The following is a 72,089-nucleotide window of genomic DNA, read 5'->3' as shown; positions in this document are numbered from 1 at the left end:
ACAGGAGAATCTGTGATCAAAATGATGATGAGATATTTACATTGTATACATTTATAATGAAATCTAGATATAAACTATTTGAGATCAGAAATTGTCTTTTGCCTCTCTTGGTACCCCCAGTGTTTAACATAGTGTCTGACACATAATAGATGTATAATAAGTCTTTATTGACTGCCTGACTGATTGTTTTTGATCCATTATTTCATGATTCAACTGTCCTGTGAAGTAATTACTACACATATTACTAGACCTATTTTTCAGATGTGGAAACTGTGTCACCAAAGTCACATAATTAACAAGGACCAGAGCTGGGATTCAAATATAGGTCTTTTTATTCTAGGTTAAATATTCTAGATGCTATATTAGAGCAGTCTCCAAAATTATGGACCATTAGAGGCAGGAAAAAAACAAACATTCTCTTCATTGAATAAATTAAAAAACAGGGAGCAGAGAAAGGAACATGACTTTTTGAACCACTTAATACACATTCCTTTCAATGTAGACTCTTTTTGGTGGCAAAAATTATAAAATGAGTGTGTGTCCCTCAATTGACTGAGCAAATTGTGCTATCTTTTGGTGATGGAATACTATTGTGCTCAAAGGAATAATGAACTGGAGGAATTTTGTGTGAACTGGAATAACCTCCAATAATTTATGCAGAGTGAAAGGAGCAGAACCAGGAGAACATTATACACAAAGACTGATACTCTGTGGCACAATTGAATGTAATAGACTTTTCTATTAGCAGCAATGCAATAATCCAGGACAACTCTGAGAGACTTAGGTGAAAGAACACTATCCACATCCAGAGAAAGAACTGCTGGAGCAGAAATATAGAAGAAAAACAACAGCTTGATCATATGGTTCAATGGGGATATGATTGAGGATGTAGACTGTAAATGGTCACCCTAGTGCAAATACTAATAATATGGAAATGGGTCTTGATGAATGACACATGTAAACCCCATTGGAATTGCTTGTTGGCTACAGCGGGGGGGGGGGGGGGGGAGGAGAGGGAAAGAACATGAATCATTCTAGGTAGGAAGTTACCTGTGATGGGTCTCCTCACTTTATACCAAATGGTATAGACTCCAACTGTCCAGGTCTACTTTGATCTTCACAAAAGACTGAAAAAAATGAATAGAATTAAATTCTCACAAAGGAGTTTTCACTTCATTTTATGTTTCTCTATTAAAGTTATACTTGTGTTCTCTGTTAAAAAAGCACTGTGCTATTTTTTGGGAAAGAAAGTAATAATAATAATAATAATTTTTTTCCTGCAGAGAACTTTTATACTCTAAGATTTAGTACTTCACTTGGGTTCTTATTTTTTAAAAATATATTTTGATGATCGTCTTATAAACACAAATTGGTTTCAATTATTATTCTAAATATTTTATTTTATGTATTTAAAAACATTATTCCAAGATCAAACCATTCATCCAACCCTCTCATTTTCAGATTAGGAAACCAAGGTATGAGAGGCTAATGAATTGTCCAAAGTTGTGTAGCTGGTTAGTAACAGATCTGAGCCCAAGTTGTCTAATTCTAAATCTAGTGCTTTTTGACAGGGTTCTAAGAGTCTGCAAAAATGCAAATAATTTGGAGTAACTAATTTAGAATCAGAGCAGAAGTTTCCTTTCACTGGAACTCTGTCAGTATAAGATAGATAACTACTTTCCCTGAATGCTTTGGACTCTGGCATGGTAGGTTTTGAGACTATATAATGCAACACATTTATATTTTTAATTTTTTTTGAGGACCTCAAGGTGGATGGGGAACTTTTGTTGGTTTGGATTACTTCTCTCAGTACTTACCATATTAGAAATGAAAATGTCTTAATATTGTTATGAAAAGAATTTTGAACTTTTTGAACTCTGGAAAGGGTTGTGAATAATCTCCAGGTCACCTTAACACGTTTTCAGAAGCTGTTATGTAGTGTCATCTATGTAAAAAGAATTATCTGAATAAGAATGTTGTGTTTGGGTCTTGGTCATGTCCATAAAATGGACATTTGAAACCAGAGCTATCCAAACATAATGTAGAACATGACAGGTGCAGGAGAAGAATGAAAAACTCTAATGCACTTGGCCTCATTGAAAGTGTCGGGTTCTGCATCATAAGAGAAGCACCGCTAGTGTTCAATAATGACTACAAAAGCCATGTACCCTGCACAGGAGAAAAGAGAACAACAGGGAACTACCAGCTGATGGACTGCAATGGACTCTTGTTTTCTTCATCTGTAATATAAACTAGAGAAGGAAATAACAAAACACTTCATACATCCTTGCCAAGAAATAAATAAGTAAATAAATAAATAAATGAATGAATAAATAAATATATATGTATATATATATATATATATATATATAGAGAGAGAGAGAGAGAGAGAGATGATGATGAAGATTAAAAGAGACAGAGACAGAGGTAGAGGCAGACAGCAGAAAAACAGAAACAGATAGAGACAGAGACAGAGACAGAGACAGAAAGAGAGACAAAGAGAAAGAATGTCTTTCCTTGTGATATAATAATTGACCATTAATATCAGGTCCATTATATTTTATATTCTTTCATTCTTTAAATATATGTACAATATTTTATGTTTTATTAAGGATGTTTTTGGTTTCAAATGAACATATTGTATTGATGAATGAAGCCAAAACATGAGATTCCTATTTAGGAAATGACTTTTTTGAGAAATCTAAGCTTTAGGTGGAAGTTCTCAAAATTCTCAGACTTCTTTGGGGCTACCAAAGACCTTTTTCAAGAGATCCAAGAACTTGAAAATATTCTCATAATATTACTAAAATATTTTTAATTTCTAATGCAGTAAAGAGAAAGCGAATGAACAAATGTGTGTGTGTGTGTGTGTGTGTGTGTGTGTGTGTGACAGAGAGAGGAGGGGAGGAGGGAAAGAAACCCCTTGCTCCTTATTCAATTTTTTCCTTCAAACTCTATAGCCCAAATCATCACCAGTACAAGATGAAACTATGCACCAGTACCTTTTCACAATCTGAAACGTTTAAAAAATAAAATATTTGGAATTTTATAGAGAAAGACAATATGTTAATCAATCTCCAGAAAACTTCAAATCATTAATGATCATCCTTTGGCTTTAGGGAAATCTCTTCCTTTCTCTAGAGACTACCTGCTTCTTCTAAAAATGAGGAGGTAAGAAGGAACTATATAATCTCTAAGGCCCCTTTCAGAACTAGTCATCTAGGATTGTCAATCATTTGGGAGGGGAAGGATGCTAAAAATAGTCATCACCCTACACAGTTCTGTATAAACTATTTATCTTTTGGAACATACCAATCATATCTGGAAAGAACCCTTTGTAACCGCTTCATTCCATTTCCTCATTTTACTCATAAGGAAACTAAAGCTCCAAGTAAGGGATTTACCCTGGTTAGTAAATACTGAAAGCAGGATGCAAACCCTGATCTTTGCTGCTAATCCTAGTTCCAATTCTACCCAAAGATGGCCATTTCCACCTCCTTCCTATATAGTCACTAACCTCAAGTATCTTCCTGCCAGGACAGGAAGAATGTCAGAACGAACAATAGTACCAATTGGCCTATTTCTGGCACATGCAGACTGGTCCAGCTTGCCTGTGAAAGAGTGCTGGTCACTTTCAAGGAAAAGCTGTGCACCTTGTGGGTAAATTAAAGGTGGATCATGTCTGGATTTATAGAGCTGAACCCTTCTCCCCAAAGAATTTTTCCAAACTACTGAGCTGTAGCAATTAAAGGGATGCTCCTCTAATTCTCATTGGAATTATTACTTGACAGAATAACAATGTAGCAAGGGAATTAGACAAATAAATGGTCTTTATCTTACTCATATTCCAGTGCTTTGTAATGAAGGGATTAGGTGTTTTTTCTATTTTCTATTTGATTTTATGCTATAAAAATTCTGTTAAATATGAAGCCTCTTCTTTGAAATTTGAGTCAAGAAGCTTTTGTTTGATAAATCTAAATCTCCCTCCTTTCCATTAACAGACACTAAAGGCACAGTGCTGCTAGTTAAAGAAAAGCTTTGTTCTCATTACATTTGTAAAACATTGTCTCACCATTTCCTGTGAGCTTTGTGGGATGTTCTTGAGTAGATAGGACAACCTGGCTAGTACAATCACACTTTGTCCTCTCTTTAACAATTAAGGTGATCTTTTCAAGTTCCCTAAATGCCTGTAAATCTGCACTCATGGGTGACTTAATCACCGAAGCGAGTCACTAGGTGGTGGAGTGGCTAGAGTGCCAGGTTTGGAGTCAGGAAGACTCATCATCCCAAGTTCAAATCATGCCTCAGATATTTTCTAGTTGTGCCACCTTAGATAAATCATTTTACTTGCTTTAATATTCTCATATGTAAAATGATCTAGAAAAGCAAATGTAAACCACTCTACTATTTTTGCCAAGAAAACCTCAAATGGGGTCAAAGAGTCAGGTAATGACTGAAACAACTAAATGATAACCCTGGTCATCCACCAGATATCTATATATGTCATATAAATTTTATTTGAAATCACTCTACATGCTATATTACCTAACGTATAATCTAATCTCTTTGAAGTATAGAAAAGACATGTATCCATATAGCCATTCTTCAAGAAAAAAATGTCAAACTTTTAGTAGTTTGGAAGCTCAAAAAGAATCCTCAAACTTCAGCAAAAATATCAGTGATAACCCCTAATGCTTTAGGAGAAGAACAGTTTCAAGGATGAAGTTGTGGCAGTCACTCTTTACTTTTCCTGAGTCAGAATTTATAATCTAGATCATTATGTTCAGTTCTGAGTAATATATTTTAGGAAAAACTTAAAAGTCTCTAGTATATCTAGAAAATTTTGTTACTGAATTATTTTCAGTCATGTCTGACTCTTTGTGATCCCATCTGGAATTTTCTTAACAATTATAGTGAAGTGATTTAGTGTATCCTTCTAGAACTCATTTTAAAGATGAGGAAACTAAGGTAAATAGGGTTAAATGATTTGGCCAGGTCCACATAGAAAGTAAGAGTTTGAGAATAGATTTGAATTCTAGTTCAAATGAATCTTCCTGACTTCAAGTCCAAAGTTCTGTCCACTGTATTACTCTGTGTCACCCAGCTGCTAAGGTGACCAATATAATTGTAAAGTGAAGATATTGTTGTATCAACATCATTTAAAGGAATATTATGGATATTTTGAAGGCTCAGTAAGATGTCAGCATTAGTGGGAGATGGGAGATGATTGTTGTTTTCAGGTATCTAAAGATCTGTGATGTAAAAGAAGGGACTAATTCTAGCTAAAGTCTAAACATTCAAAGGAGAACACTAGATTGAAAATTACAAGAGAGATTTGTGTTCAATATGAGAAAAAAATCTATAAAATTCTGTCCAAAAGTAGATGGAATATGCTTTGAGAAATATTGGGTTTAATGTTATTTAAATATTTATTAGCATTTGAGTCTAATTTTTTCTTTTTTTTCTTTAGATATTTCTACATATGCTTACTATCTCCAGTTTTTAATGTAAGCTTACTGAGAGAAATAATTTGTTTCTTTTCCCTAGTACCTGACACATAGAAAAAGACAGTTAATCAATGATTATAAATTGGTTGATTCTAGAAGACCACATAAAGGGAGTGTTGCAGGAGCATCCCTGTCAAATGGCCTTTGCAGTTCAGTAATTCTTCGAATAGTACAACATATGCTTATTTTCTCCTTATATAATCTAATTAGTACATAGAGTTATAAAATATGCAAAAAGGTAATAATAGATGCCCAACTGGCAGAGAATTCCTCTTTAAATGCTACAAGGCAATGTACTTAATTTTTTTACCTCCTCAGGTTTCTTCTTTGTAAAATAAGGATAATGCTTTCACTAAAACATTACAGGTTTTCATAATCACTTCTCAAATTTCAATGACATTTGATATTGATTTAACATGAGTAGAAATCATTGACAAGTTATGACGGGATAAGACTTTATTTGCATAGAAATGCTGATTATGATCAAATGTACACTACAAATGAAAACTGGAATGAAATCGCCTAAGCTATTACTGTTAAATTGTAATTTACTGGTCCTTGTTCCAATTCTTAGGATTTGATTTCAGATTCCAAAATGAAGAGGGATCTTCCATTCAAAATAGAGGGGGTTGGAAGGGGTGGAGTAGGATAGCTTATAAACATTCCAAACACAATAATAAATTCATTGTGATAGCTTTCCCCCCATCTATTTATATGCTATTAGCTTATTTTCTCACAATGCTTGCAAAACATTTTATTAAGACAATTATTTCCCTTGAAGCCTCCTTTAATGACCTTTTCTTAAGTCTCATTGTTTTATGGTGTTTTCTAGCACCTTGTGGTCTACAACAGAGATAGATAATAATAGATTGTATATGAACTGTCCTAGGGACCAGCCTAATTTATTTCATAAGGCTTATCACCAGGTGTAGTCAGAGGGCTCATCCATACACCCAGTGGTCTTCTAATTCAAACATCTCTCCCTATTGTAGAGCAGTGGTTCTTGAGATCAGTTCATGGGATGTACAATGTCAAAACTATTTTCAAAATATTTCTAAACTTTACTTTTGAATATCGTAATATTGATATGTATATATTTATATAACCTACCTAAATAGAATCTCTTTGGGGATCCTCAGTCATTTTTAGAGTGCAAAGAGTTCCTGAGACCAAAAAGTTAAAGAGTATTAATTTTAGGGATGCCTATGATATTAAGGGTACATTAAGCATTTCTAAAGTCTCTAACCAATAAATAGTCTTTCCAGACTTTGCCTTTAATTTGATATGGAGTGCACTTTCTCTGGGATATATTATTACACTTTGGATCATAGTATAAGAGTTGGAAGTGTTTTAGAGATTAGATTTTCTTGTCCTACTCCATTATTTTATAAGTGAGGAAACTGAGGCCCAGAGAGAAGATTAAGTTTGTCTAAGGTCATATAGATAGTAAAATCCAGTGATAGTATTCGATCCTGGGTCATCTTGAGGACAATGTCTATGTTTTCTTATTATCTCTAGCAGCTGGTAGAGTTCTTGGATTATGAAAAGCACTTAATAAATAATTATTGAATGATTCACTGACTCAGTCCAATGGTCAGTCTTGAAATAGAAAAGTTATATACTCATAGAATATTAGAAATTAAAAAGACCTTCTGAGTCAATCAGCTCATATCTCTTATCTCATAGATGTTGATGATGATGATGATGATGATGATGATGATAGGAGGCAGTTAGTGCTAGGGTGTGTTGACCTTGAAGTAAGAAAATTTTGAATTTAAATCCTGACTCACACGTTTGATGTGTGGTCTTGGGAAATTCACTTCATTTCTCTTATCCTGTTTCCTCATCTGTAAAGTGGAGAAAATCATAGCACCTATTATCCACATTTTTTGGGATAAGAGGAGATAAGTATTTAAATATTTTAAAATTATTGAAAGCACTATTTAAATTTTAAGTATTGATATCATTATTACATAAAATACTTTAAGATTTACAATCAATTTTTTTCATTCTGTTTTCATTACAACCCTTTAAGGTAGCTCATATAAGTGCTTTTATGATCATTTTACAGATGAAGAAACTAAATTGTGACTGCCTCAATGATCATTGTATAATATTGAACAAGACAACTGAATTTCAAGTTATAGGTCTTGAGTAAAAAATCTCATTCTGCAATTGACCATCTCTGTGACTTTGGACAATCCACTTAAACATTATGAGCCTATAAGTTCTCATTTGTCAAGTGAGAAGCTTAGAGTAAATGCTATCTGTGGTTCCTTTTCATTGAACATCTGTAATCCTATGGAGTAAAAATAATACCTCAATAAAAGTCTCCTAAAACAACCTCTACCATTATGTCTGTTTTAAACATGATACTTCTTAGGTTTAAAAAAATGTTTCTTCATCCCTTCAGATCAATTCATCCACACAATGGCAGAAGATGAATATGTGGATAACTACATTGTTCCTGAACAAGCTGAAGAAGCTAAAATTTGCCACATGAACACATTTTGTTGTTGCTGATGTTGTTGTTATTCCTTTTGATTGTTTTTGGAAGGTTATTTTATTTTTATGAGAAGATGGTTGCTTTTTTTAAAGTATTGGTTCATGCCATTGTATTTATGAGGAAAAAATTGAGTATTACTTTAGATTGAACCAAACCATGTATGAGTCCATATATGTAGGGAACAACAACCCAACCAATGTAGATCCCTTTGGGGATGATGCTATGTCTTCTTGGCTGATACATGACCATGTATTTATTGTAAGCTATTGAAGAAAAGATATAATGTTGAACAAGAAATAGGACAATGAAAGTATAGCAGTGGAGGAACCAGTCAACAAAAACAATAGGGATCTTTTTAGGTAAAACATTCATCCACATCTTAGGGCTTGCATTTGAATAGCAGCACAGATTCTCAATTACCAAATTAATAATGAGAAAATAGGCCCAGGTGAGACGATAGTAGTCAATGCTAATTTGCACAGTCATCCCAAGATTATCCACTAGAGAGAAGGTGTAATTTTCTAGAATCACCATAAAGAAGATATTCTTTAGGCCAGGAAAGTAGAACAGTCTCCGTAGAACTGAACTGTGTTTTATACTGGATCTTTCCATGTGAGCTCTATTTTCTATAGGAATAAAAGCAAAGCAATTAGCAATGAAGTTGACTTTTATGGGGAGGGGTCAGGGAAGAGTGAGGAGGATTCAGAACAATTTATAATTTGAAAAAATAGTTTTCTGATCTTCCAGGGCCCTTTAATAACTTCATATATGCATTGCAAATCTTTTGTTATTTACTTAGCTATGTAGGTGCCATTTGTTCCTCTACGACCATGTTGATGAACCTATGGCATGCATTCCAGAGGGGGATGCCCACATCCCCCTCTTCACCCCTCCTGAGAACATTTTTCACATCACCTGCCCCTCTGCCTAGCAACCAAATGGGAGTAGTTCCTCCCTCCCCTGACTGAGGTAAAGAGGTGGATCACCTGGAGTATGAAGGTGCAGTTTGGGCACTTAGTATCTAAAAGGTTCACCATCACTTCTCTAGGATATAAGTCCTTAAAAGACAAAGATTTGATTTTTGTCTAAATATATATATATATATATATGTATACACATATATGGACATACACACATGTACACACACATAAACACACACACATATATATGTATATATATATATATATATATATATATATATATATACCCACTACTTAAGACAGTACTTGGCAAAGTTTATAGATTTTTTTTACTCTGATTCAGTCTTCAATCATAGCTGATAAAGAAAGAAAGTGACATTAATGCCAAAGTGCTTTGCCAGCCCCTCTCAAAGGACTATTGAGCCAAAGCATATTTCTGTTGTATTCTACTTAAATGACTTTGAACAAATCATAACCTCTCAATCTTAGTTTCAAGATGGGTTGTTAGGTCTCTTGCATTTTTCCAGATCCATAATCCGCTGAGCAAAAAGAAGGTTATAATTGGCTCCATCTTAATGAGCATGATGGACAAAAAAATATAAAACATTTTCCTCATATATAAAATGAGTAATTTAGACAGGGACTTGATTATGACAAAGATAGAGAATATGCATTTATATACAAGTTAGCTCTGCCTTTCTTTAGAGTGAATGGGGCAGGCAGATTAAACCTGGTTTTATATTGTTGGAAGGTAAAGTGTTATCTGTTGCTGGTCAGGTTAATGAAGACATCTGATTACTCACCCAGTTTCAAAGTACTCATTCATAAAATGGAAACAATCCCTGTTATCTAACCTGAAGAGTTAATGTATAGAAAATGTTTCCCAAACGTGTTATACAAATGTGTACCCTTATATATCTATATTATCATTCAGTCATTCAGTCATGTCCTTTTCTTTATGATCCCATGGATTCTATTGTTCATGGAGTTCTCTGGGTAAAGATACTAGAGTGGCTTTGTTATTTCCTTCTCTAGTGGATTAAGTCAAACAGAGGTTAAATGTCTTTCCCAGGGACACATAACTAGTGTCTGAGGTTAAAATTGAACTCAGATCTTTCTTAATTCTTGGTTCAGTGTTCTATCCACTGAGCCACCTAACTGCCTCATATGTATGTATACACAGACACACACACACATACATATGCATGAAGTGAGTTAAGATAAATTATTTAGATGAGCTCTGAAAATCCATCTTGTTTGAAGTATAGCATGATGATAAAGTATGTGTATTTTGGTCTTCAAAGAACCAGAAGTGTATTCTGAGTCAAAGGCAGAAACACTGAGCCTAAGGGTCCAAAATAGCTTTTCAGTGACATCCAGAAAATTTAACTATCTAGAGAAGTGTTTTTTTAAAAAAAAATCACTAATCACAATTACTTTTTCAGCCAAGGCTTTGGCAATATATGGTGAATATCTATTTTTAATCACTTGAAGCATCAATTGGTGATGCTACATGATTTTTATATTTTAATTTTAGTCACATTTCTATATCAAGCACCTTTCATTTTATAAAAAAAAGGGAGATATGTAGCATCCCAAGCATATTCACATCTATGAAATATAAATGACTGTATGGCGACTGTGTCTCCAAGTATAAGGTTATACCAATGAGGCTTGTGAATGTAACCTTGAACTGGCCATGGGGCCCTTGGCTAAGACCAACTCATTAACATGCTCAGACTCAATACCCCGGGAAAGTTCGGTTTGCAATCTACACGCCCAAAGTTGTTCCCTCTACCTTGCCACCCAATCTTAATTGTCTATACTTTGTGATGTGGTTACCAAGTGCTTGGGAATATGGACCCAAGCAGGACAGGAATAAATTCAGAGGGAAACCCATGAACTTCCTCTTGGCTTTTCTCCCCTTCCATGGAGCTCCACTGGGCTCCTCAATGACCCTGTCTCTCTCTCCTCTTGACCCTCTCCTTCCCCAAGGCTGTAACCATCTGGGCCTGCGTTTCCTACCTTAATCTCCTCCTCCACCTCCTGTTCCTTTGTACTCATACTTTCCTATCAAAGGGAGTATCATAGGGTTTGCCTGCCCTATCCAACCAAAAAAAAATCACAAGGTGAATCAGTTTGTAATTTGTATGTTATGAATGGACTCAAACTGCAGTTGATCTAACTGGTATTGTTTTAAAGATTTGCCTGATCCCCATGGAAGGTGGTAGAGGGACCTTGGAGAGATGGTCTTGATCAGGATATATTCTTCACTTAATAGGTAAATAATAATCTACTTACTTTAAAAGGGAGGACAGCTAAGGTCACAGAAACAGCCTAACCAAAGTCAAGCAGCTACTAACTTTTAGAGCTTTGATTTAAATCCAAATATTCTGACTTTAAATTCCATATCATTCTTCCTGAACTGAAAATGATAAGATCATACATTTGGAGAGGAAATGAATCTCAAGGTCATCTAACTCAAACCCCTCATTTGCCATAGGATGGAACTGAGTTGTAGAGTGGTAAAAAATCTTACCTAAGGTCACACAGGTTGAAAGTTGACAGAAAAAGGCTTTGATTTCAGGTACTGTTTCTTCAAAGCCAGCAGTGTTTCCATTGTACCATATTAGTATATGTGTGTACAGATGAAGAAGAGAGGAATGCTGAGCATAAACCATGTCAAAGTGAAATCAAATTCTCAATTCTCATGAATATTTACTTTATTTTCTTTTAAAAAATAATACATGGTTTTTATTTTAAGTCTATTTCTTGACTCAAGGACATATGAGTAGTCAGGGAAGTGAGCCATTAGATGAGGGATGACCTAGGGACATTCTATGTAATGTATTGATAGTAATCTAATGTTAAAAGAACACAAGGAAGATCCTTAGCACATTGATAAGACTATCTTTGGAATAATTGATTTAAAAGGGCAAATGAGGATGATAAGGGTTGCAACATGCGCCAATGGAGAGATTACTGTGATTGATGAGATCATATATCTATCAGAGTATCAAGGCAACCTATTATTTAGACAGCACATTTTTTCTGACCAACTTACGAAAAGCTTCTTTCACATCCTTGTTTCTTAAGCTGTAGATGATAGGATTCAACATGGGACTCACAAAGGTATAGAAAACAGCTATGATCTTTGACTGCTCCACTGACTTATCAGTGGGAGGTCTAACGTACATGCAGAATAGGGTCCCATAAAATACAGTCACTGCCACAAGGTGAGACCCACAGGTAGAGAAGGCTTTGCGCCTACCTTCTGCTGAACGCATTCGCAGGATGGCAATAAGGATGAAGATATAGGAGATAAGGATGATGAGGAGAGAATTGGAGAGGTTAAATCCTGCAACCACAAACATGGATGTTTCTTTGATGAAGGTATCAGAGCATGAGAGTCGTATGAGGGGTGGGTCAGCACAATAAAAGTGGTTGATTATATTCGAGCCACAGAAAGTCAAACGATATGTCCACATGGTTTCCATCAGACCACTAAGAAATCCGTAGATATATGGACCAGCAATCAGCCGGATACAGACAGCTTTTGACATCTTGCTGCTGTAGAGCAGGGGGTTACAGATGGCCATATACCGGTCATAGGCCATGACTGCTAGCATGTAATATTCAGTAATCACCATGGCAATGAAGAAATAACACTGAACCAAACAAGCAGGGTAGGAAATTGTTTTCTTCTCTGATAGGAAGTTTACTAGCATTTTGGGGGTAACATTGGTAGAATAGCATAGGTCTAGGCATGATAAACTAGCAAGAAAAAAGTACATAGGAGTGTGGAGGCGGGAATCTATCCATATCAACACCATCATTCCAAGGTTCCCTCCCACAGTGATGAGATAAATCACTAAAAATAGCACAAAAAGGATTGGCTGTAGTTCTGGACGATCAGTTAATCCCAAAAGAATAAATTCAGTCACCAGTGTGTGATTCCCTCTCTTCATTTCCTTAGGGATCAGCATTTTCCACTTAGATGAATTAAAATAAATAATGGATGGGAATGAGAAACAAATCTCTAAGTGTCTCTCTTAACTTTTATTTTCCCCCTTTTCTTGCTGTCTCTGTCATTCACACAAACATATGAACACACATATTCATATACCCACCCCACATTCACTCACAGCTATTTACAGTGGTAGTTTATAGAAACATATCATCCTAAAGTTTTTCAGTTTCTTAACTGACCAAGTTTATTCCCTTATATTATAAATATAGAAATTAAGGCCCAAAGAAGGTTACATGACTCACCTAAGGGATTAGTGGGATAGAGGGATTTAGTGATAAATAGGGAATATTTGTAGAATCCACATTTCTTTACTGTCAACCTAAAGCTATTTTTGTTGCATCATAGGAACTAAGTTTTTCAGAACTCTGGTAACAGGACATTATTCTTTATGGATATAAAGGAACAAACTATTCATCATTCAACATACGGAATTCAGGTGAGTATGACTTAAAGCACACTTTCATTGGAAATATACACATACAAATGTTTCATAAAATCCTATTAAAGCAAAGTTCATCTATTCTAGGCTGTACACAAGGCATAAATCTTATCCTAAATATCCTCAATACATATTCATCCAACTCTGCTAAATTTCAAAAGACATTTGGACAAAATAGACAACACTATCCAGTACACTCCCAGCCCCCCACCCCACCCCCAATACTTAAAATCCAAGGATGTGTTACATTTTCCAAATCTCTGGTATAATTTTGCAAGTGGTAGTTCTCAGTAAGTTAATTATTTGAGATAGAAAATGACTCTTAAAGGCTCCACTGTTGGGAAACAAGGCTCTTGCATGCCTGTATATTGTTAACATTTATAAGAAATATTTTTAAATTTACCATAAGTTTACAATTGACAGGGGAAAAAAGTAGATAGAGAATATCAGTTCTCAGACAGGTTATTACTTGACTATGAAGAAGTAATTTTATTTGAGAACACAAAATATTGCCTGAAGAGCTCTCTTCCAACAATATATTCCCATTCATGTATCAAAATAAATGTTAAAAAATGTGACAGATATAACAACAAAAATAACCTGTTCCATGAACTTCGGATGTTAACCATTCCAAGAGAGATCCAAAAGGGTATGTATGCTCAAAATCAGTGTTTGCTACTGAGATGGTAGAGAACAAGCAAAGAATCCAATTTGAAGGAGGAATTCCTATAAATTGCAAGCTTCTCAAGTATCATCTATTTTCATCTGTTTTTGTACTAGTTGCTTACTTCCTAGAACAAAGTAAAATTGTCTGAAAGAGAGCTATAATCAATCAAAAGCATTTGGTATGAACATCTACAATGGAATGGTGAAGTAGAAATAAAATTTATTGCCCTGATTGTGACTTGCATTTAGGTATCTGAACTTCAGAACTTCCCCAATTCTATCTAGATATTAGTCAATTGATTAATCTATTGATATATGTATATCTAGATAGATATTATCTCTAATTAGATTATATATAAATATATAGATATATAAATATGGATACATGGATTGATATATGTATCTAGATGTATGTACATATTATATATATACATATATTTATAAACATATTCCTTCATTTACCATAGTTTTTGCTGCCAGTAAAAATGAAAAAATAAGGCAGGTCCTGAATTAAATGGGAGAGAAGCAAGCCATATGTCTGTTAGGAAATTTTAAAACTCCTACAATGAGCCCAAGTTGCTCCTGGAAATATTTTGAAAACCAATAGTCTTCCAGAGTCATTATATAGCTTCAAGATATTTAGAACAATTATGTCTAAAGATTATTAAATGGATATCTGATAGAAGTCAATCAAAAGATTCATGTTGGGAATGAATATAGTATAACATGTGGTTGTATTCAAAGGAATACCAACGATCCAAATTAAAAGATCATAAGGGAAATTTATGTGAGAGGAGAAGATCTGCCCTCTCAGCAAGGGTGAGGAATATTTGATAGCCTGAAATGTTCCACTGATGTATTTGTGACAGTACTATAAAGTAATGAAGGTTCCAACACACTGGGAATAGCTTCCATGGCAAATTTATAAGAAGTCATGAACAATAACCCCAGGAGATGGACAGGCATGAATAAGTTGGAAATAATATTACTAGAGAAAAAATCCATAATAATAAGATAACAGATCCAGGCCGAACCCTAAAGTCAATTATTTGTTGAATGTCAATTTATGGGATAGTGTCTAGTGAAATTGCCTAGATAGCTACCTTTGATCCTGGGCATTTTTATTTTCTTTTTGCAAAAGATATGGATAAAAACAAACATGATCTCATAATAGAGTTTTTAGAAAACAAAAACTATTAAGGGTATATAACCCAATAAAAAAAGTTAGGAGCCCAAGAAACAGTTTAACTAACTAGAAAATTTATGTGAATGGAATAAGATTAAATGTATATGTTTTATATACAAACATTTTTTAACTTGGTTTAACAAAAAACAACTACAAATGCATATTAGAGTGGGCATGGTGTCATAGTAGCTTGTTGTAAAAAGATCTAAATGTATTTCACAATAAATGTCAACATTTTGACATGGTGGCCAAAAAAGTTAGTGAGTTCTTTAGCTTTCTTGTGAAATAGAAATAGTCAGAGAAGGAGAGAGATCTTCTTTACTTCCTTCAGCTTTAATTCTGAATACAATTTTTCAAGAAGGATATTGATAATTTAGAGTATGCAGAGGAGGATATCTAAGACTATAAAAGGCTACATGATCATGCCATGTTAACTGAAAGTCAAACAGGCCATTAACCTCAAAGGCAGCATTTGGCACCAGCTTCTTTGAATCAACAGGCAGGGCCCTGATAGCAGAGTTGGTAAGTTCTATTAATTAACTCAGTAAGTTAGTAGGTTTTGGATCCATGTCTTCTGGATTCAATAGTGTTCTCTATCCATTATACTAGACCCAAAAAAATCTATGAGCATAAAAAATAAAACACAAATAAAACCATTGAAGTCGAGCTTGTACCATGGATGTGAGGATAAGACTTGTAGGACTAGGTCTGGATGCAGGAACAAACTTGTCCCCTTGAGTTTCCATCAATATGCTATGACAGCCTGTTTTGTAAAGCAAATGAGCTGGTACAAATCTTAGAGAATTGTTGGTGGGGTAAAGACTAGGAGAATTTCAAGAATAGCATGATGGGATCAGATGTTCTGTTCTGATCCTAGGATTCTTCCCCAACCCAAACCAACACTGAATTTTCTCTTGTATTTCTGAAACTGATATTTTGAACCTAAATAAGAAATTACACTTATCTATGAAAAAAAAAAACATTTACTAGATTAATCCTACCATCTAATCCTGCCAAGATTGTTTTTTGTTCTGAATCTATTGCCAAATATTTTAATCACTTCTATGTATTTTCAGTAAATTGTATATGAATTCCCATTCCTCTTTTATGTAAACTCCCAATAAGAATGTTAAATAGCAGAGAAGAAGCACTGATCTCTGATCAACTCCACTGCAAATTTCCTTCAAAATAGCCATTGAATTATAAATTATTATGTAGCCTTGAATCATTCAGTCATCTCTAAATCTTCCTAACAGGCTTATTGTTCAGCCACAATCTCTGTGTCTTCTCTATAGGGACAGATGAGAGGCTTTATCAGGTAATTTTCTGAAATGTAGATAAATATATATGTTTAGTAACCATATTATATGCATAGCAGTTTAATTACACTGACAAGAAAGGGAATGAAGTTAAACTCCCATGACCTATTCTTGATCATTTTATTCTAGTGCATTGAGATTTCTACTTTCCATTCCTTTAATAATTCATCATATATTTTTATAGGAACCAATGTTGGCCAAGCTATACAGAAGACAGAGTGCTGTGTCTGGAGTCAGAAACACCGGGGTTCAAATCTAGCCTCAGACACTTACTATCTTATGACACCAGGAAAATGACTTCACTTCAATTACATTTCCCTCACTTAAGCAATGTGGATAAGAATAGCACCTACCTCATGGAGAGATGTCAGATCCAGAGAACATACTGGGTGTAAATACTGATTGCCCTACTGGGTTATATATGTGTATTGGGGACATTAGTATTTGAATTCTTGCTACCACATTGTATACAATGCTTAAAACATAGGAAATATAGTAATAATATTAATTATTATAATTTAAAGCTCTTATCTTCTGTTTTAGAATCAGTACAATCAATACAGAATCAGTGTGTATAGGTAACAAGGCAGAAGAGTGGTAAGGGCTAGGTAATGGGGCTTAAGTGACTTGCCTAAGGTCACACAAATAGGAAGCATATAAGGTCAGATTTGAATTCAAGACCTCCCCTCTGTAGGCTTGGCTCTCAATCCCCTGAGCTATCTACTTGCCCTCTTAACTTTTATTATTAACAGAAGGAACCCTTTCTAGGATTCCATGATTGTCTGATGTTCCATTGTTCTCAATCCACTGAGCTATCTACCTGCTACCTTAACTTTTATTATTAATAGAAGGAACCTTTTTCTAGGTTCCTGTGATTAATGTTCCATCTAGCAGATCAAGATACTTCAGAATAAAAAGTTATAAGTAGTAGTTCAGAATCAATCTATTATACAAATAGGTTTTAAACTTTGGAGACAAGCTCAGGTGAGCTTTGCTACTTATACCCTTGTATAAATCCTTCAAATAATCAAAAATATTGTCTTCCAAGCAGCTATTCCACACCTGTTTTCTCCTCAAGACTCTAATTCCAGTTTACTCTCCTCTATTTGAATCAATGATTTTGTCCCCTATTTTCATGGGGAAAAATCACATTTTTACCTTGGGTAAATCATTTAACCTTTATAAGCAGCACCCTAAATTTCCATAAAAGTGAGTCTCAGACTCTAAAATCCAATCAGATTCTAGACATTAGAAGAATATTGTGGTAAATAGCATCCAAATGCTAATGACCCATATACAACCCAGGGGATCAATCAGCATCTAGACCCAGTATGTTCTCTGGGTCTGACATCCCCCTTGCAAAGATATAGACTCAGAGGACAGGAATCTACAAAGTTTCAGGTTCCATGTTGACCACTTTCATACTTATCCCTTCCAACTCAGCACACTCACAATAACAGAACTAGGAAATAGTGGGGACAACAAAATTAAATACAGTGCAACAATATGGGCTCAGATCTTGACTCAAACACTTGATACTTATGTGATCTGAAAGAATGACTTGATTATTTTGAACCTCAGTTTGTTAATCTGTTAAAAAGATGGAGAGGAAATAAATGTTCCTTCCAACTCAAAAACTATGATCTCATGCTTCTGTAAATCACTGAAGACTCACAGTAATGATGACAGCAAAGGATATTGTAATTGTAGTGCAAAGATCACTGGATTCAGAATCAGAGGGCTTAGATTCTAATGATAATAATAATAGCAAAAACAATTACAATCAACCTTTATATCATTCTATGGGCTAGTGACTGAGCTAAGTTAAATTTTACTTTATTTGATTGTCACCACATCCCTGAAGATGCAATTTAATTGTGCCTATTTTAAGTTGAAAAGTCTGAGGCAAACAGATTCAATCATTTATCAAGGGTCACCCAGTTAGTTGCCACACTAAAGCAATTGGCTACTTTCAGCCTTCTCTCTGCCCTCTGTTCTTTCTCTCCAAAATTCTTTTCCAGCATTCCGTATTCTTCCAATTGCAATAATCATTGATCAGAGATGCATGCTATCTACTATTATATAAATTTGGAAAAGAATTAGTGGTTAGCAGTTGGTGAACAATTCTCTTCCTCCAGGCCAATAAGTCTGGCCATATATATTCCCTTGGCTTTCTGGAGTTAACAGTAAAGAACACAAGAATATAAGAAGTAAAAAGCCATAATAAGGGATCATTCCATTTCCAGCAGAGAAAACCAACCACTTCCCAATTCACCCAAATCTGTGTTGTCTTTGGTTTCAGACTCTTCACTCAATCATGAAATGGGCAGAGGTAGAGGTTTCTAGTATGCTTTCATTTTATAAAATTCTCTCTACATTCAACAAAGTTAAAATGAAGACAATCCTAGGTTTGAAGTGAGGAAGCCCTTCTTTGAATCCTTCTGCTTTTAATTGGTGCATTGTGACATATAGCAATGAACAAATACTCTAGAATTTAATTTTTTTCTTACCTACAACATGAAGAGTTTGGACTATATGTCCCATAAAAGTCTTTCAGCTTTAAATCTATTGTTATTTGATCTAGAATATATAATTTTCTACTTCTGACTATTTGGAGTTTCTTTCTCTGTCAAATGTTTGGTTTTATACTTTTTCCACAGTTCTGACATCCATGGTTCTATCTTCTCTGGTTCCTGTAGGCTATCATATTTTATATTTTAGGTGCTTTGTGAATGTTAAAATTCTAGTCCATTTCTACATCCAAATCCAATTTGATAACCAATATTTTTATTCTAAAAATGATTCTACTTTGTATTCCAAATTCCTTCCCTTCTATGATATTCGAACATTTGGGATGTAGTCTACAATTTTGAAAAAGATGTTTTTGTTTCATTTGTCAATTTAGTAGTTCAAATAGATATTTGAATGCCATTTGTCTGATAAGCTATGGAGAGCATAAGCTCTTGGTGGCAGATATGATTATAATAATTGTCTTTCTAAACAGGTTATGGCATAATAATTCTATGCTAGTCTAGGGAGAGACTTTTAAGTCATTTAGGACAATTTTTACTATTTCAGTATGTATAGCCCTTTTCTTATGAATTGCCTAGCAATGTCAGCCACACTCATTCATTTCTACTGCCTCACAGCTTTCAAGCTTCTATTCAGGTATACCTCCCTCCACCCTTCATTATCACCCAACTTCTCCCTCAAAGAAATGAAAATAGACAAATATATGGCAAGCTGAGTCATAGTCTGGAAGTACCTGGTCCTCCAAATGGCCCAACTTACTTGAGAATGGGCACACTCTTCATAGAGATGCCTGAGGTCTTCTGGATTAATCTGGGTAGATAGCTTATACCTTTATTGTGATTTGAGGCTCTTCTCCCTCAAGTATTTCTTTAATCCAGTCCAAAGAACCAAGAGTCCCTTGTGTAAAAATCTCCAGAGAAAAATAATAATTAGTGAAATGAATTTCACTGTAAACAATTTTGATTGTGTTATTTCATGTCATTTAATAATTTATTTTAATTCAAGTGGGTTTGTATGAGGAATTTTTGTGGTGTTCATCTGGGACTTTGTGTGTTGAAATATCCCTTCCAATTGCATCATGGGTTGTATTTTATCCCAAATATGTTAGTATCATGAAACAAGTCCCTAGATACATAGAACTATCAAATCTTAGAAACAGAATTCATTTTAGACCTCATAGAATCTATTTTACATTAATTATTAGAAATCTGACAGACAGCAAGGAGAAGTTACTCAACCAAGGTGACATAGGGCATCAATGTCAGAGTTATGATTAGAACATAGAGATTCTGATTCCTAGGGCATATGTCTTTCCACTATACAATAATTTGTAATTTAATAGGCAACTTGATATTTCACATGATTATTGTCCATTTTAGAGATTGCCTACCTCTCTTTATCCTCCCTTCTTCCTTCTCATTATGTACATATCTCCTGGGCATAATAATTCTCAGTTGAAGATAGTATAGTATTTCTGCCCATATATAAGTAATTATTTTTCCCACTAAAATGAAATGCTGAAAATGAAACATGTGAACAAGTACGTTGACAGGAAAACTTAAAAACAGGATTCACTCATCTAGTGTATGTGTCAACTGATTGCTCCTTATATTTAATTTTTCCTTAAGTTTTTTTTTTTTATTTTTAGACGAGAATGCTAGCTCCACTGTGAAGATCTTTGTCCCTCCCTTCATTTTGGTGATTTTGTCACCAATTACTATACCTGAAATAAAATGTATATCTTGATATCTTATTATTTAGACAATCCTCTCCAGACTTCACTTGGATGAACACAGAGTCTTAGACAATCAATATACAAAGCTTTCCCAATTTATTAATATATCCCAGAGCTTGGGCCCCTCTGGCATGACTTTCAAGAATTCAGGGTGACTTCAAAATGATAATGAGTCTTGGATTTAATATATCTGCTATGTAATCCATGGGAGAAACAGACATTTGAGAGAATTATATTCAATGGGCCTAGAGAGACACAGAGTTCATATTTACCATAGGAAAAATAAAGATGGGGCTAACATTGAGACAGTGTGGCTAAATTGACAAAGCACTCTCTGTTCTTTACCTTTTTTTGAATTTGGTGATAATAATTTTCAGTTGAAGAGAGTATAGGGGTGTTGTAATGTTAGAAAATTTAGGCTTCTGGGAGAGGTTATAATATTGTAATGGCTAAAAATGTGGTTACAGGATTTATGTAATATTGAACAATGGCCGCCAAGGAATTTACTTATGAAATTCCTAAAATGAAACACTCAAGTCAGAATGGAGTTTATGGAGGTTTAATCACACTGGAAGTAGAGAAAGGAGAGGGAGAGGAGAGAAGAGAAAGGGGAAAGGGGCTACTCAACCTCTGACCAAGGCAGAGGGAGTTTTAGGCCCAAAGGCCCAGGTGGAAAGAATCAGTCCTTAACTCACGTGACCAATCTGAAGGAAAGCTGTCTGCGGGCGTCCTCCCTCTCCAAGCTCCTAACACCAACCCCCGTCTAGCTCTCTCCACAGGAAGTGAGCGAATTCCAGAGGCTGTTCCCTACCTACCTCACTTCCTGTGTCTCACAAATCCAATGGTTGGCTCTAGCTTGGCTTAGGACAGCCCAGGTGGGCAGTTAGTTATTTCTGATTTGTCATTGACTAGCGCATGCCCGTGTAGTGTGGGTGTGCACAATTTTTGGGTGCTAGACCAAGATGGAGACTTTTAAAATTCACAATCCCCCCTGATGATGATTGGGAGACTAGTCTCCCCAATTGATCACTAAACATAAGCATACTGCACCCCAAAAATTTCTAACTGTAAGTGTATACAAAATTTTTTTTTTACCCACTAAGAGGAAAATTGTAATAGTTGTAAATATGGGGAAATAGAGGAGAGAGAAAGATAGCAAACCAATGTTTTGCTGGGCGCATTGACAAAAGCCAATTAGGGGGCAGTCCCCTTTGGCATAAGAGTGTACATTCAAAAATGTTCAATCAACCACACCCCAAGGTTCATTCTGGATCTTCCTGTAGTGAAAAGGTTTAGATATCTTTCTGCAAACAGTTCATTCTCTGGATTCAGTTAGTTAGCAAGCTTCTTCTCTGAAGATTTCTCTCTCGAACAAAATTTAAATCTTGGATTTGATGAAATACAATCCCCCCTGAAGAAAGTGTTGAAAAAACACTGAGTCCAGCTGAGGATTCAAGTTTTAGTTGTGGGAGTGTGTGAGTTAATCCAAAAGAAAAACAAAACAATATGAAAATAAAATCAAAATCAAAAGAAGAAAAAAAAGGAAAAAATTAAGGGAAAAATATAAACCCTTTATATATACATATCTATATTAAAGAAGAATTCAAAATCAGTATCAAAATCAAAAAAATCTATGTATACAAAATTTGAGAAAGCAAGAATTAAAAATTTTTTTTTTCCACAGGCCCCTGTATTAGGGTCCAGTTAAGTAATTTCTAATCCCACAAGTCTGTAGGACAGAATGCAGTATATTTTACTTCCCCATTTGCAGCCAAGGCTACAGGAAGTTGCCATACTATAGGAGAGAAAAAAGAGGACCAGATTTTTTTATATATCTAGGGAAGTTATTCCCTCGTCTGATTTTACCTTCGTTCTCAGGGATGGATGGAGCCAGGATGGTAGCCAACCTTAGGTACTTGTCTGTAGGTACTTTCACGAAGAGTGTAGATACAGGGAAGGCCTACATCTTAACGTCTGTCAAGTGTCGCAACCCCGAGTCTCACACTAGGTTCAAGTCCTTAGTATTGGCTTAGAAATGCATTAATCCTACCTGGATTGGTCTTTGATTTTTAGACCTGTGAGCTCTTTTGGCATTATCCAGGTTATCTCTGTGCTCCTTTTTTGATCTCGTTCCTAGAATCAGACACAAACATTAATCATAGTCTCACAACAATTATCAATAAATGGCAGGTTCCCATAGTCTAAAGCTGTTTGGGTGCGTATTAATAATAACAGCAAATATATATATTTAAACTAATATTGTAGAATAAAATTAATATTGATCATATGTACCTTAAGTACATAGAAATGAGAAAAAGGGAAAAATAAAATAATGTAAAAATAATAATAATAAAATAAGGGAAAGAGAAAAAAGGAAAAAAGGAAAAAAAAATTTAAATTTAGGAATTCAATGTGTCAAAAGCAGAATAAAACAGTTCCACTTGTCAATGGGTAGTTATCTCCAATGCATGTATAGGATACAGTCAATCAGTCTCAACAGAAGATGCTCTCTTTACATGAGAACAGTGAATCCAAGAGTCCTTTTCTCCAACCTTTATAGATGTTGGAGTAGTTAACAATATTTGGAATGGTCCTTCCCATGAAGGTTCAGTTGCTCCAGTACGCTTGAAATTCTTAGTATACACATTGTCTCCTGGGTTCAGGTCGTGAAGTGAAAAGTCTAGTGGTCCAGCTTGTACTGCAGCTCCGGATTCATGTAGCTCACGCAGTTTGTGCTGTAATTCCTGTATATAGGAAGCAATAGTAATATCTCCCCCTAATAGCGATGTATAAGCCGGGGAGAAAGGCTTAGCCTGTATAGGCGGATGTCCAAAAAGCATCTCAAATGGTGAAATATGTAAGTCTCCTCTAGGCCTGCCTCTAAGATAAAATAGGGCCAAAGGGAGAATTTCAGGCCATTTTAAATGGGTCTCAGTGCATAATTTTCCAATCATAGTTTTAAGTTCTTTGTTCATCCTCTCAACTTGGCCTGAACTCTGGGGATGATATGGAACATGGAATTTTGGAGTTATCCCCAAGCAAGAATATATTTGATTTAAGACAGAATCGGTAAAATGACTCCCTCTATCGGAGTCAATACGTGCTGGTAGGCCAAAGTGAGGAATAATTTCTTTTAAAAGTATCTTTGCAACAAAATCTGCTGTGGCTCAGGCTGTAGGAAATGCTTCCAGCCATCTGGTCAGTTGGTCTACTATGACCAAACAAAATTTATATTGTCTAGCCTTTGGCATCGTTATAAAATCTATCTGCAGGTGCTCAAAAGGTGTGTAAGCCAGAGGACGTCCACCAAAGGCTTTGCCATGAAAGGCATGTTGGTTATATGCCTGGCAGGTAGGGCAGGATGAACACACTTTAGAGGCTATGGTAGTTATGCCAGGGGCTATCCATACTCTCTTGACAAAGTCCACGATGCCCTGGGTGCCAAAATGACCATTTTTATGAATAGATTGGCAAATTTGGTTATAGAAACTTCTAAGGAGCAGGGGTTTTCCTTCAGATGACACCCATACTCCATTAATTTGTTTTGCTTTAAATTTTTGTTTCCATTTTTCCACTTCCTTTTCATTATAGGAGAGTGATAAATTTAAATTATCAGTGGTTGTTAATGTTAAAATTAATCCAGGTCCTTTTTTTGGTTTTTTAATTGGCAGGATGGGCGTGTTGTATTCAGATTTGCAAGGGATTATTATTCCCTGTTCTATTAATGAGTTAATAACTGGTGTAATACCCTCAATTGCCTCCTTTGAGAGGGGATACTGAGGGATAGAAGGAGGTGGGCTAGATTTAGTTTTTATCTGCACAGGAACAGCAGATTTAAGTAAGCCTACATCAGAAGAAGATGTGGCCCAAAGAGACTCAGGTATATCTTTAGGTATTTCGAAAATGGAAGGCTCTTTTGCCTCCTGGTTTTCCGAGAGAAGTACAGGGAGTAATTTTAAAGATTCCTCTGGTACTTCTAATGATAATGAGCCATCTGGGGAGCAGGTTATTGTGGCTCTGAGTTTGCATAGAAGGTCCCTCCCCAGCAAATTTAAAGGGGAGTCAGGCATCAAAAGGAAGGAGTGTTGTACCTCTAGGGGTCCTACAGACACCATTCTAGGAGGAAGTCTTTTAACTCTTTGGGTTATTCCTGATACTCCCATTACATTCTCTGAGCCAATAGAATAACATTGTAAATCAGGTGTTCTCTTTAATATAGGCCAGGAAGCTCCGGTGTCTAATAGACAATCATAATAGGTGTTACCCACCTTTAAGGTAACATGGGGTTCATTAGTATGGGGAGGGTAGTGGATAGGGACAATGGGTAGTAGGACATCAGGGTCCAGGAAATCAAAGGTTGTATCCTCTGATTCCTGTGCCCCAGCCCCCCCCCCCCCCGGACACCATCATTGTGTTTGGGATATTCCTTGGGAACCCCCCTGAAGGGCACCTCTCTGAGGGCCATTAGTACCTCGAGTAATTTTTGGATGAGCGCCATTTCTCATATATTGTTGTGTATTATCATTAAAATTTTCTTCAATTTGAGCATTGTCATTAATTTCCCAATTCCTATTTCTATAATTCTGGTTTCTAAAGTTCTTATTTCTATATTCATTATAGTTATTATTTCTAAAGCTATTATTAAACTGTGTATTCCTTCCAATCATCTTAAGAAAGGTTCTACATTCCATCATTTTGTGGCCCTTCTTCTCACAGAACTGGCAAGTAATGGATTGATAATTGGATTTCTGGAGAGGGGCAATTGTCGTTGGTTCATTATCCTGCCCACTTTCTAATTTAGTTATCCTATCTATTAAATATCTCATTTTTTTCTTCATTTCCTCCATGTCATCATTATTTTCTTTCTCCTTTTCTTCGTTTCCCTTTAAAACATATATAGCTGTTTTTCGCAATTCTTCAAAGTCCATATCTGACCATCTTGGGCATTGTGTTTTAAAATAATTTTTAATTGCTTTGCAAGAATTGTTTACAAAGATTCTCCTAACTTGTCTTAAACTACTCTCTTTAGTTAAGTCCCAATCTAAGTATCTGTCCCCAAACTCGATAATTCTGTCCATAAATCTGGAGGGTGTTTCGTTTTCCTTTTGCTTAATATTTTCCAGTTCCATCCACTTATCTGTACTGTCTGCACATTCCTTCATGTCCGTGAGGATAGCCTCTCTACAACGGTATAGTTGTAGATAATCATCAGGATTGTTATAGTCCCATTCGGGATCCTGAGATGGCCAATGTGCTGCATTATGCCCCCAGGTATTGTTGACATGAGCAATTATTTTATTTTTTTCACGTTCACTTAAAAAAGCCTGGAGTAAGCTCTCAACGTCCTTGTAAGATGGATTATACTGAAAAAATATGTCTCCCATCTTTTTTGTTACTAGAAAGGGATCTTGTTCATATGTGGGGATATTTCGTGTAAATTCATTTATTTCTTGGGGAGTAAACGGTATCCTATGTCTTAAAGTCACCACATCCCCATTTCGTCCTATTTCAGGTACTTCTCTTAGAGGAAACAGGCCTCTAGTTGAATTTTGCACCTGTGGGTCAGTTTGACAAGGACAGGTTTCTCTAGGAGGACAAGATCTCCCTTGCATTGGAATTTGGTTTTCTGTAGGAGAAGGAACATGAGAAGCTGGGATTGCAGGGGAAGGGTTTTGGGGATTAAATTCAGACAAGATTTGCACTACACGAGAGAAGCAGTCTGTTAACTGGGCTATAGGGAAGGTGTTTTCCATCGCTATTTCAGGGAAGGAAATTTCCTCATTCAAAGGTTCAGAAACAGGTCTGTTTCTGGTAGAGTGGTTGTTTGCCAATTGATTCTGTAAGAGACTTTTTAGATCTTCTAATTGGGCTTGCATTTTATCCTCAATTTTTCTTATTTTATCATCTCTAAATATAGTATTGAGGATTACAAAAATGACAGTACCTATTAATATAAAAATTTGGAGGTATCCTTCATTCCTCAATGCCCCTACTTCTTCAGCTGCCATATAATTGTCAAAGAATGTAGTACTCATTTTTATATGTATATTTTGTAATTTCACAAAGCACGTGGGGAGCAGGGCAAAGCAACAAACTTTCCACAGGTTTTTTTTTTTTTTTTGTACAGTAGGTGGCTCCCTAGTCTACAACCCTATACAGGCTAAGGGCCTATTGTATTGTAAATTCTCCTTCTTTTACAAAGTGTGTATAGGGTGGGTCCCAGCAATCTTCTTTAGCCCTCAGGCTAAAACCGCTAGGACCATGTGCTATCTTCCTTGAGCAAAGCCCACTAAATTTTTAAGACTAGAAAGGCCAGGAAACAGAAAAAAATGGGTTTTAAGTTAGCTCCCTAGCTGTATTCAGCTGTTTTTTTTGCCGGCTAGGAGCTCCTAAGAGCTCCTTCTCCTGAGGTTCCTTGTTGCTAATCAGTTGATTAGGTAAGCCTGGCCTGCCTCTCAATCTACTGAGCCACCTCCTTAAAGTAAAAGGAAACGGAAATGAGAGACAAAGAGGAGAAGGAAAAAAAATCCTGTTGACCCCAATTTAACTTAAGGGGTAAAGGGAAAAGAGAAAAGGTGTTTTATACTCACCTGTTCTGGCAGCTGTGTCTTTAAGCCAAGGTATTTGGTAAAAGGACTGACGGAGTGAGTAATAAGTGGGGTGACAGGGCAAGAAAATTCAGGAAATTTATTGAGGTTCTAGAAACCTTCCAAGCACTAAGGCAGGGCCAAGAGCCAAAGGGGGTAGCCGGGGTGGGACTTCTCCCAGATGATTAGTAAGGAGATCAGAAGACTGATATAGTTCTTTTTCCCGTAGTGTAATGTTAGAAAATTTAGGCTTCTGGGAGAGGTTATAATATTGTAATGGCTAAAAATGTGGCTACAGGATTTATGTAATATTGAACAATGGCCGCCAAGGAATTTACTTATGAAATTCCTAAAATGAAACACTCAAGTCAGAATGGAATTTATGGAGGTTTAATCACACTGGAAGTAGAGAAAGGAGAGGGAGAAAAGGAGAGAAGAGAAAGGGGAAAGGGGCTACTCAACCTCTGACCAAGGCAGAGGGAGTTTTAGGCCCAAAGGCCCAGGTGGAAAGAATCAGTCCTTAACTCACGTGACCGATCTGAAGGAAAGCTGTTTGCGGGCGTCCTCCCTCTCCAAGCTCCTAACACCAACCCCCGTCTAGCTCTCTCCACAGGAAGTGAGCGAATTCCAGAGGCTGTTCCCTACCTCACTTCCTGTGTCTCACAAATCCAATGGTTGGCTCTAGCTTGGCTTAGGACAGCCCAGGTGGGCAGTTAGTTATTTCTGATTTGTCATTGACTAGCGCATGTCCGTGTAGTGTGGGTGTGCACAATTTTTGGGTGCTAGACCAAGATGGAGACTTTTAAAATTCAGTGTCCTCTATATATAAGTAATTATTTTCCCACACAAATGAAATGCGTAAATGAAACATAGGCACAAGTACATTGACAAGAAGACTTAAAACAGGATTCACTTGAGGGCAGCTGGGTAGCTTAGTGGATTGAGAGCCAGGCCTAGAGATTGGAGGTCTTAGGTACAAATCTGGCCTCACATACTTCCCAACTGTGTGACCCTGGGCAAGTCACTTGATTGACACTGACACACTATGCTCAGCAAGGAATTCTTCCTTGCTATGGGAGATCCAAGAACTCTGACAAAAAGAATCTGAAAAAGATAGAAAACAACTTTAAAGAGACTGGAGGTGAAAATTTTAAGTCTTTTCAGACTCCATTTTTTAATGAAAGCTCTGTATCTTATTGTATTTTGCTGATTGTCTGCTTTAAAAGTTAATTTGGTTTTAAGTTCATATATTAATGGATTCAGTATTATTCTATTACACTGAATAAGTCTAATCTACTGTGTTTTGATTATTTAACTATTCCCCTGCAACTACTGACCAAAATATTGTAAAATATTATAAAACCCTATAACCAGCTTTTTCTTCCCTTTTGGCTTTGTTAAATTGTCACATAGTTGATGATAGACTCCATCAATGTGATTAACAACCTTTTGAGAATTTAATGATATAAATATCACAAATTGATTTTAAGGGGTCTTTAGACATGATTTTTAGATTTTTTTCAATAACTCTGACTGATCATTTTGCCTGTCTCTGAGTTATTTGTTAGAAGAAGTAAAGGGTCCATTTTAGTAGATAAAGTGAAGCATTATTATAATCCCCACCTCCCACATTTAAAAAAAATGTGAATGGATGCAACATAAAGGAGCTGGAAAGTTGATCCCAGGGCATGGTAGCCCTAGATGGCTCCCAAGAGAGATCATCATTTATTTGTAACTCTTCAACTTACTCTACCCTTCCACCAGAATGATCTAGATTCGTGGTGACATTTTTAGACCCAATATCATCAGTCCATAGTTTTGATCTTTTCTAGACACCTCTGCCACATTTTGGCAATGATGGCAGTAATAGATTTAAAAAAAGTATTTCAGCCAAGATTGAAACATTGCTATACCTGAAAAACTTGTGACAAGTATCCATTAACTTTAAATGTCATACAGTAGACTCATGTGAATCCTAATGATAGTGAGTTTGTTTGCTATTGTCATTAAATGGGATATTATAAAGTTGGGGATTTTGATACTTCATGGATGTGCATTACTTGCTATACTACAGTTCTTTATTAAAAAAACTGTTACTTTATGAATATCATTTGCACTCACACAGAGTGGATCATGGCTAAGTTTGAAGAAGAAATGGATATCATTGGGGGTGGGGGAGTAAGCCTTTGTATTCTACCTTTTCTTAGCTGACCCAGTGTGTCAATGATTGTAATTTATATGTCTTTGATTTTTAAAACTTTTTATTATTGTTTTTGCTTGCATGCACAATATATTATTTCAGTTTTATTTTTTCTCTCCTTTATATTTTTGAAGCCCCAGTGTTGAGCAGATTTTCTTTAACTTTTTTGATTTTGCAGTAATATAAGAATAAAATACATTTGCTATAAAATTTATCCATACTCAAAAAACTTTAGACTATAAAAATGATGCCATTGTTTAAAAAATATGAGACATTGCTTAATAATTCTGTCTCATTCTGGGAGATGGGAATACACAAAAAAGCCATTGCACAGTGACAAAGTAACAGACCACATGCTGCACCAGAAAATCCAGAGTGAACTTTGGGATGTGGTGATTTGAACTGTGTGGGGTTGAATGCATTTTTTTCTATCTATACTCTTATGTTGAAGGGGACTGCCCCCTAACTGGCTTTTTGTCAATGTGCCTAGGAATCATTGGTTTTGTTCTCTTTTCCTTTTATCTCCAAATCATTTTAATTTAAAGTTGGTAATGTTTACAAGAACCATTGGAGATACTAGTCTTCCCCAGATCTCAGGGGGAATGTATAATTGAAAATCTGTTACCCTAAAAAAGATCTACATTTCCCAGGATTCCACTGACTTCCTATTATTACATACTTTCTGAAGACAGGGGATAAATATTGAGTGGGTGGTCCTGCTGGACTCTCTTTGGCATGAGGACAGCAAGACTGGTGGCAGTAAGGCAGGTGTCTGAACTGGCTGATTAGACATGGGCATGTGGTATATATTTTGTATCCCCTTTATTCTTTATTTCTAATGATCATTAATAAACTTCTTAAAATATAACATTTTATTATTGACATTAATTTTAATTTTTACATAGCTATCCATAATTCTCCATCTTGGCTCTTCCAAAGTGTAGGTTTTAATCACTTTTTACAGTTAAAGGAAAATGTCAGGCACAAAATTTTGTAGGAAAACAATTTACTTTTCATTGAAAATTAATGTAAAAGATATTACTATTTCTAGTGAATTACTGGGTACAGAGCAAAATGTCCACAATAAAGATGTATCCATGACAAAATGAAATATTAGAAGAGGAAAAAATGAAGGAATTGGAGATATTTATCCTGGAGAAAAGAAAGCTTAGTGTAACTATGTTCATTGTCTTCATAAATGTTAAGGTTTTTATATAAAAGATGATTTGGGCTTGTTCTGTTTTGCTCTAGCAACAAATTATAGAAAACCCTAATGGTATATTCTTATTCAACAGGGTAAAAACAAAACAAAACAAGCAAACAAACAAAAACCAAGCCTTTCATTCTATCTGTCTTGTCACTAGATTTGTCCTAAAGATACTTTCAATAAAAAAGATTTACATTTATCCCATTGCTTTTATACAGTTTCTAAAAGCAGTTAATTGATCCACCTTTGAAATAATGCAGAGAAAACTATGAGAAAAAATAACAAAATAATGAATCATCTCTGGATAGTTTCAATCTGAAAATTATCAAAAAAATGAGCAATATTAAATTACCTGATTACAAAGTAATATAGTGTTCATAATAAAGATATGTTAGTGACTTCATAGAATGTTAGAAGAGGAAGAGATGAAAGAAATAATATCTATTTTCAAACATTACATAATAACACTGAAAGGAAAAAGAGAAGGTGAATGCTTTAGGAGTTGCTGATAATAATGGTGAAACCTAAGGGTAAAGATTCACAAAGGGTATTAACTGACCGAGTATATGCGTAGAAAATCGCCCTATGTATCTGCCTGTCTGTATCTGGGAAAAGCTTCATCAGATTCCTCAATATATAGTGTTTCATTACATGAAAATGTATAGTTTTAATGCCATTATTCATCTGGTATATTGTCAGTGAAGTTCATTGAAAGATTTCCTAATTCTTAAATCTGATGGATTTTTCTTAGTCCTCTTCCAAAGCCTCTGCCCAATGCTTCCTCCTGAAGAATATCCCTCCCCTTAGAATCTATAACACCATTCTTCTGTTTCTTTTCTGCCTATTTTCACTAATTCTTTAATCAAACACTGTTCTATAGATTCTCAGTTTTCTCATCTGTTAAAAAAAAAAGCTTCACTTTTCTCAAATGTAAAATGGGAAGAAATAACATCTACCTCACAAGATTGTTGAATAAAACAAGATAAGATATGTAAAATGATTTACAAACTGTTCTCTCTTTACATGACATATATAGTGTGATTATTAAAATTTTATTTATTTTTAATTATTTTTATTTTAATAATAAATTTCCACATTTTTTTCTAAGTTATATGATCCAAATTGTCTCTCTCCCTTCTTCCTACCCTCTCCTGCAGATGGCAAGCAATTCAATATGGATTATACATGCATTATCATACAAAAATATTTTCATATTATTCATTTTTCAAGTGAATAATAGTATTAAAAAACCCAAGACATATACAAAATCATCAAGTGATAAATCATATGCTTGCATTTGTAATCCTATCCCAACAGGTCTTTCACTAGAGATGGATAGAATTCTTTTTTCATAAATCAATCAGAATTATTCTGGATAATTGTATTCTGTTTGTACCAAAGTTAATCACATTTGATTGTTCCATAATATTGCTGTTACTGTGTAAAATATTTCCTGGTTGTGCTTATTTAATTCTTCATCAGATTATGTAGGTCTTCCTAGCTGTTATTATTATTATTAACCAATTTATTTGCAACTCTACCCTGAGAATATTTTCCAGTAAGTATTTTGATCTATTTGATAGTATCTTCTTCCTCAAATTATTTTGGAATTATTTCACTTTGTTCATATTTCATCCATACAATAGAAGAATGTAAGATTTTTGAGGGCAAGAACAATAAATTTTTGTTTTTGTATTTCTAGCCTAACAAATTTTCTAGTATACCATCAATCATTAACTAATATTCATTCAAATGAATTGAATGAAATAGAATTGAATAATAAACTATCTTAAGAGACATTATGATATATTTGAAACCATCTTCTTCAGTACATTCCTCTTAAGCACATTCCTCAAAGCTACTTTCACATCTCTGTTTCTCAGACTATAGATGAGTGGGTTCAGCACAGGACTCACAAAAGTATAGAACACAGCTATGATTTTGGATTCCTCAACACTTTTATCAGTAGGTGGTCTCACATACATGCAGAAGAGAGTCCCATAAAACAAAGTAACAGCCATCATGTGAGAGCCACAGGTGGAGAAGGCCTTTCTCCTTCCATCAGCAGAGCGAATGCGAAGAATGGCTGCCAGGATGAAGGCATAGGAGACAAGAATGATGGCCAGAGAGTTGGAGAGGTTGAACCCAGCTGAAATGAACATGGCATGTTCCTTGACATAGGTATCAGAGCAAGACAGCTTGATGAGAGGTGGATCAGCACAGTAGAAGTGGTTGATGACATTAGATCTACAGAAGGACAAGCGGAATGTCAGGATGGACTGCAGAAGACCATCAGAGAAGCCATAGACATAGGGGAAAGTAGCCAGGCAGATGCAGACTCTCCTGGACATCTTCACATTATAGTGTAGTGGGCTGCAAATGGCAACATATCGGTCATAGGCCATGGCAGCCAACATGTAATACTCAGTGAGTAGCAATGCAATGAAAATGTAACACTGAACAAAGCAAGCAGCAAAGGAAATGGTCTTCTTTTCAGATAAGAAATTTGCCAGCATCTTGGGGGTTGCATTAGTAGAATAACACAAGTCAACAAAAGCCAAGTTTGTGAGAAAAAAGTACATGGGGGTATGAAGGCGGGGCTCCAGTTTGATTAACATGATCATTCTAAAGTTACCTAACAGGGTGACAATGTAGATTCCAAGGAAAACCACAAACAGGATATGTTGGAGGTCAGGACGATTCGTGAGTCCAAGGAGAATGAATTCAGTTATTTTGGTGCTCCCATTTTGACTCATCATTTCCCTGGGTCTCTGGAAAGATAGAAGAAATGAATCAAACATGACGTACTATGGCTTTTTCCATTTCACAGAACAATTTCTTCATGACAACCCTAAGAAACAGAGTGTGCTATTATGTCAGTTTTACTGAGAAGCCTGAGACCCATGAGAAATAAATGATCTGCTCAATATGATATAATTAAACCATCTCAAATTGGATGTAGTGTTTTTGCCTCCAAATATAGTAGTAATACATTAAAGTGCATGGTTTGTTTGCTTTTAAAGAAATTTGAACTATTCTCCTGTTTCAGATTTTAATTCCCTAATCCATTAAGTCTTCTCTTCTACATGGAAACACATACACACAACTACATACAAACACATATTAAAAATTCATGAACACTATGAAGTTTTTAGCCAATCTTTCCTCAATTTTAGAGAAAATTTAAAATAAAATACTGATAATCCACTCACTCTTCCTTTAGCAACATAGGTAGATAATTAATCAGCAAGAATTCATTGAGTGTTCATTGTGTCTGACATACATACACCGCAGATGGAGGAACATTGACTGTCCATTATTAGAATCAGAGAATTATAGAATTAGAAATGCTGTTGCTCCCAATCTAAGATGCTAGGGGACAACAAAGACACTTTTATGTCATAGAAGCTGCCTTCATATCTTGTTCTATTTCTAGAGACATGTAATGGTGAAAAATTAATTCAATCCCATTGGACCTCAGTTTCCTAATCTGTTAAAATAAAGTAGTTGGAATAAAACAGGCACCTATATAGCACCTTGGATAGAGTCCTGGGCTTGGAATTCAAAATATTCATCTTTCTTAGTTCAAATCTGGTCTCTTACACTTACTTATTAACTGTGTGACCTTTGGCAAGTTCCTTAACCTTGTTTGCTTCACTTACTCATTTATAAAATGAACTAAAGAAAGAAATGGAAAAATTACTCTAGTGTCTTTGCCAAGAAAATCTCTCATTTTGGTCAAAAGATTTGTACATAAGTGAAAAGAATTGAACACATGAGTTTTAAACAAATGCTGACTGAAGTCTCTTCCAAATCAAAATCTATGATAATACATACCTATAAATCACCTATTATGCACAGTCATCATGATAACCAAAGACATTATAATTGTAGTGGAAAGAATACTGGATCTAGAAGCAGAAAATTTTTATTACAATAATAAATGCAACTTTTATTTAGTCCTCATTATGTGCTAATCGCTGTCCTGAGCATTTTATAATTTTTACCTTTTTTGATTCTCATAACTGTGGTGAGCAAAATTCAACAGGGCTAAGTTTTATCTGAGCAAGATATCAGTTTATTAACAATGACACATATGACTGTTACACTGGTTCATTACAGCCAGCTCATAAAAGCAGTGGCCTTCATGAGAAGGAAAAGTTCATTTCTATTGAGATACATGAAAAGATACGGTAAGAATAGTTGGGAATTTCACAACCATATACAGCTGGGGAAAAGTGGATTGGCATTCAGGTGTGGACAATCATTCTCCTTTCTAATTGAGGAATGTTCATCACTTTATGGGCCTCAACTGACTCTAGTAATCTTGGCTAGAATACCAGAAACACCTAAATCAATGACACCTGATTAATTGTCCCTTAAAGGGAGATCACATTATTCTTAATTTTATAAGGAGAAACCATGGCAAAAGAATGACCTTTTAGATCTCATTTCCAACTTTAACTGTGTATATGTCTCTGTGTGTGTACATGTGTGCGTTTTACACAGGACAAAAGAGATGTCCCAGGGAGAGTTGAAAACTGATGACATCGTTCCACTTCTACCCTACCTTTACCCTACCTTTACCTACCTACATCAGTTCCAACTGGGAAAACCAAAAATGTTTAGCTTAATTGAGAAATGGGGCTCAACAAAATTAGAAAGAATGTTATTTACAGACTAGAATCAATTATTAAATGATATATCTATATATATGATATAGATATCTATATAAATGATATATGATATATACATATCATAATCTTAATTTTCTCATAACAACTCTTTGATATGGGTGCTCTTATCATCCTTATTTTACATTAAAAAAAACTGTGACACAGAGGTTAAGTGACAAGAGTCTCAGACATTAAGGCATCCCTAAGGTAATTTTACTTTAGCCTTCACTCAGTCCTCCATTCTCTCCAAAATTCCATCTGAATATGCCATCCTCCACCATTTGTAATAATTATCAATCAAGAATGCATGCAGTCCACCATTTTATGGATCTGGAAAGGAAATAGTGCTTAGCAGCTGGTAAAAAACTGTCTTCCCCCCACCCAACCTTAATAAGTCTACTTCTTTTTCTTCCCTAAGATTCCCAGTCTTAACAATAAAGAATGCGGGATGTGAGAAGTAATAAACCAAAATAAGGAAATCATCATTACTTAACACAACAGAGACTACCAGCCCTTTCCTGAATTACTCAGTCCAGCATTAATGTGTACAGTCCTTGGTTTCAGACACTTTATCCAAGATTGAATTAGGAAGAGGGTAGAGTCTCTTGTGTGCTTTTATTTTACATAAATCTGCCAAGTTTAGCAAAGTACGAAGAAGAGAGTACTGGGTTTAAAAAGACAATGGCCACATTTGATTGTTCTGTTCTCACTGGCTGACTGTGTGACATAAAGCAATGGAATATCCTCTATTGAACTTACTGAACAGACAGACTCATGAGTAATAAATGATCTGATCAATATTACGTATGGAAACTTTTCTTCATCTACAAAATGAGTAGTTCAGACTATATATCCTGCAACATTTCTTTCATATTTAAATCTATGATTATTTGATCTCCTAGAACAGTATTGGTGGATATTGTTGAGTTCACATGCCGAAACTGCAACTTCAAGCTGCCTGTGAGCCCCCTACATTACCCCAGTGAACTAAAGGAGGAAGTGCTTTCTTTAGGCAGCTGGAAAGGAAGGACATGCAAAAAATGTCCTTGGGCTCTGGGAAGAGGGGGAAATGAACACTAACCTCAGTGTCAGTCCTGCACATGTGCCAATACTTCATCAGATCTATCCTAGAATATCTGCTCTCTTATCTCCAACCATTTGGAGTATCCTTCTCTGTCAAAGACAGGTTTTATACTTTTTCACAACTCTGACAACCATGATTCTACCTTCTCAGGTACCTCCATTTCCTAGTCCATTTGATGGCCTAATTCAAGTCTGATATTCAATACTTTAGATTTTAAATATGCTTAATATTTTAAATCCTTCCTGTGATACTCAATCCCTTGGTATATATATATATATATATACTGCAGGTTTTTAGAAAGATGACTTAGTATTTAAAATAAAATACTTGAATATTATTCAATTGAGAGGTTATGGAGAGTGTAAGCAGTTTATAGCAGACACATTAGCAATAATAATTATCTTGGGATTATGGCATTACAACTCACTACTAGAGTATAGAAGCCTATTAAGTCAACAAAGTAATTTTTCCCATTTCAGTGTTTGTGACCCTTTTCTAATGAATAGAGATATCAGCCTAGAGATAGCAGCCATATCCATTCATTTCCACTGCTGCAGCCTTCAAACTTCTCTTCAGGAACCTCTCCTCTCTATTAGCACCCAACTGCTGCCTCAGAGGCATGTAAACAGGACAGTCAGCTGAGATCCAATTGGGAAGTGCATGATTCTCTGAGTAGCCCAACCTACCTGAGCAAGGGAAAACTCTTCTTAGAGATAGCTGAGTTCTTCTGGGCAAATCTGGGTGGGTCGTTTAAACCATTAAAGCAATTTGAGGCTCTTCTCCCTGAAGAATTTCTCTAATCCAGTCCAAAGAAACAAAAGTCATTTGGGGAAATGTCTCCAGAGGAATATCATAATTGGTGAAATCATGTTCTCTGTAAACATGGATTTGGATTGTACTATTCCATGCCATTTAATTATTTATTTAACTTCAAATGGGTCTGTATGAAAAATTTTGTGATGTTCTCCATGACCTCATAGCTGAAATATCTCTTCTGATTGCATCATGGATCTTATTTCAAACAGATCACTTTCAAGAAACAGGTCCTGAGGTAGAGCAATCTTAGAAACAGAATGACTTTTAGACATAACAGGCTTTATCTCATAATGAGTTGGTTAATCTGAGGTCCTGCAAAAAAGAAGTTACTCAACCAAAATGACACAGTGGGTTAGTGTCAAAGTTTTGATTAGAACACAAGGATTCAGGATCTTAAGACATATATGTTTCCACTACACTATCAATTGTAATCCAATATGCAACTCAATAATTCAAGGAATAATTGTTTATTTTGAAGATTTCCTGGATCATTTTATCTTCCAATATTCCTTCTCACTGAGTACATCTCTTCTAAGCATTTTGTGCATATATCAACTCCTCATATAATTTACAAAGGTTGTTTTTTCATTGTTTTATTTTTTAGGAGAAGATACCCCTTTTACTATGGGGATTTTTAACCCTCCATTTCTTTTGTTAATTTACATTTTTTTTTGTTCAATAGTTCTGTCATTTCTGATTATTCATGACCCCAAGGACTATTCTCCACTGTATTCCAAAGTCAGTCCATACTGCAATTTGTCACTTCCATAACACTACCTATCCATCTCAATTTCTGCCATCCCCTTTTCCTTTTGTTATCAATCTTTCCCAATATCAAGCATTTGCTAAGCAAGTTAAGTCTTCTCATTATATGGACAAAATATTTAAGCTTCACCTTTGCTATTGGATCTTCCAAAAAACAGTTTTAATTAACTACTTTAAATACTGACTGGTTTGAGCTTTTTGTTCTCTAAGGGACTCTCAACAATCTTCTTTACCTACACAATTAGAAAATATTGATTTCACAGTTCTCAGGTTTTCTTAAAGTCCATCTCTCACAGTCATATGTTGCTATTAGAAGAACCAATGCTTTGACTATATGAACCTTTTTTGGGAACGTAATAACTCTGCTTTTTAATATGCCATCTAGATTTGTTCCTTCCAAGAAACAAGTGTCTTTTAATTTCATGGTTTCAGTTAAGTGATTGTTGGGCCCAAGAATAAAAAATCTGATGCCACTTCTGTTTTTCTCCTTCTATTCGCCAGAAAATACTGTGAGTATTTGTTAAGATATAAGTGTTATATCTATCTATCTATCTATCTATCTATCTATCTATCTATCTATCTATCTGTCTGTCTGTCTGTGTCTATCTATCTATTTATCTATCTATCTCTTCATTACTTCTTTCACTCTCATCAAAGACTCCTTAATTCATCTTCACTTTCTGCAATCAGATTGATATTATTGCATATCTGATATTATTTATATTTCTCCTAGTACCTAGTAACCTTCATTCTACTTTTAGATTCATTCAGAGTAGCAATTTCTCATGATGTGCTTTGCATATAAATTAAAGTGACCTTAAAATAGTTAACTAATTAATCTGTTATTAGAATAACAAATATTTATAATATTTTAACATTAATTTAAATCAACCAAAATGGAATTTGAAGGGAGGAAGAGAGGCCAATCTGGTTACTTGTATCAGTGGACAGATTGCTGAGCCTGGAGTTAGGAAGACAACCTCTTCTTAAATCTAAATCTGGCAACAGACCCTTATTAAGCTGTGTGATGATACCTGACAAGTCATTGAAAATGTTTGCCCCTGTTTTCTCATCTGCAAAATAAGATGGAGAAGGAAATGGCCTCATACATGACTGAAAACTACTGAATCACTATACCCAAAGCAAACTACTGGCTCTAGTATCTTTCTTTTTCATTACTAGAGTCTCCAAATTTAGCTTGGTTGAACACACAGTGTCTCTCCTGACCCAGACACAAAACTTTGCCAGTCATGTAAAAATTACAAGTCTGTGTCCCTGTGGAATGCCTTCAAAAAATCCAAGGTTATTGCAGCATGATAGAGTGTCATCAATTTATCTGTTTCTTAATTTATGAAAGGAGGAGACCCTTGAGGGAATACATTCAATGGACCAGTGAGACACAAAGCTGCTATCATCTATCAAAAGAAGCATAGAATAAGCCAACACTGAGATAATATGTCTATGTTGACAAAGTCTTCTTTATTCTTTGTCTTTTTTAAACCTTTACTTTTTGTCTTAGAAACCATATTAAATTTTGATTCCAAGGCAGAAAAGTAGTAGTGTGGACTAGGCAATTTCAGTTAAGTGAATTTCCCAGTCACATAGATATAAAGTGTCAGAAGCCAGATTTGAACCAAATTCTTCTTAACTTCAGGCCTGGAACTCTATCAACAATGCTGCAAGAACTCCCTAAGAAAAAATCCCCAGGTCCAGATGGATTCACAAATGAATTCTATCAAACATTCACAGAACAACTAATCCTAATATTATACAAACTATTTGACAGATTAAGCAAAGAAGGAGTTCTACCAAATTCATTTTACAACACAAACATGGTACTGATCCCAAAGCCAGACAGGTGAAAAACAGAGAAAGAAAACTATAGACCAATCTCCCTAATGAATATAGATGCAAAAATCTTAAATAGGATACTAGCAAAAAGACTCCAGCAAGTGATCACAAGGGTTATTCACGGTGACTAGATAGGATTCATACCAGGAATGCAAGGATGATTCAATATTAGGAAAACCATCCACATAATTGACCATATTAACAAGCAAATTGACAAAAATCACATGATTATCTCAATAGATGCAGAAAAAGCCTTTGATAAAATACAACACCCATTCCTATTGAAAACACTAAAAAGGACAGTAATAGGCAGACCTTTCCTAAAAATAATAAACAGTATATATCTAAAAGCATGAGCAAACATCATCTGCAATGGGGATAAACTAAAAGCCTTACCAATAAGATCAGGAGTTAAACAAGGATGTCCATTATCACCTCTATTATTTAACATTGTACTAGAAACACTAGCAGTAGAAATTAGAGGAGAAAAAGAAATTGAAAATATTAGAGATGGCAATGAGGAGACCAAGCTATTACTCTTTGTGGATGATATGATGGTTTACTTAAAAAATCCTAGAGAACCAACCAAAAATCTAGTAGAAAAAATCAACAATTTTACAAAGTTGCAGGATACAAAATAAAAATGCATAAGTCATAAGCATTTCTATGTATTTCCAAACCATTTCAGCAGCAAGAATTAGAAAGAGAAATTCAATTTAAAATCACCCTAGACAAAATAAAATACTTAGTAATCTATCTCCTGAGACAAACACAGGAACTATATGAACACAACTACAAAATACTCTCCACAGGATTAAAATTAGATCTAAACAATTGAAAAAACATTGATTGCTTATGGGTGGGACAAACTAAGATAATAAAAATAACAATCCTACCCAAGTTAATCTACTTATTTAGTGCCATACCCATTGAACTACCAAAAAACTTTATTACTGAATTAGAAAAAAACATAACAAAGTTCATTTGGAAGAACAAATGATCCAGGATATCCAGGGAAATCAAGGAAAAAATAATGCAAAGGAAGGAGGCCTTGCAGTCCCAGATCTCAAACTATACTATAAAGCAATGGTTATCAAAACAATTAGGTACTGGCTAAGAGACAGAAAAGAGGATCAATGGAAAAGACTTGGGGTAAATGACCTCAGCAAGACAGTCTATGTTAAACCCAAAGATCCCAGTTTTTAGGACCAAAATCCACTTTTTGATAAAAACTGCTGGGAAAATTGGAAGACAGTGTGGGAGAGATTAGATTTGGATCAACATCTCACACCCTACACCAAGATAAACTCAGAATGGGTGAATGACATGAATATAAAGAAGGAAACTATAAGCAAATTAGGTGAACATGGAATAGTATACTTGTCAGATCTTTGGAAAATAAAAGAATTTAAAACCAAGCAAGACCTAAAAAAAACCCACAAAATGTAAAATCAATAATTTTGATTATATCAAATTAAAGTATTTTGTACAAACAAAACTGATGCATCCAAAATTAGAAGGGAAGCAACCAATTAGGAAACAATCTTCATTACAAAAACCACTGACAAAAGTCTAATTACTAAAATTTATAAACAGCTAAACCAGTTGTACAAAAATTCATTCTCCAATTGAAAAATGGGCAAGGAACATGAATAGGAAATTTTCAGTTAAAAAAATCAAAATTATTAATAAGCACATGAAAAAGTGTTCTAAATCTCTTATAATCAGAGAAATGCAAATCAAAATAATTCTACGGTATCACCTCATACCCAGCAGATTGTCGAACATGACAGCAAAGGAAAGTAATGAATGCTGGAGATGATGTGGCAAAATTGGGATATTAATTCATTGCTGGTAGAGTTGTGAATTGATCTAACCATTCTGAGGACAATTTGGAACTATGTCAAAAGGGTGATAAAAGACTGTCTGCCCTTTGATCTAGCCATAGCACTGCTGGGTTTGAACCCCAAAGAGATAATAAGGAAAAAGACTTGTACAAGAACATTCATAGCTGCGCTCTTTGTGGTGACCCTGTTACAAGGGAATCACTTTAAAAGACTGATATATATTAATTTAAGGTCGCCAAGGAATCAGCTATGTAATTCCTAAATGAAAAACTCAAGTCAGCCGTCAGCCTTTTTTGGAGTTTAATTACAATAGGAGCAAGAAAGGAATTAGATATATATAGAGAGAGAAAGGGGAGAGAAGGGAATAGGGCTTAAATACCCCTTCTGTTTAGGCTGGGCCAAAAGGCCCAAGCCCTTAGATAGCTGGGGCAAAGAAAAGAGATCAGTCCCTATTACTCACGTGTCCAAAATGGAGAAACAGTCTCAGAGGCCCCCACCTTCAGCTTCCTTCAGAGCAAGCTTCCTCAGAGCCCAGGAACCACACTGACCCAAAAACTCAACCCCTCCAGTCTCCAGACCCTCCTATCTTTAAGGACACCATCCAAGTTGCCTCCCCTCAGTCCTCACATCTACCAATCACTCTTCATCAATTTCCCTGTCAATGGAGGCTCTCGCTTAACCCAGGACCGCCCAGAGGTTTCTGGCTTTTGCACATGTCTGTTGAAGGTCATATTTTTCAAATGATTAAATCTTTACTCCTTTGTTACAGCCCTTTCTAAATCCTGTTAACTTGAGTATGGTAGAGATTGGAATAATTAAATTTTGATCTAGGCTGCAGCCCTTACTCAATCCTATTAGGACTGAATAGGGTGGAGATTTATTCCAAGTATCTCCATTGTATCAATTCTAAAATCAATCAAGACTCAAAGAAATTCCTGTTCTATGCTTAAGCATAGGTCAAAGTCCTTTCCATTGTTCAGCAAAGGGTTTTTGTCCTAAAGTAATCTTAAGAAGGGAAGAGAAGGAACCTCCCATGCCAATGGGGTTCCCATTCCAATAGACTATCAGTAAGAAATTTTCCAAGTATGAAATATCCCAATGGTGAAATTTCCAACATTTATAAGTCTAAGGAATTTTGAGGTTTACAACCCAAAACTGGAAAATGAGGGGATGCCCATCAATTGGGGAATGCTGAACAAATTATGGTATATGGTAGTGATGGAATACTATTGTGCTAAAAGGAATAAAAAGTAAAGGAATTCCATGGGGACTGGAACAACTTCCAGGAATTGATACAGAGTGAGAGGAGCAGAACCAGGAAAACATTGTACACAAGAACTGATACACAGTGGTACAATCGAATGTAATGGACTTCTCCATTAGTGGCAATGCAATGACCCTGAACAACCTGGAGGGACCTTTGAGAAAAACCACTATCCACATCCAGAGGAAACACTGTGGGAGTAAAAACACAAAAGAAAAACAAATGCTTGAATATATGGGTTGAAGGGATATGGTTGGGGATGTAGACTCTAAATAAATATCCTAGTGTAAACAACAACATGGAAATAGGTTCTGATCAAGGACACAAGTAATATCCAAAGAAATTGCCCATTGGCTGGTGGAAGAGTGGGTGGAGGGAAGGGAGGGAATTAATGTGATTATTTTAACCAAGGAATAATGTTCTAAATTGACTAAATAAACTTATTAAAATGGGAAAAAATAAAAATAAAATAAAATGTATAAACAACAACAAAAACAATGCTATAGAGCCTCCCCTCTTTGTTCTTTATCCATTTAAATCTTGCAAAATGATTCTCAGCTGAATGTAATATGCAAACACACACAAATACACACACACACACACACACACACACTCAAACTCATGCACACATAGGAAGAAAAGGCACCAACCAAGAATGGATATGGCTAGCCTCTTTAATGCTCCTCCCCAAGCCTAGCTGTGCTAGTCTTAATTCAGATTGACTGCACAGGGACTTTCAGCCCCTTCTTAGTCCTGGATTCCAAAAAAAGAACATCCCACTTGTTATTCTTATTCCACTAAGTCCCTTTCCCAATCCCTTATCATTTGAAGGACTCTTACCTTACTTTGGACAACAAGAGTTGGTTCTTCCAAGTGCCAGGAGTCACCACATAATTTTTAGAATGGTATCATGGTGCCTGTACAACATTTCTTTGCATGGTAGACAAGAAGAGGGAGGATACTATACATTGCCTCAGAAAGATATGGTTGAGAGTTTCAGAAGTAATATTTTTTTTGCTTTTAAACCAAAAGTTGCTTTGGGGGGGGTGCCCAAAAGAGGTACAGAATAATATTAAATTTCATATATATGTGTATTCACATGAATATATTATTCATATTTACATATATTCTAAATATATATATACATTTTCATACTTCTATATTTATACACACATACCTATATTATGTATGTATACACTGAGTATATATACACATATATTATTCACACATTAAGTATTGGCTCCATGACAGAAGATTAGTAAGGACTAGGTTATTAGTTATTGGTTATAGGTGAAGTGACATCTAGAGTCCTACAGCTAGGAATTGTCTGAGGCCTGATTTGAATCCACTCTCTCCTGTCTCCAGGCCTGATTCTCTATCTGCTTAGGCACTTAACTGCCCCAGGAATTTATATTTTAATCACAGTTTGGAGATAAGGAAACTATATGCCCAACATTTTCTGGCAAAACAATTAAAAACGAATGTTAAAAATACCACTCCTCATTACAAATAGTACAGAATAATATTCTATTCATAATAAGGATATGGCAATCACAATAGAGAATATGAAAAGAGGATGAGTTAAAAGAGTTGGAGATGTTCATCCTGGAGAAGATTAAGTGTTGCTAAGATCATTATCTCCTGTTCTATAAAGATTTTCATATAAATTATCTTTGTGGCTTGTTCTGTTTTGCCCTTGAAGAAAGAATTAAGAGCAAAGTGTAGAAGGTGACAATAGATAGATCTGTATTCAAGATGTGGTATGTGTCATCCCTGTGGTCTCTCTTTTTACTAGATCTGTCCCAAAGGTGCATTCGATGAATCAAAAGAAGGCCAGCATACATGCAACTACTTTTATACAATTTCAAAAAGCAGTTAATTGACCTATATATTAATGCACAGAAAATTTAGAAAAAAGAACAATAGCAGGAGAATGACTTGTCCGTGGATGGCTTCAATCCGATAATTATCAAAATATGTGGAATTAATAAGATGTTATTAATGATCCAATGACCATTCTGTGTGGTCTGAGTCCACATCCAGCTTCAGACATTCTAAGATACAGTGCTCCATGACATGAAATCCCATAATTTTAGTGCATTATTTCACTGTTGATTTTCTTTCATGGAATTCATGGAATGATCTCCTAATTTCCAAATCTCATCAGGATTTTAGAACTCTCTGCACTTTCCAAAAGCCTTTGCCAGTAACTTTACAAGGGTGCTGACTCTTTTGCTCAATTATAACACAATCTCACTGTTTTTATGTTGGCTTATTTTTCATCTTAAACTACTTCTTTTGCCTCAATGAAACTCAGTTTTCCAAAATCTAAAAGGAAAAAATAATATATTTCCCATTGCCCAAGATTGTTGTAAATGTCAAATGAGGCTACATGCATATGTGTATATAAATACATTTCTTTACTAAAATTAAAGTGAAATAATGTTTATTATTATTGTTAATAAATTTAAATCTACTCACTTGCAATCTTATTTTTCTTCATAGTTCATCTCAGGTGATCCTTGACGTCTGTTTCCATGTCTCTCTCTTTTTTTTTAATTAATTTTTTTATTTGAGCATTTCCAAACTTTATTCACTGGATACAAAGATCATTTTCTTTTCCTCCCCTCCCCCCCACCTCTCCCATAGCTGACACGCGATTCCACTGGGTATCACATGTGTTCTTGATTCGAACTTATTTCCATGTTGTGATATTTGCATTAGAGTGTTCATTTAGAGTCTCTCCTCAGTCATATCCCCTCAACCCCTGTAGTCAAGCAGTTGCTTTTCCTCGGTGTTTCTACTCCCACAGTTTGTCCCCTGCTTGTGGCTAGTGTTTTTCTCCTAGATCCCTGCAGGTTGTTCAGGGACATTGCATTGACCCTAATGGAGAAGTCCATTACCTTCGATTGTACCACAGTGTGTCAGTCTCTGTGTACAATGTTTTCCTGGTTCTGCTCCTCTCGCTCTGCATCACTTCCTGGAGGTTGTTCCAGTCTCCATGGAATTCCTCTACTTTATTATTCCTTTGAGTACAATAGTATTCCATCACCAACATATACCACAATTGGTTCAGCCATTCCCCAATTGAAGGGCATCCCCTCATTTTCCAATTTTTGGCCACCACAAAGAGCACAGCTATGAATATTCTTGTACATGTATTTTTTCTTATTATCTCTTTGGGGTACAAACCCAGCAGTGCTATGACTGGATCAAAGGGCAGACAGTCTTTTATCGCCCTTTGGGCATAGTTCCAAATTGCCCTCCAGAATGGTTGGATCAGTTCACAGCTCCACCAACAATGAATTAATGTCCCCACTTTGCCACATCCCCTCCAGCATTCATTACTTTCCTTTGCTGTCATGTTAGCCAATCTGCTAGGTGTGAGGTGATACCTCAGAGTTGTTTTGATTTGCATCTCTCTGATTATAAGAGATGTAGAGCACTTTTTCATGTGCTTATTAATAGTTTTGATTTCTTTGGATGAGAACTGCCTGTTCATGTCCCTTGCCCATTTGTCAATTGGAGAATGGCTTCATTTTTTGTACAATTGATTTAGCTCTTTGTAAATTTGAGTAATTAAACCTTTGTCAGAGGTTTTTATGAAGATTATTTCCCAATTTGTTCCATGTCTCTCTTTAATATTGTGTCCTTCCTCAAATAACCTTGTAGGTAATTATCATTGCTTATGTGTCATCACTACACAAATAGAAGGTAAGTTATTTAAGAAGTATTGCAATTTTGTTTTGTTTTTGTAACTCTAGATTCACATGGTTTCTTGTTTATTTAAATTTTTTCCATGTTTACCTTTTTTCCCTCCCCTTTCCTGAATCCAACAAGCACTTCCACTTGGTTATACAAATGTAATCACTTATACCTATTTACATATTATTCATTTTTACAATACAGCAGTCTTTTAAAATCAAAACCCCAAATCTTATATCCATGTAAAAATAAGTCATTTGTTTTTTTTTTTCTATGTTTCTACTCCCACAGTTCTTTCTCTCGATGTGGATAGCATTCTTTTTCATAAGTCCCTTGGGATTGTCTTGTATTAGCAAACTCTATTACATTGTATTGTTCCACAATGTTTCACTTTCTGTGTATAATGTTCTCTTGTTTCTACTCATTTCATTCTACATCAGTTCCTGGAGATTCTTCCAGTTTCCATGGAATTCCTCCAGTTCATTATTCCTTTGAGCACAATAGTAGTCCACCACCAGCATAAACAATAATTTCTTCAGCCATTCCCCAATTGAAGGGTATCCCCTTATTTTCCAATTTTTGGCCACCACAAAGAACGCAGCTATGAATATTCTTGTACAAGTCTTTTTTCTTATTATCTCTTTGGAGTACAAACCAAGCAGTGCTATGGCTGGATCAAAGGGCAGAGAGACTTTTAGCACCCTTTGGGCATAGTTCCAAATTGCCCTCCAGAATAGTTGGATCAATTCACAACTCCACCAGCAATGTATTAGTGTCCCAATTTTGCCACATTCCTTCTAACATTTATCACTTTCCTTTGTACAGCTAGCATTTCTAGTACAGTGTTAAATAATAGTGGTAATAATGAACATCCTTGCTTCATTCCTCATCTTATTGGGAAGGCTCATAAATTATTCCAATTTTAGATAATGCTTGTTGATGGTTTAAAATAAATACTATTTATTATTTTGAAGAAATGTCCTTCTAGTCCTATATTTTCTAGTGTTTTTAATAAGAATTGTTGCTGTATTTTGTCAAAAGCTTTTTCTGCATCTATTGAGATAATCATGTGATTTCTGTTGGTTTGATTATTGATATGATAAATTATGTGGATGGTTTTCCTAATGTTAAACCAGCCTTGCATTCCTGGTATAAATCTCACCTGGCAATAGTGGATAATCCTTATGATAATTGGCTTTAATCTCTTTGCTAGTATTTTATTTAAGATTTTTGCATCTATATTCATTAAGGAGATTGGTCTAGTTTTCTTTCTCTGTTTTTGACCTTCCTGCTTTGGGAAAAAATATCAAATTAATGATCACATGGTTTCTAGTATACAGTAGGATGCTAATAAACATTTGTTTCAATGAATTAAGTAGAATCAAATTCAATGCTAATCTAAAGAGAAAGAGACAATCTAAGGTTCTCTATCTACCCCTCAGAGTGTGACCTTGAACTTGTCATTCAGTCTCTGATGCTCATTTTCCTTAACATCAAAACAAGAGACAGGAGGCATTGTATCCCAAGCCATTAGCACAATGTCTGGCACATGGTGGACACTTACTAAATGCTGGCTGTCTGACCATCTGGGTAATTCATAGAACTGAAACAAAATAAGTGTTCTACACACATAATAGCTAAATAAATTTGAACTGTTTTACTAAAAAAGAGAGACAATGCAAGGCTGTTCTATTGTATATTATAGAATATTACAAAGTATGACTTATGGTAATACATGGCATAATAGATTTTATTCAACAAATGTATTAGAAAGAAGCTGCATCACTCATATAGGGAAAACAAGAAAATCATCACTGCAAAGACTAAGTGGTATATTTATATTTGTGACATGTTGAAAGCCTAGAAGAAGGTATCAGAGCCATTGTTTCTCTTCAAATGTAAAATCTTGGGGAAACTAAGTGTTTCAGTGAATTGAGAGTCAGGCCCAGAGATGGGATGTCCTGGGTTCAAATGTGGTCTCTGACACTTCCTAACTTTGTGACCCTGGGCAAGTCATTTTATCCCCCATTGCCTAGCCCTTATCACTCTTCTGCCTTGGAACCAATACACAGTATTGATTCTAAGGTGAAAGAGAAGAGTTTTAAAAAGTAGAGCATGTAAATTCTTTGGTTACATTACCTTTCTTCATTGTATCCTCATAGAGGAGACTAAGTATCTTGGGCAAATGTCTCCAGAGACTAACAATGCCTCAAAAAAAAAATAGGAACTTAAATGATATTTTATCACCTAGACATAATTCAATTCATGGAAGAAAATGAAAGAATCACAGAGGATGAAAAGTTATGGATTAGCCTTAATTTGAAATCTTAGAAGGAATATCTAAATTAATAGAACTGTAGACCCAATGAAATATAAGGAATACTTACTCCCATTTATTTAATCCTTGAACTTTTACCAAGGTCTTTTTTGCGATAAAAGCTGTGTGAGTATTTCAAAATGTTTTCAATGTCCAGAGAACAATTCACCCAATCTAGGGTTTCTAACATTTGTTTAGTATTTGTAACATTCTTGGATATGCTACCATCTTTTCCTTATTTCCTTTACAACAACTTCTAAACTTACATTCATAAATACTACATTAACATCCTACTATTTCATAAAAGATGCATAAAAAGGTCACAGAGATGGAAAACTTATTTTGAATATGCAAACTAACTATGCTTTTAAAATGGAAAAAAATACATTTGAGCAAGGGTAAATTATCCTCTGAGATACTAAGGGAATGCTCGATGACTCTCTTTGTATGAACTTTTTAGGCAATTAGAAGCCCTTCTTTTTAAAATGTTTTCTAATCCATTCCAATGAAGACTCACTCAGCCACTTGGGCAAATGTCTCCAGAGAGAAATGATAATTTCAGAATCATCATTGGATTAGATTTGTGACACAATGAATTTTCATTTTGTATATTTGTTTAATTTCAATTATGTTTGTTTCAAACATTTTGTTTGTTTCAATTAGCATCATCATGTTCTGAATTATTCTTTCAAGTGGCATCATAGATCATCCTTTAAATGAAACAGATTATTATCACAGAACCAGTGCTCAGTCACATAGAATGATGCCATGTCAAATGTGGAAAGGACTTTCAATTCCATTCCATTAAAATTGATATTTGTTAAGCACTACATAAAGCCACAGGAAGACAAAAATGAAATAATCTCTCTTCTGAAGAAATTTATATTCTACTATGAAGGAAACATGAGAATATATACTCAAAGATATGTATATAAATATTAATATATGTGTGTATTTTACATATGAATGGGTATATAAGTATAAGAAAGACATTTTAGTTTTATGTACATATAAATTGATTTATATACATCTATTTATAGTTGTATATATAGATCTATTTATAGAAGTATTTATACATCCAATTATATGTATATAAAGCTAAAATATAGTTATATACATATGGATATGTATAAAATAATGGGTATGTACATAAATATGTAGGTGTACATGCGTATGTACCTGTATTAATATTTGTTTGTATATGTACATGTATATTTCCTTTCCATCCATTCCAATCTTCCTCTACAATGCCCTCATTCTTCATCCTGAAGCTTCATCTCTACTCTACAATGAAGATATTGAGATAATTTGTACTCCTGTGGCCTTTCCCTCTGATTGGATGATTAACCAGGCCAGGCATTATTCTTTTTATCTTTCTTTTAATTATTGTATCTCTCTATTTAAATGTAAACTCCTTGAGGCCAAGGATTATATATATTTTTCCACTCGTATTTGTATTCATATAGCTTTGTAAAACTTGGTTGATTGGATGACCTAAATGGTTGATTTACTATAAAAATACATGCAAAGTAAATTGTTTTAGAGGGAAGGAACATTGCATTTAGAAGAATCAAAAAGACCTTCTGGAGGAGCTAATACCTAAACTGACCTTGGAAGTCACCTAAGGGTCCTTGAAAGATAGAGACTAACAGAGATCACATGCCTGACATGAGGGTGTCTCCTCTGAGGAGATAAAACATAGCATGAAATGAACAGCAAGAAGACTAGTTTGACAGGATCATAGAATATGTCAAGGGGAATGCTATAATCTAAGTGTGGAAAACCGAAAGGGAGAAAATGTTAAGTTTTTAAATTACAAAGAGAGAAGTTCATATTGCATTTTGAAATAATGAGGAGCCTTAAGATTTTATAAGTAATACAGTGTCGTAGTAAGGCTCTTGGTTTTTTTTTTTTTTTGGAATATTTCTAATGCACTCAAATATATGAAAAGGCTCTGGGTTTGGACTTTTCTCTACTAGGATCTCCCTCAGAAACTATTTTTTTTCAATTGATTTTTTTCCAGTTTCCTTACTAATTATTGAAAATATAATGAGAAATAAATTTAAAATGTACAAAAAATATAGAGGTTTTGCAACAATTTAATTCTTGTGGCATTTAACCCTTATCTCATGTAGAAACTAAGAATTTGGCACACTCAATATATTAGTTATCCAAAATATCAAAGGACAGGGATATTTGACAGAGATAAAGAGGGCCTATGATATACTTGAGACCATTTTCTTCAGTGCATTCCTCCTAAGCACATTCCTCAAAGCCACTTTCACATCTCTGTTTCTCAGACTATAGATTAGTGGGTTTAGCACAGGACTCACAAAAGTATAGAACACAGCTATGATTTTAGATTCCTCTACATTTTTATCAGTGGGTGGTCTCAAATACATGCAGAAGAGAGTTCCATAAAATAAAGTGACAGCCATCATGTGAGAACCACAGGTAGAAAAGGCCTTCCATCTTCCCTCAGCAGAGTGGATACGAAGAATGGCTGCCAAGATGAAGGCATAGGAGATGAGAATTATGGAAAGTGAGTTGGAGAGGTTGAAAGCAGCTGAAATGAGCATGGCATATTCTTTGATATAGGTATCAGAGCAAGACAGCTTGATGAGAGGTGGATCAGCACAGTAGAAGTGGTTGATGACATTAGATCTACAGAAGGACAAGCGGAATGTCAGGATGGACTGCAGAAGACCATCAGAGAAGCCATAGACATAGGGGAAAGTAGCCAGGCAGATGCAGACTCTCCTGGACATCTTCACATTATAGTGTAGTGGGCTGCAAATGGCTACATATCGGTCATAGGCCATGGCAGCCAACATGTAAAACTCAGTGAGCAGTAATGCAATGAAAATGTAACACTGAACAAAGCAAGCAGCAAAGGAAATTGTCTTCCTTTCAGATAAAAAGTTTTCCAGCAACTTGGGGGTTGCATTAGTAGAATAACACAAGTCAACAAAAGCCAAGTTTGTGAGAAAAAAGTACATGGGGGTATGAAGGCGGGGCTCCAGTTTGATTAACATGATCATTCCAATGTTACCTAACAGGGTGACAATGTAGATCCCAAGGAAAACCACAAACAGGATATGTTGGAGGTCAGGACGATTCGTGAGTCCAAGGAGAATGAATTCTGTTATTCTGGTGCTTCCATTTTGGTTTAGCATTTCTCTGGGTCTTTGTGGTCTTCTGACACCATTGGAAACAAAGGAGAAATTACTCAAAATCATATAATACAGAATATTTCCTTATGACAACACCAAGAAGTAGGGAAAACATTTGCTTTTGTTGCCAGTTTTACTGAGAAAGAAACTGAGGTTCATGAGAAATAAATTATCTGCCCACTATGATCTACTAAATAAATGTATCTGGAATTTATATCAGGATTTTACCTTCAATAGAAAATGAATCCTCTAAAGTACACCACTTTTCTTTTTGAAGAAATTTATACATGTTTCTTGTGTTTCAAATTGCTATTCTCTAATTCTATAGACTTTCTCTTCTAAACACACACAAACACAAAATGATGAATCTTAATATTTTGCTCTTGAGCAGAAAAATGTTGAATGGCTTTGAGAGTTTTTATTGGAGGATTTCAATGTGATGAATAACTGGAATCATTGTTCTTAGTTATTCAAGACTTGAATGCAAATGGGTTTTATATATATATATATATATATATATATATATATATATATATATATATATATATATGTACAGACATCCATATAGTCCAAGACTGGAGAGATTTCATCTGGTCATAAGTTATTTGGAATATTGTGTTTATTTTTGTGAACCATCTTTTAACAAGAAGACAGTAACTAGATTTATTTTTTAATTCAAATATATTTTATTCTTCCAATTACATATAATGATGATTTTCAACATACATTTTCCAAAATTATGAGATCCAAACTATCTCCCTCCCTCCTTTCCCTTCCTCCACTTGGAGGCAGCAAGTCATTTCATCTGGGCCATACATGTATTATCATGCAAAACACACTTTCATAGTGATCATTTTTTGGTTCATTCTAAAAGACCTCATCATATGAAGACTGGTTTAAAGGATATTTAACCAGGGAAAAGAAAAATTGAGGCCATAATACTTGTATTCAATCATTTAAAAGACTAATAGATTGAAGAGAAACTTTCTACTAGCCTCTAATTTTCCTATCCTATTTCTATCAGCCCCATAGCAATATAGAGGAAATAACAGACATAAAGAAAAAAATTCTAAAAGTTATACCTCTCATAACTTTTAAAAGGCTACCTTAAAAGATCCCTGATTCTTCTTCACTAAAAGTCTTCAATCCAAAATAGGAAAGTCAGCTTTTTGAGAGAGGATTATTATTTAGTTAATGGTAAGACTAGAAGTCTTCCTAGGTGCTTTCCAGTTCTGACATTCTCTGACTTTGACCTATATTTATGTTTGCTGGGGTACCATATCTTCATAAAATGATAGATATTTTGCAAGAGTGGACCTTAGGAAGCAAATAGGAAGAGAAAACTGAGGTTAGATAGGGTCAGGTGATTTTTCAAAGGTTTTACTGCTAGTTAATAGATTTTCAGAGTGAGCTCCTAACTGCTCTTCCTGAATCCTTTTTATACCTAGCTTTACCTCTTTGTATCTACCATAATTCTATAATTGAATCATTCCTTTATACTAATGAGAGATGGCACAACATAATGCAAAATATTTTGGATTGATATAAGACAACATGCATATACATGCCAGAATTTTTTTTACTTATTAAGTTATTTTGGACAAGTACCATGAATCAAGACCCATATTTATAATTTTACTCCTTTCCTTACCTTACAAATATACTCAGGGTCAAATAAGAGTTAAAACACTATATGAATATGAGGTACTCCCTGGATGATCCTTTCCTATCTGCATAGAGATGGGAAACTCTGAAAAACATGTTTTTACAGAGTTGCCTAGGGCACTGAGAGATTAAGTTATTGCTCATGCTCTTATGATTGATATGTGATAGATATATCATCTCTGGTCTTCCTGTTTTCAAAACTTCCTGTGCCTTTCTTCTATGAAACATAGTCTTTTGGAGTTATTTTCGTATCATATTTCTGGTCTACTTATAAGGCTTTTCTTCCTGCCATCCATACATATGCCTTTTTCATGTTCATACTGTGAAATGAGATAGGAAGACCTGGGCGAGGCAGCCTTCCAAAAGGGCAATAGTAATACCAAAGTCAGAATGAGATAGAGTCTACCTTAATTGATTGATCTCAAGTCATTGCTGGATATAACAATTCTTCAACAAGCCACTATTGACTGTTGGTTAGTCATGGCTTATGTTAGGCTTTAAAGGACAAAATGGGGTAACAAGGAAGGTAAAAGCAAGATTTACTAGAATGGTCTCTCTTTTCTCAAAAATAATTAACCCTTTTCCATGACACTAAATCCTGAAAATCTTTTTTTCTTGACAGAGATAGTGAAATGAACAACAGATTAGGATTAAGAGATCTTCAGTCCTTATCTATGGTTGGTCCTGAGGAATCATGAACTTCTCTTGAAGTAGTTTCCTCCAAAGCTCTTAAACCAACTTCACCCTTATCCCAACATCAATCTACTTTCTACCTATTTGAAAATCTAGTGCAAAATGCTCCATGTTTGGCTAGAAATTTAGACTACATGCAAAACTTGGGCTTCAAAAGAGTCCCTTTTAGGTTCAATAGGCTATGATTTTGTAATATCTCCTATAGGAGTAAAGAGCTTTGAATGAAGCCTCAAAACTTTTAGGAGATTTAGGTAAGAGAGGGAGTAGGCCCTTGAGGCAAAGCTGATATTAGCAGGAAAGTGTCCCCATTTTTCTTCCTTCAGCTCAAAAATGTACAGGCAAGCTTCTGGCCAATTATGCTTCATTATGTTAGAATGTCTTACAATTCCTTACATTTTCAATTAGAGGTTACCTTTTCACAGGTGATATCAACACCAGATTTCCCCTGAATGTTGTAGTGAAAAAATTCAAAATAAAATGCCAATAAATTACCTCATCTCTTCTCTTCCTTTATCAATATAGGTAGATGATCCATATATCAGTCATGGAGGATTTATTAAGGGCCTAAGAGGTGATTCTCTCTCTCTCTCTCTCTCTCTCTCTCTCTCTCTCTCTCTCTCTCTCTCTCTCTCTCTCTCTCTCTCTCTCTCTCTCTCTCTCTCTCTCTCTCTCTCTCTCTTTCTCTCTCTCTCTTTCTTTCTCTCTCTCTCACACACACACGCACACACACATGCATTCACAAACAAAATTCATTAATAGAAGCATAAAATTGTAGAATTGGTAGAGACCTTGGATCTCATGTAGGATCATAGGATCAATTTACAGGAGTATTGACTCTTCAAAGATCATATAAATAATTAATAATAAACACTGGCCTGGAACTCAGGTCCCCTAGTTTATAGCACAGAATGCTTTCTACACTTTGCACATACTTGTATTTAGAGATACTGTAATGTAATGGAAATAATTCTATATTAGAATCCTGGGCACTTATGTTTCAGTTTTGGTGTTCTCACTAGCTGTATGACTTTAAAAGAGTCAATCCATGTCAGAAATCATCAATTTCATATGATGTCAATGTTTATTCCACTTACCTTTCTTCCTCTTTTTCTATTAGAAGAAAAGATAGATTATATTACTATCTCTAATTGTGGTAATAAAGATTATAGTGATCTCACATTTATATCAGCCCACTACCTCTTTTTTAGGAGTCAACACACCTGAACTTTTTTTTTCCATTTTCCAATCATTCCAGATAATCATTGTAATTATTCCCCTGAAGGTATCTTCAAGGATTTGTTTTATGTTTCCATTTTAGGCTTCTCTTCCTTTTAAGTCTTTAGAAATAGGGTCTTCAGAGATATGTGACTACCTTTTAAGCTTTTTTACCCTCAGAATTTTCAAGTCCATGGCATCTGCCACTTTACTAACCATACCTTTTTCCTGAATAACCTTTTCCTTCACCAGTCACACAATGTCCTTCTTAAGATATCTCATTCAAGAACTGAAAAAGGATGACATTCAGGTTCCTGGAGACAGCAAACCTCTTCACCTCCCTGAAAAGGAAAAGAAAATTCTTTTTTGAGTCTTTCTGGCCTATTAAATATGGAAGCATTTATACCTGTGCCTAAGGAATTGGATTGATAACCAAGGTGTTCTACTGTGATATTTGTGATTGTAGGATACAGTAATGAGGACTTCCCCACTCTGATTATAGGTTTTATGACAAATTTAGTAGAGAACATAAACAAGAACTCCACAGAATGGGCAGGAATGGATCATTTGGAATCCACATCACTGGAGAAAAAATCCATATTAATAAGATCAGAGATCTATTTTTGGAGTTCAGTGGCCAAGCCCAAAGTAGCCATTTGTTCAATGTCAAGTTATGGGAAAGTGTCTAGTGATGTTTCCCAGGGATTTTTCTTTGGCACAGGGCATTTTTTTGCAAATGACTTGGATAATAGCAGACATTGCATTCTTATATAATTTTCATATTGGAAAATCTGTAATGATAACTAATCTATTATATAACAAAGTCAGGAGCTTGTGGAAGACCTTGATTTACTAAAAATTGATATGAATGGAATAAAGTTAAATTTTATAAAAAAAACAAATGTAAAGACTAACACTTGAGTTAGAAATATACTAGCTACAAATCCACAGTAGAATGGGCTTGGTGTTATAGTTTATCTGAGTCACCTAACTGCTCTAGTTTTATGAATATGAATTAATATTGTTATTAGAATGATTCTCTGTGGAAAAGTTGTGATCAGCATATGGCATCATTGTCAATTGACCTCTTACCATTGCACTGATATCCTTCAATTCATCTGCATTAGTCCACTATTTCATCCACCTAGCAACTATTCCATATCTTCTTTTTTTCTCCTCAAGACCCCAAATTGTCTACACTCTTCTGTCTCAGCCTATGATAATGTCCTGTCGTCACTGAAAAATATTGCATTTTGGCCTTGGTAAGTCATTCAATTTTCATAAGCAGCACTTTAAATTCCCATATAACTGAGTCTCAGATATTACAAGCCAATCAGATAATAGACATCATGAGCTTCTTGAAATAAAAAGAATCAAAATACTAATTACCACTCCACACACATACTACCAAAGGGGGGGCAAACAGTATTTATAAGCAATACATTTTCTGGGTCTCACATCTCCTTTGTTCATTTCGAAGCATTCAGATGAAGAAAACAGGACTCTACAATCTTCCAAGTTCCATCCTGATCACTTTCATACCAGTTCCTATCCACTCAGCACATCAAAATAACAGACATTAGGAAACAGTGAGGGCAAAGCAATATCTAGTTTCACACAGTCTTGGTTCGATCCTCACTCTAATGCTTGATACATATGTGACTTTAAAAGAATAACAACCACACTGGATGTCAGTTTGCTAATATCTTAAAAAGATACCCATAGTTGGAATAAATGTTGTGCGAGGTCCCTTCCAACTCAAAATCTATGGTCATAGATTTCATTAAATCACCTCTGACTCACAGTCATCATAACAACAAAAGATGTTATGATTATAGTAAGAAGAACACTGGATCTAGAATCAGAAGACCTAAGCTCCAAAAATAATTATAATTATAATTATAATAAAAATACAACTAACCTTTATTGGTACATCCTACATGCCTGTGCTAAGCACTTTATAATTTTTATCTTATTTGATTCTCACAACAACCCTGGGATGTAAATACTATTATTATCCCCATTTTATAGCTGGAAAAAAGTGAGTTAAGAGATTTAATCAGGTTCACACAGCTAGAGGCTATGGCAATTAATTTTAAGTTATTTTGAGCTTTCACTTAGACTTCTCTTGCCTCCAAAATTCCTTCCCAGCATACCATAATCTACCCCTTGCAATAATCATTAATCAGAAATATATGCTGTCCATCACTTTGGAAGCCTGGAAGGGAATTAGTGTTTCACAGCTGGTGAAAAGCTTTCTTTCCCCAGGTCCAATAAATCTGTCTCTTTCTAGTTTTAATAATCAGAAGCACAAGAATGTGATATTAGTTCCACAATAAGGGGAACATCATTTCCTAACCCAACAGAGAATGAATTGCCTAGCTTTGCACTTATGCATGTAGACCTTGGTCTCAAACACTTGACTTAAACCTGGACAAAATGGGAGAAGTCTCATGTGTGCTTTGATTTTATATAAATCTCCTGCTATGTATAACAAAGTACAATCAAGAGAGAACTGGGTTTAAAAAGAGAATGTCTATGTTTGAATCCTTGTGCTCTCACTGGCTACCTGTGTGACATAGTATAATGAACAAATCCTCTGTTTCTTAAATGTTTTCCTCATCTACAAAATGAATTCAAAAGTTCTTCCAGCTCTAAATCTATGATTATTTGATCTCCAAGAATATCCACTCTTCTACTTCAAAACACTTAGTGTTTCCTTCTCTGTCAATGATAGGTTTTGCATTTTCTCATAAATCTGACATTCTTGATTCTATCTTCTCTAGTTTCTTGAGACTATGACATTTTATGTTCTAGGTGCCTTATAACTGCTAACATTCTAATCCACATCAGGGTCTTAATATACTATATATCTGGAATCCCTCCCCTCTTATGACACTCAATCATTTATATGTAGATTGCTTTTTTGAGAAAGATGTGTCTGCATAGTCTCCTAATTTATTAATTCAAATAAATCAATGCTATTTTATTGCCAGGTTATGAGTATAAGGACTCAGTGTCAGGCATGATAATAATAATTCCTTTTTATACAGATTATAGTGTTATAATTCTAGAGTAGAATGCCCATTACATCTTTCAGGACAGTATTTCCCATTCAAGTGTTTGCAGACTTTCTTATAAATTACTTAGAAATGTCAGCTACACTCATTCATTTCTACTTCCACAATGTTTAAGCTTCTATTTTGGTATCTTCCCCTCTCACATAATGTCACCTTCCTGATGCCTTAAAGAAATGAAAACAGGCCAGTTAACTGTAAAGCTGAATCCTAATTGGGAAGTACCTGATGCTCCAAATGTCAAGCACACCTGAGTAAGGGGAGCCTCTTCTTAGAGGTGCCAAATGTCTTCTGGGTGAATCCAGGTGGTTTGCTTTTATTTATTTTTTTATTTGGGGGTAATTTAAAGCTCTTCTCCCTGAAGCATTTCTTTAATGCATTCCAAAAAATGAATAAGTCACTTGGGTAAATGTCTTCAGAGAAAAATCACAGTCGGTGAAATTATTTTCACTGTAAATATTGATTTAGATTATGTAATGTTGTAAAATTTATAAATTGATTTTATTTCAAGTAGGGTTGTTTCAAAAACAAATTTTGCAGTGTTTGTCTGGGACCTCGTTAGCTGAAATATAACTTCAGATTGATTGCATCATGGATCATATTTTATTCCAAACAGATCATTACTGTGAAACAGGTACCCAGATACAGAGAAGTATCCTACATTAGTAATGGAATGGATTTTAGACATCACAGAATCTAATCATCTCACATTAATGTGTGAGAAATCTGAGACCAAACAAGAAGTATCTCAAACAAGGTGAAATATAGGATTAATGTCAGAGCTATGATTAGAAGAAAGAGATTCTGATGCGTAGGATATGCATTTCCTTACACCATTATGTATAATCTAATAGACAATTTGTGATAATTTATGGGGGGTTACTATTCATTTGGGGGATTACCTGCCTCTATTTACCCTCCTTTGCTTCTTCTCACTATGCACATCTCTTCTAGACCTTCTGTTTATGTTTCATTCCCCAATTACACTTACAAAGTTTATTTTACTTTTTTATGTTTTTATTTCTTAGGTGAACGTTCTCCCTTCACCAGGGAAAACTTAATTATCCCTTCTTTCCAATGATTTTTATTTTATTCAACCATTATACCTGAAAAAAATATATGCTCTGGTATCTTAACTTTAGGTTATAAGCATCTCCAAACTTAGTTTGTCTGAACATATTGTCTCATTTGATTGATTCAGAACACTTTTCAAGTTTGGAAAGACATCCTAAAGCATATGCCCCTTTGGCATGGTCTTCAAAAATGTAAAGTTATTCCAGGATGATAAAGAATTATGGATTTGATTTATCTTCTACTTAATCTGTAGGAAGAGGAAACACTTGAGAAAAATTACATTCATTAGGCCTGGGAAGGCACATATGTCGTTATCTACTAAAGTAAGCATAAAAGTAGCCGCCAATGATTATGTATGGTTAAGCTGACAAGCACTATCCATTTTAATCTCATTTGAAGCTTACAATAAATTTTCAGTGAAAGTACTATAGGTAGTTCTATTATTGTTCTAAGTATACTTTAGAATATTACTAAGGATGACATATGAGAAAGAATTGACATAATAGATATGATTCTAGAAATATAGGATTAAAAAAGAAGATAGGTCAGTCAAATAGAGAACAAAATGGTGTCATAACTTCAAGGGCTAAGTGGTGTACTTGTACTTGTGAGGTATTGAAATCTTGGAAAAAGATACTTGAGCCATTGGGTAGCTTCTAGAATAGTAATTCCTTGGTTGTAAGACCTGTATTCTTCCTTACTTTGTACTCTCATTACCAAAATATCTCTCATATAAAATTGAAAATTAAATGATACTTAATAAACTAGATAGAACTGAATTCATGGAGAACAGGTATAAGAAGCACAGATGATGATTAGTTAGGAATAAGTCTTAATTTGAAAATGTAGAAGGAACTCCTATATCAATAGAACTATATATCCAAAGAAATTAAAAGAATCTTTAATCCAACTTTTATAATGCTTGAAATTTCACAAAGCTATTCTTTGTTGTGACAACACCTGTATGAATATTATAAAATGGCTTCCAAATGGCCAGAACAGAATTCTCCCAAATCAGAGTTTTCTAATGTTTGTTCTGCATGTGAAACATGAATCTAGAGTTACTATCAATTCTCATTGATTTCCTTGAGCATGTCTTGGCTTCCATTTAGACATTATACATTCACATGATGCCTTTTCTTAAAAGATATAAAAACAACAGAAAACTTATTCTTAATGGACAAAATAACTACTCTGAGAATGGAGAGATCTACATTTGAGAAAGGATAAGCTTTTGTTTAAGACTCCAAAGAAATGTTCAATAAGTCTTATTGTATGGCTTTATTCTTTCTTGGCAATTTAAGGCCCTTTTCCCATAAACATTTCTAACCCATTCAAAAAAATCAAGTCACTTAGGCAAATGTCTCCGGAGGGCAATAATAATTGATAGAATCATATTTTCTATAAACAATGGATTAAATTTGGGACATTATAAAGTTTATTTGTTTATCTAAATTTCAAGTGAGTGGATTTAGACTATTTTACACTTTAGTTTAATTCATCATATTCTGATATACTCCTTCAAAATATATCCTGGACCATCCTTTCAATGAAAAAGATCATCATTGAACAAGTCTTCAGATACATAGAATGATGCAATGGCAAATTTCAAAAGGAACTTCAAGTGTCTATTCTGTTCAGTTCAAATCAATGTTTATTAAGTCTTGTACTGAGTGCTCAGAAGACAGAGTTGAAAGATTTTATATTTTATTGTGGGGAAAACAATATGAGGATACATATATATGTACATGTACATTTATATATAAATGAGTTTAACTCTATATAAGAATGAGTTTTTAGGTTTATTAAGATTTTTATTTATATACACATGTATAAATAAAATTATGTAATTTTTATACATGTGTATATAAGTTGATTTCCATATATGTATAGGTTAATATATGAACTAATGAATGAATATATACATATGTGCATTTGTGTGCTTATATTCATGTATTTATATATGTATTTCCTTTCCATTTTTCATTCCAGACTTCCTCTACCATGTCCTTCCTCTTTATCCTGAAGCCTCATACATACTCTAGAATTTACATATTGAAATACTCTGCACTACTCTAGAATGTACATATTGAAATACTCTGCTCTCTTATGACCTCTTTCCCTGATTGTATCACTACCCAGGCCAGGCATATCTCATTTCTCTTTTGCACGTCTTTTTAATTATTTTCTTCCTATAAAAAAGGAGACCTACTTGAGGGTAGGGACTATATTTCTTTCTAGTTGTAGTTATAGTCTCAGAAGTTAATATAATGCTCATTGAATCTAACTTGACTGACTGAACTGATTGATTATACAAAACATATATGAAATAAATAATAAATATCTTTTGACAAAGGAAAGTTAAACTCAGGAGACTGTGAAAGTTCTTCTAGAGAAGTGAAAGCCTGAACTGAGCTTTGAAGGAAACTAGCATCCTAAAAGTTAGGATTTCCCAGGCAGGAGGGAAAAGATAAAATATAGCATGACAGGAACACAATTGTTTGGCTGAACCATAAAATAGGTCAAGGGAATTTTTATATACATATGGAAAAACAAATTAGAGACACATTGTTAAATACCTTCAATCCCACAGACAGAATCAAGCATTTCATTCTAGAATTAATAAAGAGCCAAAGGATTTTATAAGTAAGGGATTGCCATAGTCAGACTCACATTTTAGGAATATTAATAGTGCAATATCAAAGATGAAAAGGCCCCATGTGCATTTAGAATATTCTTCACTAGGATATCTCCCAGAGATGTTTTTAAGATAGTTTCCTTGATGTTTATTGAAAATATAACATGAAATAAGGTAAAATGTACAACAAATATAATATTTTCATATAATTTAATTTGTGTCCAATTCTTGTCTCTCATATAGAAACTGGTACTTTGGCACACTAAACACTTTAGTCATCCAGTATCTCAAAGGACAGGGATATTTAATTCAAATAAGTAGAGTCTATGGCATATTGGAAACCATCTTCTTCAGTACATTCCTCCTAAGCACATTCGTCAAAGCCACTTTCACATCTCTGTTTCTCAGACTATAGATGAGTGGGTTCAGCACAGGACTCACAAAAGTATAGAACACAGCTATGATTTTGGATTCCTCAACACTTTTATCAGTAGGTGGTCTCACATACATGCAGAAGAGAGTCCCATAAAACAAAGTGACAGCCATCATGTGAGAGCCACAGGTGGAGAAGGCCTTTCTCCTTCCATCAGCAGAGCGAATGCGAAGAATGGCTGCCAGGATGAAGGCATAGGAGACAAGAATGATGGCCAGAGAGTTGGAGAGGTTGAACCCAGCTGAAATGAACATGGCATGTTCTTTGACATAGGTATCAGAGCAAGACAGCTTGATGAGAGGTGGATCAGCACAGTAGAAGTGGTTGATGACATTAGATCTACAGAAGGACAAGCGGAATGTCAGGATGGACTGCAGAAGGCCATCAGAGAAGCCATAGACATAGGGGAAAGTAGCCAGGCAGATGCAGACTCTCCTGGACATCTTCACATTATAGTGTAGTGGGCTGCAAATGGCAACATATCGGTCATAGGCCATGGCAGCCAACATGTAAAACTCAGTGAGCAGTAATGCAATGAAAATATAACACTGAACAAAGCAAGCAGCAAAGGAAATGGTCTTCCTTTCAGATAAAAAAATTTCCAGCAACTTGGGGGTTGCATTAGTAGAATAACACAAGTCAACAAAAGCCAAGTTTGTGAGAAAAAAGTACATGGGGGTATGAAGGCGGGGCTCCAGTTTGATTAACATGATCATTCCAAAGTTACCTAACAGGGTGACAATGTAGATTCCAAGGAAAACCACAAACAGGATATGTTGGAGGTCAGGACGATTCGTGAGTCCAAGGAGAATGAATTCTGTTATTCTGGTGCTTCCATTTTGGTTTAACATTTCTCTGGGTCTCTGTGGTCTTCTGACATCAGTAGAAACTGATGGAAAATGAATCAAAGATCATTTAATAATGCTATTTGCATTTTATAAAGTATTTTCTTCATATTAATCCTAAGAAAAAGGGAGAGTAAGTGATTTTGTACCAGTTTTTTGTGAAGTAAACTGAGACCCCTAAGAAATAAATGACCTATCAATATGAAATAGTAGTAGCATCTGGAATTTCATGAAAGGCTTTTGTCTCCAAATATGGTATTAATCCATTAAAGCACACCACCTTTTATTTTAAAGAAATTTCCAAAATCCTCTTGTGTTCCAGATTGTCATTCTCTTATATTTCATGTCTTCCAAACACACACACACACAAACATACTTAAACACAAGCACATATAAAATACACAAAAATAAATACTAATATCTTTAAGGTCCTTAAATCACAAAACGTATAATGGCTTTTAGAGTTCAAGGATTTGAAACTTAATAGGGAATATAAATTATTATTTTCCATCAAAATCCTAGTATGTATGGCATCAAAGCAATTGAATGTCAATATTTTAATGTACAAAGACATCCATCATGTCTCAGAATAGGAAGGAGATTTCACCTAGTCATGAGTCATCTCAATATTATGATAATATTATGAATTATATTTGATGAAGTGTGATATTAAGTAGAATTCCAAATGATCTCATTTTCTTAAGATGAATTTAAAGAATATACAACTTGAGAGGAGAAGAATTGAGGTCATAATAGTTTTATTCAATTACTTAAATGCTATTCCATGAAAGAGTGACTTGTTACTAACTTAATTCTCCAATTCTATTCCTATCTAATTCCTCCCACAGTAGTATAATATTTTAAAACTTTATAAGGTTTTAGGGGATTTGATAATTTGGGATATGGTTTAATGTGATTCTTGAAATACAGCTGATATCAGTCCCCACAGTTGAACTGGGCATATGAAGGACAATGCTGAAGTATGCCAAGGATATTATCTCAAAAATAATAGTGATAGATTGCCCCGTACCATTGTTAGAGTGACTTCCGGTGGGGTTGGTAGAGGAAAGGAAGGATTGATAATTATGCCATCATAAAAATGATAACAAGATAAAGTTGCCTAAGAGAAGATGACCCCTTTTATTGGATTTCTGGAGAAAAATGTGTTTGACATTGCAAGAACAGTCTCCTCAGCACTTCAACAAAACTATGCAATGGATAAGGTGTTTTAAAGTCTATTTCTAAGTTACTCACCAAGTTACAGAAAGTCATGATTAAGGGAAAATCTTGGAGAAACATCTCTCTGGAATACCAACTCTTACCCTAGCAGGAAAGTATCCCCATTTGTCTCCCTTTGTCTCAATGTAAAGGCAAGAACCTGGCTAATTATTTTTCATTGTACATGAAATCATAAAATTTCTTATATTTTCAGATCAAAGCTACATTTTAAGAAGTAGCCTTCATATCAGATTTTCCTTTTGTGATATAAAGAAACAAGCTCTGGGCTTGGAGTCAAATTGTCTTAGTTCAAATCCCAACTCAATGATTGTCTTTCAGTAAGATGTTTTTCCTCCATAAGCCTTCCTTTCCTCTTCTGTAAAGGGCTACATTAATCCCTACTCTATCTATAAAGACATCCTGGAACAAGAGACAGAGCACTGGATTTGGAGGGTTACGATATAAGTTTGAATCTTGTCTCAATACTTCCTTACTAGCTGTATTTCTTTGGCAAGCCAGTTATTTTCTCTGAGCCCATTTCCTCATCTTAAAAAATAAGGACAATAGATAAAGTCATTTCTGAAGTCTAAATCCTATGATTGTGTCATGAAATTAGTTCCTAGATAGAAATATATTCCTTAATTCTACAGCATTTTCTCAATGACATCTCTTATTATTAACCCCTGATTATATGATCTGACATATCAGTTAGGGATTCATAAGGATGGATAATCAGTAGACCTTTGAGATCTATTATCTAAGCACCACATTTTATAGATGAAGAGATTGAATGTCAGAAAATTTAATTAATTTTCCTAAAGTTACACAGGCTGTGAGCATCAGAGCCAGGGTTCAAACCAGATTCACTGGCTCCAAATTCTGTGTTCTCTGCACTATATGGATTTGTCTATACCCAATCAACTTGTTGAGAGAAAAGGAGAATAGAGATATTGCCTCAACTCCAGCTTTATTTCCCAACATAGGCAAATTCATTTCCTTTTATGGAATGTTTTCAAATATTCCTGTCATTACCAACTCAATGACTAATATCTTGGCCACTTCTTTCACAGTTAGAGAAAATTCAGAATAAAACATCTATAATTACCTCATCATCCCCCCTCCTCCTTTACCAAGATAGGAAGATGATCAGTCAGCAAGAATTTATTAAGTGCATATGAGGTGGCTGTCTCACACACACACACACACACACACACACACACACACACACACACACACACACTAACACACAAAAGAACACTTAAAATTTCATTCAGATAATCACAGAATTATAGACCTGGAATGATCCTTGGGGCTTATCTTAGAACACAGAATTATGTTCTATGGAAAATGACTTCTCAAAGGTCACATAACTAATTAAGTAATTAATAATAAATGTAGACCTCCAATACAGGTCGCCTGACTTGGAAATCAGAAAGCTTTCCACAGTTTGCACATATTTATTCTCAGAGACCATGTGCTATGCCATAAACAGCCTTGGATATGAAATCAGGGCATCCATATGTGGGTCTCAGTATTCCCACTATCTATCTGTGACTTCAACAAAATTAATTCATGTCTGAAAGTATTGGATTTCTTTGATGCCAATGTCATTGCTACAATTTTTTCTTTCCTTTCCCTTTTTTCCTTTCCTCTCTTTTCTTTTCCTCTCCCTCTTTATTTCTTTCATTTAGATAAATATACTGCATTCCAATCTTTAAATGTGATAACAAAAATTATAACTTTAGTTGTGTATCAGCCCATCATCTCTTTTTCAGGAGTCTGTATCTCTGTTTTCTTAATTTTTTCTATTATTTTCCCTACTGTCCAATCATCCAAGATATTTTTTCTAATGATAATGCTAAAGGAATATTTAAGGATATCATTTTTCCAATTCTTTTGGTTTGTTTAAATTTTGGATACTTAAAAATAGTGTTTCCAAAGATAAATAACAATTTAAAAAATGTTTATCCAGGGGGCATCTGGGTGACTCAATGCATGTAGAGCCAGACCTAGAGATTGGAGGTCCTAGGTTCTAATCTGGACTCAGCCACTTCCTAGTTGTGTGACCCTGGGCAAGTCATTTAACCCCCATTACCTAGCCTTCACCACTCTTCTTCCTTGGAACCAATGCACAGTATTCATTCTAACATGGAAAGTAAGGGTTTTTATTTTAACTGTTTATTCAGAGTATTTCATTGTTTACAGAAGCTAGAAGCTGCCACTTAACTACTGTACCTCTCTCCTGAGTAAACCTTCCACTTCATCAGCCACACAATATCTTTCTAATCAAAATTAGGATAGAAATGAAGAAAGATGATCTCTGGGTTCTTGGAGACATTAAATGTCCACACTTCCCTGCAAAGGAAAAGATAATTCTGAGTCTACTCCATCCAGAAGCATTTATACTTGGATCTAAGAAACTGGATTTGATCCCTGAAGAACATATATCTCAAAAGAACCAAGAAATCACAGAGAACTTATTGCATGCTTACTAATCCCTGGAGATATTGATAGAATCAGGAAGGTGTTTATTACTCCCCTAATTATCTGTATCTTGAGAATTACTGATATTGGTGACAAACATGGCACAGAGGATTATCTTAAGAACTACTCCCTTGTAAAATCAGCTCTTAAAGGCCTTGCATTGTATAATGTAAATTCCAAGTTTACATTGCAGAAGAACCTGCCATCCCCTTTAACGACCAGTGAAGATCCAAGCCATCCCCTTCCTTGCTTGTTATTTTGTCCCTGGGAGTACCTTTTTCTTAAGGTGCTCAATTTTCCTCTCATTTTGCTGAATATACTCTGCACTTAATAAACACTCACTTATTCATTAGCTGATTTTATAGAACCTTTTCTTAGGTGGCCCCCTTGATAAGGGATGTTATCACATTGAAGTCATTTGCTCAGAGAAAAGAAGACAGTCGGGCATTGTATTTCACTTGGATTACTAAAAGGGATTTCACATGAAATAGTGATTAGACTTGATGTGTTCAAAATGGTTTCCTTCCTTTTTCATGAGGACAGAATAATGAGGAATGAATGGAAATTTCAGACAGACAGATTATAAGTGAATTTCCTAGCACTTAGAAGTCATGCTGGAAAGGAGCAAGTTGGATCCTGAGTTAGTAGTGTGTGTAGTTTTACTAGAGGGCTGTATGAGAAGCAGTCCAGAGGGGTGGGCAATGTGTCCCTGAGACTGAAATTATTCTCTTCTACTTCTTAGCCATGTGACATTTGCTATTAAATTTTATCTTTCTGAGCTCTTATGTACTCACCTGTAAAAAATATACATGTGGTCTCACATAATTCTCCCAATGTGCATTTCACTTAATTAAATGCAAATGTTACTCTTATTACTGTAGAAGGAATTCTTGTATATCTACAGGTTGAACTAGATAATACTTGAGGTTCCTTTTAGTTTTGATTCTTTGATTGTCCCAGGAGCAGGTTGTGTTTATGTGTGCATATAAATATCTTTTTGTGTACATATGGAGATTTGGGATCAGGATTTTATGGAAATAGATAGATAAGACTTTTCAGTGACTTCTAAATCTCACCATGAGTAGCTTATTAACACATGGCCATGGAATATTGGTACAATTTGTTCTGCTGGTCAGTTAAAGACCACACACACACACACACACACACACACACACACACACACACACACACAAACTTTGGGTAGAGTCTTAACTGACTTTTCCTGTTCATCAAGCAAGCATTAAAACGTGAAGGCACATGCTCCTTAGAGGAATGAGTATTGGGTCCATTCAGAAGGGGAGACAATGCTCATACATTAAATTCATTAGCATTCGTGAGAGATTATGGACAAGTCTTTGCATTGGCATAGGGTACTCAAAGCATCTCATAGAATGATTTTGTAAAAATGGATTTGAATCCAGGACTCCAATCCCCAGAATCCTTTGCTCCACTTCCCCAGAGTGCTTTGTAATAACACTGAATTCTCACCTGGGGGAGAACACAAATGATTATTTAAAGGAGTTCTCTGCCTACTGAGGGCTCTTTTGGACTTCCTTTTTGGAGCAGAGGCATCTCTTCCATGATGTGAGATTATCTTGTCTAGGCCTCTCTGGCCTAGGCACGTGTTTTCTTATCCTGTATTTTCTTTAATTCTTAATCTTTAATAAACCTCATAAAAATATAATACTCCTTGCAGAGATAAACTAATTTCTACCTGCCTCAGTTTCCCTAAATTTTAATCTTTACAATTTCTGTAGTTGATCTCAACAGAGATGTGATTTTACATCTCACAGTTATCCTTCACTGACCAGCTAAATAATGAATGGAAAATTCTTCAATCATCATGATATTTTATTTCTTCCTTTATAAAAATGGAAATCCTAATACTGACCTCAGAGAATTAGTGAGGTTCATGCAAAATAATGATAGATTTCATACATATATCAATGGTAAGATTTTACAAATAAAAATATGAGACAGCATATTATTAATAGAATATAGAAGATGAAATCTTTCATAGGTCTTGGAAGATCACAAATTTATATGAAGAAGGAAACTTTGAGACAACCAAGTCCAACATCCTTCATTTTACAAGTGATAGAATTAAAATCCAAGGAGACTAAGGGAGTTATCAAAGGTCACAAAACTGAGTTAATAGATCCAGGATTTGAATTCAGGTTCTCTGATACTAAATACAGCATACTTTCTCCTGTTCCAGGCATTTCTCTTTCAGTATTTTTCTTTGTATTTTTCACACACAGAACTTAATAGATGATAAATGTTTGCTGATTTGTATTAGCTTTTAATTAATTACTAGTGAAATGTATAATTTTGAGAGGTCCCTCAGTTATGATTTCATCAATTTATCAGACTCCTCAAAGAGGGAACTAGCTCTGCCTATAAAAATTGGCACTAAGAGACAACTTTGAAAAACTGATAGACAAAAGGCTTTGAAGTTAGGAAGAACATTTTTCAAATCCTGCCTTTGACTCATACTGTCTATGTAATCTTGGATAAATAACTTCACTTAACCTCTCGGTATCTCTAAGAACCTCTATAAGTCTCAATAGACTAATAGAGTGATATACTAGTCAAAAATATAGTAAAAGGAAAGCTCATCATGACCTTATGTGATCAAAGAATGCTTCATGCTAAAAGAAGGGCTTTACCTGGGCTTTGCAGGATGGCTGGAATTTGGATAGATGAAAAGTAATAATGAGGAGGAGCAGCAAGGTGGCACAGTAGATAGAATACTAGTCTTGGAGTTATGAAGATTCATGTGAGTTCAAGTCTGGCCTCAGACACTAGCTGTCTGTCTTTGGGAAAATTGCATATACCTATTTTACCTTAGTTTCCACATATGTAAAATGAGATCAAGAAGCAACCCACTATAGTATCTTTGCAAGAATACCTCAAATTGGGTAAAAAAGAGCCAGATATGACTGGAAATGCCTTTATAACAACAATTATGAGAAGGAAGCCTGAATAAAAAGGGGAATAAAATAGTTATTTTTCAGGTATTTGAAGGGCTATTATGTTGAAGAAGGGAGAAATTAAGAGATATAATTTGTTTTTCTTAGATGCAAAGGGTAGAACAAGGAATTGTTTATGGAAGTTATAAAATAGGAAGTATAGACACGGCATAGGGAAAATCTTTCTAATCATAGAATTGTCAACAATAGTAAATTTCCTCAGGAGGGAGTGGGTTCACCCTTGCTAAAAGTGGTCCAAAAATGATGAATGGACATTTATTAGAAATGTTGAAGAAGGAATTCATGTTCATATATTGCTGAAACAAGATTTCTTCAGAGAGTTGTTCTAACTCTGTGAATTGTGTCTTTGATTGTGTGTTCAGGATAATTTTATGAACAGAGAGGTTTGACACAAGATACTGAGATTAGAAGGCACAGAGTATATTCAGAGATCTATGAGGAAGACTGTCTGGCTGGAGTAGTGAGTTCCTTTTAAATAAGAGTTCTCAACTAACAGATTACCATCTACTAGTAGATCTGAGAGTCTAAAATTTTTGTTCTTTATATTGATTTCTGTGTACAGATTCTTATTTCACAGAAGGCTGAGATGTAATATTTCAAACATGTTGCACTATCCACTATTAAAAATTAAAATTGATGTACAATAATTTAAAAAATATTTTAAGATATTTATTAATGATCAGTATAAATAAAGTAATAAAAGGTAACAAAATAAAACCACATGCCAATGGCTAATCTACCTGTTCAAAAATCTGTTTACCACCAGGGTTGCAACCCAGGAAGGCAAAAAAGCGAGACCAGGAACCCCACTCAATATATGCCTATCTACTGGAAGTACATAATAAGAGGAAGTCAGGGGACTTCAGGGAAATGTAGTTTTTAGGTAACAGTTTTCTAATGACACACACTTCAGTGAAGGATTTTATGATCAAAGATATAGAATATTGGTCTTAGAGATCACCTGAGGGAGGAAAATGGAAATAGAAATGCAACTTGGTCTAAAGGACCTGCAACTTAATATAAATAAGGTTATAGAATATTGTTTGTTTCTTTTTATAGAATATAACCTATCATATAAAATGATGATGACTCTGGTTGTATGCAGTTGGGTGGAGTGGGGACAAAAACCAGGATGTTTGTTTGTTATAGGCTCAAAAAGCTAGACAAATGAAGATATAATTATCATGACTCTAGAAGAGATCTTGAAAGGTAATATTTTATTTAATTCTAAGACTAATCAACAGGTACCTAAAAGACTAAATTATTTGGGCTCAGTTAGTTGATTGAGAAGATGGAGCAAAAATGAAAAAAATCTATGAAACAATTTTATAAACTTTTAAATGAAAAAAAATATCTTCTGTTGAGGCATAATATTTTTTTTAAATGAATCATCATCTAAATTTTCAGAAGGAGACCAAGGGG

The 72,089-nt window shown here is 34.9% G+C and overlaps 3 protein-coding genes across 3 annotated transcripts; all 3 read right to left on the bottom strand.

Annotated features, from left to right (window-relative positions):
• Nucleotides 1–11,962: 11,962 nt before the first annotated feature.
• Nucleotides 11,963–12,919, bottom strand: LOC100617511 (olfactory receptor 1030). The gene has a single exon (XM_007497458.1). It carries the CDS (start codon nucleotides 12,917–12,919, stop codon nucleotides 11,963–11,965), a length of 957 nt encoding a protein of 318 aa, XP_007497520.1.
• Nucleotides 12,920–32,633: 19,714 nt separating this feature from the next.
• On the bottom strand, nucleotides 32,634–52,335 carry LOC100024304 (olfactory receptor 5M11). The gene is made up of 2 exons (XM_001375571.4): nucleotides 51,737–52,335; nucleotides 32,634–33,585 (listed from the first exon to the last, which is right to left on the bottom strand). The coding sequence occupies exons 1-2, from the start codon at nucleotides 52,333–52,335 to the stop codon at nucleotides 32,634–32,636; spliced, it is 1,551 nt and encodes a 516-aa protein (XP_001375608.4).
• Nucleotides 52,336–63,018: 10,683 nt separating this feature from the next.
• Nucleotides 63,019–63,981, bottom strand: LOC107649435 (olfactory receptor 5M11). Its single transcript, XM_016423637.2, has one exon. The coding sequence runs from the start codon at nucleotides 63,976–63,978 to the stop codon at nucleotides 63,019–63,021; it is 960 nt and encodes a 319-aa protein (XP_016279123.2). The 5' UTR covers nucleotides 63,979–63,981.
• Nucleotides 63,982–72,089: the final 8,108 nt, after the last annotated feature.

Source organism: Monodelphis domestica, chromosome 6, assembly GCF_027887165.1.
Source record: "Monodelphis domestica isolate mMonDom1 chromosome 6, mMonDom1.pri, whole genome shotgun sequence".
Lineage (NCBI taxonomy): Eukaryota > Metazoa > Chordata > Mammalia > Didelphimorphia > Didelphidae > Monodelphis > Monodelphis domestica.
Note: the sequence above shows the minus strand (reverse complement) of the source record. Positions and strands in the feature narration are given on the sequence as shown.

What these genes read in the sequence shown, in the direction of transcription:
- LOC100617511 (XM_007497458.1), bottom strand. Translation starts at nt 12,919, where the DNA reads ATGCTGATCCCTAAGGAAATGAAGAGAGGGAATCACACACTGGTGACT.
- LOC100024304 (XM_001375571.4), bottom strand. Translation starts at nt 52,335, where the DNA reads ATGCTAAACCAAAATGGAAGCACCAGAATAACAGAATTCATTCTCCTT. An exon ending in TATATCAAAGAATATGCCAT is followed by an intron (nt 33,586 to 51,736) that starts GCTCATTTCAGC and finishes GGAAATGATGAG; the next exon opens with TCAAAATGGGAGCACCAAAA.
- LOC107649435 (XM_016423637.2), bottom strand. Translation starts at nt 63,978, where the DNA reads ATGTTAAACCAAAATGGAAGCACCAGAATAACAGAATTCATTCTCCTT.